At 44.9% G+C, this 53,402-nt stretch overlaps 3 protein-coding genes and 1 long non-coding RNA gene across 4 annotated transcripts; 3 read left to right on the forward strand and 1 right to left on the reverse strand.

The window, feature by feature from the left end:
- The first annotated feature begins 14,871 nt into the window (after positions 1-14,871).
- LOC100833361 (UDP-glycosyltransferase 88B1) lies at positions 14,872-16,651 on the forward strand. The gene has a single exon (XM_003563010.4). It carries the CDS (start codon positions 14,954-14,956, stop codon positions 16,430-16,432), a length of 1,479 nt encoding a protein of 492 aa, XP_003563058.1. The 5' UTR covers positions 14,872-14,953; the 3' UTR covers positions 16,433-16,651.
- An 8,818-nt stretch (positions 16,652-25,469) lies between these two features.
- LOC112271624 lies at positions 25,470-26,882 on the reverse strand. The gene is made up of 2 exons (XR_002964951.1): positions 26,720-26,882; positions 25,470-26,382 (listed from the first exon to the last, which is right to left on the reverse strand). It is a non-coding gene; the product is annotated as an uncharacterized LOC112271624 (long non-coding RNA).
- Positions 26,883-29,494: 2,612 nt separating this feature from the next.
- Positions 29,495-36,856, forward strand: LOC100833664 (protein DETOXIFICATION 19). The gene is made up of 6 exons (XM_003563011.4): positions 29,495-29,857; positions 35,034-35,578; positions 35,695-35,781; positions 35,920-35,976; positions 36,082-36,439; positions 36,536-36,856. The coding sequence occupies exons 1-6, from the start codon at positions 29,600-29,602 to the stop codon at positions 36,662-36,664; spliced, it is 1,434 nt and encodes a 477-aa protein (XP_003563059.1). The 5' UTR covers positions 29,495-29,599; the 3' UTR covers positions 36,665-36,856.
- Positions 36,857-44,531: 7,675 nt separating this feature from the next.
- LOC100833976 (protein DETOXIFICATION 19) lies at positions 44,532-51,402 on the forward strand. Its single transcript, XM_003563012.4, has 7 exons — positions 44,532-45,070; positions 49,414-49,958; positions 50,054-50,140; positions 50,276-50,332; positions 50,452-50,690; positions 50,771-50,889; positions 50,990-51,402. The coding sequence occupies exons 1-7, from the start codon at positions 44,783-44,785 to the stop codon at positions 51,116-51,118; spliced, it is 1,464 nt and encodes a 487-aa protein (XP_003563060.1). The 5' UTR covers positions 44,532-44,782; the 3' UTR covers positions 51,119-51,402.
- The last annotated feature ends 2,000 nt before the right edge of the window (positions 51,403-53,402 follow it).

The following is a 53,402-nucleotide window of genomic DNA, read 5'->3' on the forward strand; positions in this document are numbered from 1 at the left end:
CCGATTTGGCGGCGCTCCGTCTTCCCTCCGTTCCCCAATTCCCCGTACCCAAGTTTATCGCAAACAGTGAGCGGCAGAGGCGGCCGGCGGTGATCGCCTGATTGATAGGGGACCGTGTGTGTGATCGCCTGTTGGCTTTGTTTGTTTTTTTTGAGCAGATGATCGCCTGTTGGCTGATCCGCTGATTGGTCAGGAAGCAGTGGGGCGGCCCGGCAGGGAGTGCAGGTGCAGCAGGCCGGTATTTGAGTGCCGGTACTTTACTTTACTTGTTTGTTTCAAGGTTCATCATTGCAAATGGAAAGCCTTATTGATTCAGATTCACCAATTCTATTTTCTGGTGAACCAATTTGTCACTTGAATCTAAACATATAAATTGACCTTTTTATGGTTCTCCCTTGATACATTTTGTCTGAATGTGTAAAATTTCCAAGCTCGTGCGAACTAAACTCATCTTCCGTTTTTATCGGATGGCAGCCAAGTGAGTACTAATGGGGACAGAGTATTCAGATTAGACCATTTTTCTCGTGTACGAAGACCTAAGATTTATATTTTATAACGACGCAACTGGGTGAAAATTGCATCCTAGATTTCCTGAAATTCTGAACTATCCATTTTGTTTCTCCCAAGGTACAATCTGTCAATATGATCACTAGTTTTTTTTTCAAGCAATTCAAGACTACAAATAACTGAGATATTCTCGCGATATACTAAGTTTAGGCATAGGTAGAAGTAGAACCATAAAGCACACTTATATCCTTTCACGTGCACTATGATCTGCAACTAGCAATCCAAGTCAATTTGAATGTTCTGCCTTTTTTTAGTCTACTTGCGCAAGTGCAATCGTTCCTTTTTTGTAAAAAAATAATGTCTACACAACGTAATCGGAACATAACTATATAGATGTCGTGTTATAGATTCACATTTGAGGGAACAATTGTTCTGGTCGTGGGAGTGTTGTAAACGATGATCTGCTTTAATTCTTATCTTGCTATGAATTGGAAATGAAATTTCTCGTTCGAGAATCGGTGATACATCCTTCAGTTCCTATGATAAATTCTACTTATCTATCTTAGCCTGTATTGCCTCGAAGTTCCTGACTACTTGGTTTTTGTGGTTTTGGTCCTTCTGTGCTTTTTTTTGACGTAGTTGCCATGGTTTGTTCAATAATTGCACATCGATGGACAGCTTCCACCCATTTCAACAGTTGTTAAATTCTGATCTTCATTTTCAGAATTGCTATATTTAGTGAAAATTATTGCTTGGTTTCATTATGCTTTTTGTTGTTATCATTATCTCGTTCATGCTACAAAGAATTTTTTAATCAGGTATGTATCTGATCCTTCAATGCCCCCAATTTATCAGAACTAGCACTGATTTCTGAGGAGAACGGCGGCACATTGCCAAGAACAACTAAAATAGCAATCAAGTTGGGTTGATGCAATTCTTTTACTCATGCACATTATCTTATCCTCTGCTCGATGATCATGCACACGCACCCATGAGAGTACTATATAGATCGGTTTGCCATCTGGATCTGTCCTTCGTTGGCTTGTTGCAAAGCATAGCCTGAAATTTTCTCTCTCTTTTTTATAAAGGGAGTTTTTATTGAACTTGAAAGTTGCATAAAAAAGATACATCATGCAAGTTCGCACCTGGCCTCTGCATAACAAGATGCACACGACCCAACAAAACCGTATGATAAGAAAAACTAAAAGTCTAAATACAACCGACAAGAAAAACACTAATTAAGGAGCTTGGAGATGCAGTTTACGCCGCAACCTATTATGCGTAAAACCTACTTGAGAACTCGCTCCACTTGAGTACAGGCAGTCATAATCATAGGTCTATCCACTTCCCGTTGCAGTAACGCCCAGGAACGGAGTCAATGGGTACACTCAAAGATAACCTGCGTAAGAGATGGAGATTGTGGGTTATGATTAAAAACTTGCATAAGAGATGGAGATTGTGGGTTATGATTAAAAATAACGGCGTTCCTGTATTAGCCAATCTGCCAACAAAGCACGGTCACCCCGACCAAAATTTTAGCTCTAAAATTACTACCTATGCCATGTAGCCAATTACCAAAAAAATTGATATGCTATGTGGTGGGCGAATATTAGACGCCACCTGAGTGGTAGACCACACAGAACGAGCAAACTAACAGTCAAAAAATAGGTGCTTGATTGTCTCATTGTGAGAGCAAAATGCACACTTGGGGTCATTTTTCGTAAATTATCTTTTGTGAGAATCACCCCATGACGCAGATGCCGCGTACAAGCTTTCACCTTAAGCAAAACTTAGAGTTTCCAAAGGCTTTAATCATGGGTTAATTGGATCTATGCCATTATAATTTTCACATATTGGAGATATGCCATTACAAAAATTTGACTTGGAGAAATGCCACTATAACTTTTTTATACCTCTATTCATGCCATTTTGTCTAATACCATCAAGTATGCTGTCTAAATACGGATATACATAGCTCTATACGAACAGTCTTTTTTCCATTCCAAGTCAAACATTCTATTCCTCTTCCTCTTATTATCCCCCACGCGCTCCTCTATTCTGAACCTAACTTGAATGTTTGAATTTTTATTGATTTTTCTGAGAAGTTTGAATTTTAGGCCAAATTTGAATGTTTTGAACGTTTATGGCGCCTGGAAGAGACTTGAACGTACCGTTGAACGTTGTAAATATGGGGTATTATGGTAAATATTGCTGTACACGCTGAAATACATGTATTATGAACAGTAATTGGTCTTAAGTGGACAGAATGGCATAGTTAGAGGTATAAGAAAGTTAGAGTGGCATTTCTCCAAGTCAAGTTTTTGTAATGGCATATTTCCAACCGATGGAATAGAGAGTGGCCTAGATCCAATTAACCCTTAATTCATCGGAGGAACACCCGAATAGACTAAAACGTGGTAGACCGAGCTGACTGTAGAAGACCCGGACCGATGTAAATTCCATCGGAATACTTCTCTGTCCTGAGTCAGCTTTATCGCGCCTAGACGAGGGACCAAACGATTCCAGGCCTGAAGCTTGGGACCAACCAAGTCTCTCCTGAACAAAATATTAGGAGGAGAATGACTTAGGACTTGAGCTATGGTGTCATGCTTGTTGCGGATAATTTCATATAGTCCTAGGTACTGATCCCGAAGGGGACGATTACCTAACCAAATATTAGGAGGAGAATGACTCAGGACTGTGTTGATTATGACCTTTTTTTAGTGACGATGATTCGAATGGTCATAAATTTATGACCATTTTGGACCAGATGGTCATAGAGTGTTTAAGGGACTCCAGTTCCTAAATATTTATGAACATTTCAATCTAAAAGGTCATAATTACGTTGCACAAAATGGTCATAAATAACTAGTGCAGTTTACAATGTTATTTTTAATTCATTATGATCATTTTAGATGGTCAAAAAATGACATTGATATAATTGAATGGCCACCTCATCAATTTTGCCTACGTGTCTGTCTAGGTGTCATCGAGAGAGGTCCATCTCCGCAATTTTGCCAGCGTGTCGTGCCTAGGTGTCAATATCAATTCTGACATGTGGACCTATTTGAACAATCGGCCCCCACCGACCTGACGACACAGCCACACACATGAACGGAACCTCCCCCACCGTCTGGCAAGTGGAACCTCCTCCCCGCGGCTTGACAAGTGGGACCCGCACTCGCCTGATCAGTGGGACCCAGACACATAGACCCTCCACACCGCGTGACGAGCGGGGCCTGCGTCCACCTGATCACTAGTGGGACTGAGACACATGGACCCCATCCTAACTGACTAGTGGGGCCCACGTCAACTCCACCACCCACCTAACTAGTGGGACCCAGACACAGACCCCAACCTGACTGACTAGTGGGGCCTACCTCAACTCTCCGTCTCGACACCCGCCTGACCAGTGGGACCTAGCAACCACCAACTACAAGTAGAACATATATATTCTACCGAAGGAAAAACAAGTCGCTCCGTTGGGTAGTCAAACAGAGGACTCGTTCCAGAGCAGTGCAAGAGGATTGCCGCCAGAACGATCAAGTGTTTGTGTTATTTACGTTCGCAAGTTCTTTTTATCGCTATAAAGACATCGATCGATCTTTTCACGGTACAGCAGGACAGGAGTGCTCGCCTGGGTTGGCTCCCGTGGGACATGGGCCAGGTCGCCGGGTGGGCCAACTAATATTCTCTTTTATTGTTTTGGGTCGGCCATACATCTCCTCGGCCCAAATACCGTCTCTATTTGAAGATTACCAAGTTGTAACCTAAACCTAACTCCTGCTCCCTTCCTCCCATCTTCCCTATCTCACCCGCCGCCAGGCCTCCCCCTTCACCCAGATCCGCTCGCTCGATTACCCTCCATCTTCCACCGTGCTATTCATTCCACCCTTTTCCCCTCCTCAGATCCGAGCCCTCTCTCTCATCCGCCAGGCCTCGACGCCGCTGGATCTGCCGTCTTGCGCATCTCCGGCGAGCGTCACCCACTCGTCCACGTCGGAGGCGTCTCCGCTGAGCAGAACGCACACATGCGAGGTGGCGGCTTCTGCGACGAGCGGCGCGCACAAGTGCGAGACGTCGGCTTCTCCGGCAGGGCGCTCGTACTCGTTGGAGACGGCAGCGTCTCCGCTGTGCGGAGTGCGCACATGCGGGACGTGGGCGTCTCCGCCGAGCGGTACACCCACATCTAAGACGGTGTAGCAAACTGGGTCGACACCACTGCCTCCATCCTCGCCCGCCAGCGCCCGCTTCTGGAGGTCGACGTCGTCGACTTCTGCAAGGCGGTTCGCTCTCCTTTGCCCCTCCTGCGGTTCCTTCTTTCCCTTTTCTTTCTGTCCCTTCGACACCTTGCTCCTTTGCCCCTCCGACTTAGCTGCCCGGTTCGCCGGCAACAGAGGCAAGATGATACGCGGCTCAACGCAGGGCCGCACCACGACAATGCCGTCATCCGCGTCCTCCCTTGTTCCAGTACCTGTCTCGGTGCCTGCTCTCCATCCTTCTATATCCATGTGCAATGAGCTGATGGTTGAAAAACTACTGGCTGATGTTTGAAGATGCAGTTTGATCATCGGTAGATTGGTTTGGGGCACACGTACTATTTTCCTTCATACAGAAGCTGATAAAAATGAGTCGTGATAATGTTGTTCCCTTATGTTCGTTTTTCAACACACGCACCTAACTAGACGCAGACTATATTGTATAGCATGATTGTTTATGCATGTACCGCTAGTTATCTGAATATATGCAAACCTGAACCTTAGCAGGTAATCTGATCCAAGTCACTATGTATGCAAATCTCCAAAGCTATATAGATAGTCAGTCGAGAAATATCCTGTAGAATTGTTTTATCTGTTCTGAACTGAAAACAAAGAGTAACACCATATTATCTTGATCTTCGCCACTGCGAACACTTCATGGTTGATTTGAACATCTTAGCCGCAGTTTCATTGTTGATGGATAGTTAATTTTCATTCACTATTGAACTCAACTTAATGTTTCTATTTGATATTATCATTAGTTTGTAACATTCATCTTTGCACAGTACAAAATTATAATTATAATTTAATGGCATTTTATTGGCTGGTTATTATTGTGTAGGTTCTGCAGTTGATTTATAAATTGTTGTGTGCTTCAACTATATCTAAATATTGCGTGTTGTAATTCTTTTTACCATGTTGTGGAATAGTTCCTTTGTATAAGCATGGAATGCGGAATGGCTTTCTAAGGAGCAACTATGCTGTTGCTAGTTTTGTTTATCACAAATTATGACACTTGCTGGAATATGTACTTAGGGGTGTGCAAAAGTAGGCTGGCCTAGTAGTTTTGTCTATAATTAAGACAACCAAATATCTCTGTTCTAGGTTTGCATCAAATAGCTGATTATTAGTAAGTAATTGACGACGTTATTAGCTGCTGCATGTCGAAGCCAATCAAATAGTTGCATCTAGATGCTATTGAAGTATTGATCTAACTTAATTAGCATGCATGTTTATTTTCTTGCCATGCTTCTATAGACTTTGATATTGTGGTTAATCTACTGTTGTGGTGTACCATTGATGATATAGAAGCCGGATGCTGTCGTCGAAGATTTAGATTGAAGACTTGCCTTGCGCTCTGTTGCTGCTAGAAATATGTTCTGGTGTGATGTAAGAGGAATGAATTTGTGCGTTCATCTGAAAATCTGGTTGTATTATTTTGTCATGGAGAGTTGGCTCTTAGCAATTTTTGGCTGAACATAGTACTGGACCTTACGAGTTGATGGCTAACAAACTGGAATCGAATAAAAGGCCGAGAATAAAAAAAAACTATTTGGAACGCAAAACGTCTGGACAGCATAAGAACCTGGCCGGAAATTAGAAAAGAAATGAGCAGTACAAAATAAATACCCAAACTATAAGAATTGGCCCAAAAGAAATTAATAACAAAAACGTACATGCCTGAATTGTTGGGCTTGGCCCATTAAAGAAAAAAAAATTAAAGGGCTAAACTATTGGGCTTGGCCTAGACAGAAGACATGCATGGATTAGGCTTATTTTGTGTTATGACCATATAATTTCATCACAGAGTTTGCCACGTCAGACCGCCACGTCGGATCCTACATGTCCGGGTAGGATGGCTAGTGACCAAAAATTTGGTCATAAATTTTTTGACGATCCCATTTGGTCATAATTCTTTATGACCATTTCAGTAAAAAGGTCATCAAGCGTCATTAGCGACGATCACTTTTTGACGATCTGATTTTCATCACAAGAGCGTCATAAACTGAAAACCATGATGATTTTGCGACGAAAATGGGGGGTCATAAATCAGCATATTTCTTGTAGTGTTTGAGCTATGGTGTCATGCTTGTTGCGGATAATTTCATATAGTCCTAAGTACTGATCCCCGTCTTTGATATGAAAGGATCCAAAGCGGAAAAAGCTCTCGTTTAACCTTCATTATAGACCGGCCCAGAAATGAGAATTGCCCTGCTTTCATTCAATATGGAAAATCGCATTGGAGCCAATGTACTTATTACAGAGCAGATTCTGCCAGACTCCTTCTTCAGTCAATAGTTTAAACAACCATTTCCCTAGAAGAGCGGAGTTCTTGACAGCAAGATCCTGGATCCCAGGCCTCCCTATTCTTTAGGTCGACACAAGACACTCCATTTCACAAGGCGGTACTTCTTTTGTTGGCTATCACTCTGCCACAAAATTTAGAATAGAAATAGTTTGGACGCTTAAGTACCCCACGAGGAAGGTCGAATAAAGAGAGCATGCATGTGACCATAATTGTGAGGACTGAGTTAATAAGGACCAACCGGCCCCCATAGCAAAGATTTTTTTTCTTTCCAGCTACTCAGAATTGCTCAGCCTGAAATTTTCCTGTGTGACACTGTGAGGCCCGAGTCATCTTGCACTGCCCTGCAACCCACCATAGGAGTTTGGTCGATCGTGTTCTCTTCTCTTCCTGGGTAGAAGATTACTCATCTTCATCTCGCACTTTGATTTATTTGTGTTCTTTGCTGCAGAGCAATTTCGTCTGGTATGTGATGTAGTCATGTTCGCTTTGGAGGTGGACATAGATTGTTCAGTGAGCTGGCATCTGAAACTTTTAGTCTTTGTACTGCAAGTTTAGGTATCAACTTCATGCGACACATGCGAAATGTTAAGATTATGTTGGGCTGCAGCAAACATCTGAATCAGTCCACCCTTGGCTGTTAATTTTTGGTACTCCTTCAGTCCAACAAAGATGTCTCAACTTTAAAACTTGAAACATCTGTTGTTGGAGCGAGGGAGTAGTATTATAGTGGAGCATGGCTCCTCTTACCTTTTACTGATCTTGCGGAGCGTCGTGATCTCATCTCAGTGATCTCACAGTGTTTTTGTTGTTACACTGGAGGCCAGGGATGCTGCGAAGCGGAGGCTAATCGCAAACGTCGTCTTCGGCAAGGTGTGGGTAATCAACAAGGTCTCCAAGGCGCTTGTGGGTATGAATCCACAGCCTGCATATCGACCAGGCCATCGATCATGGACTTGGACTGGGCGCCCACAAAGGTACAACACCTAAACCTGATCCATTTCTCCTCTTTATTTTCTGTTGTTATTCCGCTCCTACATGCCAAGCTGAATTTGATTATGCGAGGATTATGTTATACTGTGGTTATGTGTTTCTATTCACCAATGTATTATGTGCTCCAGCGCTGAATCCATTTTCAGGTTGACGTCTACTTTGTACCTGATTTATAGAGCAAACGGGTTCTACATTGAATAGATGATATCAATAGGCCCGTGTTTCCGGTCTCTCGTGGAATTGAGATTCCACTATTATGTTAGTTTATTACTAGTATTATTTTTTAGAAGAAAAAAATGTGATTCGCCACGAATGCAATATTTTTGACGAAAATATATGCAATACTAATTTATGCCATCCGAACGAGGTTGGTATTGTATTCATGAAATATAATTTTCTTTATTTGTTCAGAACTGCATTTCCCATTTTTGCAGGATGTGCTAGGCCTAGGCGTCAGCATGTTGAAGACCGCTTCCAGTCTTTTCATTTCATTCTTTGTATTTTTGTCATAGCTTAAGAACTTGGATCGATTCACAAGTTATAGGACTATGACGAGCTCCAACATGAAACTGAGTACTACTATTTGCTCCATTTATGTACGTCTTGATTGCTTCCTGCATGGCATCACAAATATCGTGTCTCTCGCTCGGTATGTTTACGCGCGTGTGTTCTGCGTAGATTCTGAAATAATCTTGACGGTTATTTTAACGCCTTGGACTGTATACCCGGGGTGCTGTACATATGGTGACCAGGCTGTGTTGGGGCACGGCGTTGTTCCGCAAGGAGCCATGGGCCGGGAACATGAGTTTGCTGTCTGCGATGCGTCTGAAAGAGGTGGACTGAAGGCGCTCTAGTGGCGTGGTCCGGGCCAAGCCAGTCTGTCGTGATTCGTGAAGAACGTGTCTGCTGTGCCATCGCCGTCGATACTGTCTCATCCAGTACAAAAGAAGAAGGTACTTACCCTGATGTGCAGTGAGCGTTGGAGAAGTTATTTCTCGGTGGACATCCTTGTCGGTCCATTCAAAATTGTTTGTATTTTTCTATTGTTCCACAAATCTCATATTTCGATAGTTCTAAACATAACTTCGATATAGCCATTTCTTAGTTCCTTTTAACGTGTCGGCGTGGATCCATTGGAACATCGTTTTTCTTTAGGTCTGAGCTTAGCTGCTCAATCTTTTTTCTGTTAAAGAGTGTATGTGTTTCTTTTGCAGTAAAAAAAAAGCATGTTTCTGCTATTTTGAGTCTTTGAGACAATTCAGACATGAGTACACTCTAATTGAGTCGTTACACAAAACAACCACATTGAGGGCAGTAGTTTGCTGTTCAAGTAACCGAAAGCAGTGCATAGCAAATATCAGTTCACCAACTCCCAGTTTTCGTCGTAGAATATCAAGTGAATTAAGATCTCAGAATTAAAAGCGTGCGCACAAGGTAGAAGTATTCGGGCTTTGCATGGATCAGATCAAACAGATAATGATGTTAAACAATATCCTCTGTTCCATAATTCTTGTCAAAATATTATATGTATCTAGACACTTTTTAGGAATAGATACATCCATTTTTGGTCAAATTTGAGACAAGAATTATGAAATAGAGAGAGTACAATGCATTCTGTAAATCATCATGTCATCAAAAGAGAACCCAAAATCATATTGTCTCACTGCCAAATTTCACCATGGAGATTTGTGACCTTCAATTTGGTCACTGAAATGTCACAATTTCCATTTATGCTGATTGTCCTTTCCAAGATACACTACGGAAAATGTGCTGATTAAGATTGTCCGTTTGGAAAGGACAATATTAATAACTCTTACTTTCTTTATGAACGCGCTGAAATGTTGGGGGTGAGACAATAGGATATGAAATGCATGTCTACCGTACTTGTAGAACCACGACTAGGTTTATGGACCTTGTGCTTTGATTGTTCGGAGATTCTAAGTGGGGCACGTGCCCCACCTAGTCTTGCCGTGCGGCGCTGGTCCAAACCGTCCGATTTCCCTCTGTTCCCCCGATGAGCCCGTTCCCTTTTTACGGTTTTACCTCGCTCGTTCTCTCCCTTCTTCTCACGATCTCTCTGCTTCTCCTCATCCCAAGATCTCGAGCGGAGCAGCTGGCTTGGCCACCAAATCATTGCGCCTCAGGCCCTCAGCAGGCTGCAGCAGTGCGTGGTGGCGCGACGGAGGAGGGCGCCGCCCCCATATCTCGGCGCGGAGCACGCTGCTGCAGCGGCGACGGGGCAGGTGGCGCGGCGGAGGAGGGCGCGGCCCTGCACAGAGCAGGCTGCTGCAGCGGCGTTGGGCATGGCGGCGCGGCGACGGGGAGGGCGCGGCCCGGCCGGCGCGGAGCAGGCTGCGGCGGCGGCGTTGGGCGGGGCAGCGCGGTGGAGTAGGGCGCAGCGGTTGGGCAAGGCGCAGGGCCAGCAGCGGAGGAGCGTCTTCGGGACCACCAGATAGGGAGCCACCACGGTGGGTACGGTGCGTGGAATGCCGCCGTGCTATGGGATCGTCGGCTGCCGTCATGGTGGTCCTCGCATTGGGCAGCGCCAAGGTGGCGAGGGCGTAGGCGGCGAGGAGGTGCTTGACGAGAGGCTGGATGGAATGCTGGAGGCGGCGTCCTCCGGGTCGTCCAACTCTCGGTGGGCGTGAGCGCTGTGCGTCCGCGTTGGGCTGCTCGCCGGGCGACATTGTGGTTTGTGATGTCCATCAGATTAGGCATAGCAAAAGAGAATCAGCGACTTCGATTTAGTCGGGTTGTTTTGCCGTGCCGTGCACTACTGAGTGTTATGTGTATACTACATGTTTTCTAGTCCATGTTGTCTAGTCTTAATTGACATGATCTTTGCCACTAACTATCATGTCATGTAGAAACTACTGTCATGATCTTGGGTTATAGTTGTCAAGTCGTGCAACACTAACTACGATGTCATGTACTATCTAGTTGCCATGTTGTACGGTCCTAGTTGTCATCTTGTCTGGTCATAATTGTCATGATCTTGGGTCATAATTGTCATGCCGTGCAATACTAGCTATCGTGTCATGTACTACTTAATAGTCTTGTTGTACGGTCCTATTTGCCATGATCTTGGGTCATAGTTGCCATGACATGCAATACTAACTACCGTGTCATGTACTATCTAATTGTCATGATCTTGGGTCATAGTTGCCATGCCGTGCAATACTGACTAGCTGTCATGTACTACCTAGTTGCCATGTTGTACGGTCCTAGTTGCCATTTTGTCTGGTCATAATTGCCATGATTTTGGGTCATAATTGCCATGCCGTGCAATACTATCTACCGTGTCATGTACTACCTAGTTGCCATGTTGTACGGTCCTAGTTGCCATCTTGTCTGGTCATAATTGACATGCCGTGCAATACTAACCAACATTTGTATGCTATCTAGTTTCCATGTTGTATGATCCTAATTGCCACGTTGTTTGGTCATAATTGTCATGATCTTGGGTCATAACTGCCATGTCGTGCAATACTAACTATCGTTTCATGTACTAACTAGTTGTCATGTTGTACGGTCCTAGTTGCCATCTTGTCTGGTCATAATTGCCATGATCTTGGGTCATAGTTGCGATGCCGTGCAATACTAACTATCATTTCGTATGCTATCTAGCTGTCATGCACACTACTAACTACCATGTCGGGTACTACTTAGTTGTCTGGTTCTGATTGCCATGTTGTCTTGTCATAATCGTCATTATGTTGAGTCATAGCTGCCATGTTGTCAGGTCATAACCGCCATCATGTTGACTCATAGTTGCCATGGTGTCTGTTTATAATTGCCATTACATTGGATCATAATTTTCATGTTGTTTGGTTATAATTGCCATGATGTTGGGTCATAGTTGCCATGTTGTTTGGTCATATTTGCAATATTGTTGGGTTTGATTTTCAGTCTGATTTTTTGTGTCTTGCCATTTTTAGAGGAACAACCGAAGCTTTATTAACTATTAGTCAAAAGTCCGTGCGTTGCTACGGAAAATGAAATAGGAATACAAAAAATAAAATAACTGCAGCACCACCAAATTAAGAGTTAAAATGTGATCCAATGCGGGTGGTTTCATTTAAAAAAAAAATTGTATACGATCTTATGGACTTTATATGCCTCTTGGCGATCCGTCAGCCGGTAGGCCTGTCTCTGTGTAGCGTCTAGACTCAAGAATATGTGCCTGGCGAAATCACAGATCTACTTTGTGTGTGCGTACTCTTTGTTTGTGACTTCTGAGTTTTTATGTCCGCTGGGCTAGGCGTCTTATATGGGTCAACTATTGACCAATCTCTTAAGCTTTGTTTGGATGTAGATGTTGAATGAGATGACTACCAATATTCCTGGAAAACATAACTGGGCCTAAATTCTGTTTTTCTTATATGGATGCACATTGAATTGGCTTGTAGAATCCAAGTGTGACACCAGTTCCAATTCCAGTTTGGATGGAAAAAATTGAAATTGTATATTTATATGATTATGAAGCTTTTACTTTGTTGTACATGTATCAAATGAAATTTTCGCAACGTGTGCATGTATCATGATGATTATGTTCAATATCAAAAGCCATTCAATCCTCAAGGCCAATTTTTACAAAAAATAAAAAAAATAAAAAAACCCAAGCCGTTGCTGCTGTCATGCTGTGTACAGAAAGAGAAGCAACAAAATAGTCTTCGATTACGATGGGAGGCGGCTCGTCGTACAGAGGGACGAGACTGGAGGCGGCTCCTGGGGGGAGAGGAGAGAGGGATGAGACGGCGGGTGACTCCAGGTGGAGGAGAAGGAGGATGTGCGGATGATAAGGAATAGGCGGCGGCCGGAGAAAAGGAAGGAGAAGGGCGGTGGTTTTGGCAAGGGACGAGTGGAGCGGCGGTTGGGAAGGGGATGGAGATGGGTGGAGTCTAGGGACGGGATGGGGATGGGCAGCGGCTGGGGGGGCATGGGGGCGGCTGGAGGAGATGGGCAGCGGACAGCTCCTTCACGTTGCATCTGTCCTCCATGGTGGGCGCCGGCTTGAGTTGGAGATGGGGAGACGCATCATACTGAGAGTGTGACGGTGGAGAGAGAAGAGAGGGGGGAGACTAAGGAAAGTTGCGGTGAAATTGGAGACTAATTCCATTGTTCAATCGTTCAATTCCGATATCCCATTGATCACGTAATCAAGCCGTGTTTCCTTTCAGGGCGGGCACAGTGGCACACTCGGCGAGGACGTACGGACGTCCGCCCAGGAGTTTCAGGCGACGGCCGCAGAGTCGCTGGCGCGGCGCGGGTGGAGGAGGTGCAGGTGCGGTAGTGGCATGGGGAGAAAGATGGGTGGATGCGGAGGAGGATGATTTGGGTGAGGAGATGAGCCATGAGGGGAAACGCAGGAGGGGGAGCCTTCTTGGTTGTTGCGGGCTGCGAAGGGGAAGAAGCCCTCGTGCGGGCTAGCTCGATGGAGATCGGATCGGATTGCGACTCGCGAGAAGGGGAGGGGTGAGGACGTACGACGACGTCCGTACCACCACCACCAATTCCAATTTAATATATTGTTATAGATAAATTGTTATAGGGATACAAATATTTGTTGGGGGAGTATCCAACCAAACATACGGACCAGCCTAAAAAAAGTGCTCCCTCCATCTCATATTAAGTGCTGAAATATTACATTTATCTAGACGATTTTTAGACATATATACATTTATATTTTTGGCAAATTTGAGTCATTTAATATGGACGGAGGGAGTAGCTAGTCGAGGTATAATATATGTGGTTATTCCCCGTTCGCTTCCTTCATGACTGAATATGGTCTCCTAAATCAAAACGAGTGTTTTCCTGTAGCAATACCACGAAGGATTGGCATGCATACCCAGCTGTTTCTCACCATTGATCTCGTTGATGGCATCAAGGCAATCGGAAGCAACTGGACTGTATTGGCCTCCGGTAGCGCTTGTGCTTGCGTGGGCTGCGCGGGCGCGTGGGCTGCAAAGCGAACTGGAACGGGCGCGTGCGTGCGGGCGAGAGCGAGCGCGCGGGCATCAGGGCATGCGGGCGAAGGCGTCGCTGGCCACGCTAACGTGGGGCACGCCGCTGCGGTCCTTGATTGTTTACCGTCGTTATATGATTGATCTAACATATAAGTCCATTGCTTTTCACCTTGTGCCAACACTTTTAATATTGAGATCTTATTTCGCCTGATACTCTTCCCGAATAAAAATGAGAACTGGTGAACTTTTTTTGCGTTGAACTGCTTTTTGTTACTAATTGAACTGCAAATTCTCACATAACATTTTCCATAGTTTAGGTGTGGTTGGATTGACGACCCAACTACCGCTACTCTTTGGCCTCTCGTGTGTTGAAGTTGAAATTTAGGTTGAAATACTTCCCTCGAAGACGGCCTCGATCCCCTACACTTGTGTGTATCAACAATCACCACAATCACCCATTTATAGTATACCATCATGAGGACTCAAAATGATCCAGCATCATAAAGTTAAAAGCATGTCCTTAACCTTGCCGTATCTTTTCAATCTTGTCGGAGGTCCGTAGCCATTCTCCTTATCATATTCTCCTTATCATTTATTTGCAACTAACTTCGTGGAAAGCAACAAATCATTTCTTAGTCAGTCCGTATTAATAACTTCTTGCAAAACGTATGATACTCGATTAAGTATTTTAAAGAAGTAGTAACTAAATTCGTATTAAATCTTTCTATTTTACTCAACGCTTACGACTAAGCCGTGAGACATGGCAAACATTTCTCTTCATTATGGACAGCCAAGATTTTATCGAGTCGCCGTCTCAACGGCCGGTGGAGGTGAGCTGTTCCTATATATGGGCTACATGCTCCTCCATTTCTTGGAAGAACTGCGTACTTCTCGTTTATCATTGGAGAAGGCCGTCCGATACAATGGCGAGCGCTCACGTCCTCCTCCTCCCCGAGCCCGGCTCCGGCCACCTCATGTCGCTAATCGAAGCCGGCAAGCGTCTGCTCGGCCACGGCGGAGATGACGACGACGACTACGAGCACCGCGCGCTGACGGTCACCGTGTTGATCATCCGGCCAGCGACGGCCGAATCGGCCTCCGAGGTCGACTCGCACGTCAAGCGCGTAGCCGCCTCCGGGCTCGGGGTCCGGTTCCACCACTTACCCGCCGTCGATCCCCCCAACGACTGCGACCCCCGCAACGTGCAGGAGTTCAAGTCCCGCTACATGCAGCTGTACGCGGCGCACGTTAAGGCCGCCGCGGCGGAGCTCGACGCCGCCGCGCTCGTCATAGACTTCTTCGCCACTGGCGTCATCGACGCGGCCAGGGAGCTCGCCCTGCCGACGTACGTGTACTTCACGTCCACGGCCGCGCTGCTGGCGCTCACCCTGCGCCTCCCGGCGTTGCACGAAGAAGAATCATCGGCCGACGGCAGTACGGTGCACGTCCCGGGCATGCCGCCCGTGCCCGCGGGGTCTGTCCCGGGGTTCCTGGGCGACAAGGGGAGCCCCAACTACGCGTGGTTCGTGTACCACGGCCGCCGCTTCATGGACGCCGACGGCATCATCATCAACACGGTGGACGGGCTCGAGCCGGGGCTTCTCCACGCGATAGCCGACGGCCAGTGCGTGCCAGGACGACGCGCGCCGCGGTTGTACCCAATCGGCCCAGTGATTGACCTCGGCGGCGCCAAAGAGTCGGAAGAGCACTACTGTGTGAAATGGCTCGACGCGCAGCCTCCGGCGTCGGTGGTGTTCCTTTGCTTCGGGAGCATGGGCTGGTTCGACGTCGCCAAGGCCCACGAGGTCGCCGCGGGCCTGGAACGCAGCGGGCACCGCTTCCTTTGGACCCTGCGCGGCCCGCCTGCCGCCGCGGGCGGCTCGCTGCACCCGACGGACGCGGACCTGGACGAGCTTCTCCCGGAGGGGTTCCTGGAGAGGACCAAGGAGAGGGGCCTCGTGTGGCCGAGGCGAACCCCGCAGAAGGAGATACTCGCCCACGCCGCCATTGGCTGCTTCGTCACGCACTGCGGGTGGAACTCGACCCTGGAGAGCCTGTGGCATGGCGTGCCGCTGGTGCCGTGGCCGCTGTACGCGGAGCAGCACCTCAACGCGTTCGAGCTCGTGTCCGTCGTGGGCGTTGCCGTGGCCATGGAAGTGGACAGGGAGCGGAACAACTTCGTGGAGGCGGCGGAGCTTGAGCGGGCGGTGAGGTGCCTCATGGGGGGCGGGGCGGAGGAGGAGGGCCGGAAGGCGAGGGAGAAGGCCGCGGAGATGAAGACCGTTTGCAGGAATGCTGTGGAAGTGGGCGGCTCGTCGTACGCCGCGTTGCAAAGGCTCCGTGATGCAGTTCGAAGTGGTGCAGCGTGCAGTCGTACCACGGGTCGTCTTCCGGAGAAATGAACGTGCATACTCCCTATGGGACGGAGGGAGTAACTAATAAGCGTGATCCGTCGTTCCGTTTCCACCGTGCATGACCGTGCGATCCTAGGATTGAATGGCTATTTATTGTGTGCCGCCTTTGAATTTTGGCTGGAATTTAGTGTTTGTCACGTTCTCAGCTGTGAGAAATAAATAAGATGTGAAATCGGAAATCCAAGGCAAAACTCCTTTTAAGGAAAATTGGTTCCTTGGTCGTGCATTTTTATAACCAATTAACAGACAGCAGAGAACCATCCATTGGTTGGATGGTATAGTGATGCTTAAATCCCTAACCAATCAGAGATCAAAACATAGGTTTAACATCATGTCCATCTGGTACAAAAGGGATCATCATTTCAGTGGTATACGATGTAGCCCTCGATAGCGAGATGGCATCCGAATCTGCCCTTATATAGGAATGGGCTAGAAACTTTCGATCGGCTCGTTTTTGGCCGTATGTGGTTAGGGCCACCCGGGATGTTATTGGTGCTCTTCTGGGTGTTTCCTACAGATCATGATGGGTTGTGTGACAACAACAACATAATGATATATATATTTTGTCTCAAATTGGCTCAAATACGGATGTATCTATATGTAGAAACGTCTGGATACATGTAATATTTCGACAAGTAATTCTGGCCGGAGGGGGTATTATTATTTTTAGGAAATTAAGTATATGTTTGTTATTAAAATAAGTGTTGAACATTTATTAATAGTAGGAAAACATGAATTTTATTTGTTTTGTAGATATCTGGAACGTTGCTTGAGTGAGCCGTACCATTTTTATGGGGGTAGATTGATCCCAAATGGCATCATCAGTTTTTTTTGCCATGCCCTCGATGAATAGATCGAACTATCTTTTATTGTTTTTCTTATGGAAAGAGGGAAATACCTACAAAATAATTGTGAACATCAGGATTTGAAACTTGGTGAGTGGAATCATGCATCCACAACTCCACCACCCCACTTTCCCAAAAAAAAAAACTCCACCACCCCACAAACATGTTTCTCCTATTTGTTTAGTGTTAATGCATGGATAATCAGATGAGAGAATAAGTGTTGATGATTGATCAAAATGTGTGTGCCATTTTGCTTTCTTAGCCTAGCCAGAGGGAATCCGTTAAATGGGTTTCAGGTACTCCGATGGAAAGAAAGACCAAGTGAACTGGTGGCCATCAAAATTTATATGGAAATAACGACACCTTAGGATATATGGCCCGGTTAGTATGGAGTGTGAACCTTAATGAGTTTTGGGTTCTAATGGGGGGAAAAAAAAATACATAACCAACAAGTATCCACGGAATTTTGTACGGGGATGGCAGCCGCTTAGGACATCTTGACCAAGTTTTGGGATTTTGACGAGCTGAACTTTACTCACCGCTTATCCAATCAAATCTAATGTGCCATGATGATTGCTTGTACTCCTATTCATTCGTGACCACGAAAAGTGATTGCTATGTGCAATTTAGTCATTGTACTTTTGAAATCTCAGTATATAAGGTATACGAACTTTTGTTCCACGTGTTCACACACGGTCGATGGGACGTATGATGTACGTATTTTGCTGACCTGGTGCAAGATGGGTCCCATTTAATCACTTTTGACCTCACCAACATTTCACCACACTATGACTAATTTGAATAGCTTTTAATCAATTATGAAATCTTCAATTAATTACAAACTGATCTCACTAATTTGTGATTGCTCTAATCACTTGGAATATCTATCACTTAATATCTTTATCTTTACTATTTACTTCCTCCTTTGTAATATGACCAACAACTAATGATTTGAGGGTTACGTTTTATAAAAATTATAGCATTGGATTTGTATTTAAAACATGTTCCAGCATTATAAAAATTTCTAACATATACTCCGTCCTTTTCACAAAGAATGGCGCTCACGATTTTCGATGTCGAACTTTGACCAACGTTAGACCCAATAATATGTAGATTCTATGTTACAAAATTTATATTTTTGGAAACGTTTTTGAAATACGAATCCAATGATATAATTTTTGTAGCACATACCCCCTCAAATCATTTGTCTAATTATTGGTCAAAGTAAAATATTAAAATGCGTGCGTGCCATTTTTTGTGAAAAAGAAATAATCTACATGTTATTAGTCTAATCATTGGTCAAAGTTCAACCTCTAAATGTGTGTGTCATTCTTTATATAAAAAGAGGGAGTATTATTTTATAGTTGGTGGTGATGGTACATTCTCCTTGTCTTTTAAAACCAGGCCTCTGATAAATTCTTTTATCGTGAAAAAAGGAAATTCGTGGCAGGTTGGGCCAGGTTACCTGAAATAATTATCACAAGAGACCTCCTGTGTAACTTCGGTGGTGACCGGATTGCACCAAAAGTCGTACTCATTATTTGTAGAGGTACCGGTGCACCGTTGGGATTACAAATAATTTGCCAAATATGACACTGACGTTGCATAGCCCCATTTGCGTATCAGCGTATTGCAAGTTCAGCACAGAGAAGTGGAGGAACAATATGAATATGAGCATAAGTTGCAAAGTATGTTGTTCTTGACTGGTTACCAACCACAATGATACTTAGAACCGGATTCCAACAGCAACACTTGTTATGGACTTTGTTACAACCCACAGAACTATTTTTTTGCATGTGATTCCAATCAACTAAATTCTTAGAATAGACTTTTTTAAGGAACATGTGATGGCGAAGGCAGAGCAATTTTTGGACAGGCGAGCGGATAGAGAAAAGGAAAGCAAGCAGGGCAACTTACTCCGTAGACCTCGTGGAAAGCTCCCTCTCTATTTTCTCGAAGGCAGAGCAAGTGTCGCCCATAGGCAGCTGTTGGCCGCTGCCGGTGGTTGATCGAGTCTTCGATCTCTGAATACAAAGAGGAGACTGACCTAGTAGCAGGGCACCATTCCTGGCAGTCTGCGGTACAGCGTATGTATTAGATGACGTATCCAGATGAGGAAATGGCAGTTTATCACCTTATCCCGTGGCAGACGCGCAGCGTGCAGTACTACATTGCCGGTTAATTCTCAGACGTGCGTGGTCCGCACAGACACCGCGCGGCACGGGTCCGATCTTGGCAACCTGCGTGGACAGATACGAGATAGAGATAGAGATAACTTGCCAACTGGGTTACTGGGGTAGCCTGTGTCGTGTGTACGGTGTACCATACGTTGTTGGTTTCGATCTGTTCCTTTTTTTTTTGACAGCGTTTCGATCTGTTCCTACGCAGTGCATGCATCTGTTTTTGTGTGGAGCGTGCACGTCCGCGCGTGGCGAGCTGTGTGTGGTACTAGCAGTTACCCTTTGGGGACTACAAGTACGCCTGAATGGGTCTGTACGTGCACGTCAGGGCATTATCTTTACTATTCCTTCAGCTTGGTTTGTACGATCCTGGTTAACACATATGGTACGTCGTCCTTTTCCATCCCGCATCCAAAAAACAGTCCGTCATACGAGTATGCAAGACAAAGTAAGTTTCATAAATTAAGGCTATAGTAAGGTAAGTTTCATAATTTAAGAAAATCATGCGTAATCTATATTTGAGAAAATTAAGGCCATATGCAAGATAAGTTTCACAAATTAAAGCAAGTTCCGCGGTTTGCCAATTAGGTTTTGGAAAGAAAAAATCGATCGGTCAATGAGCATGCATAATCTATATTTGAGATGTGAATCATTAAAATATTTATGTCTCCGTTGCAATGCACGGGTACTTAGCTAGTGTACATGAATTATAAGATCTTCCTTGCGACCAGCGGGTTTGTGGATAAAAACCAATTCTCTCGTTAACTGAAATTACACGTTGAGAAAGCTTGAGGGTTATTTTGGCTAGGTAAAATTCTTGTGGGTAGTAGTTTAGTTTGCTCAGAAATTTATCATCTTCAATTCTGTCGGGAGAATTTTTGTAGAGGATGGCAGAAAGAGGAACACCTTTAGTACTGGGCTTTCTCGTAGACAACACGCGGAGTTAAAGTTGGGCCTGACACGGTTTGGACCATAAGCTCCGCACTAGTCTAAAAATGAATGGATTCAAAACTAGTTCTCCTTGTCCAGTGATAAGAAGAACAAGACCAATTGTCACAGGAAAACAAGACTTGAGTTATAAAAAAAGTTTTGTTAAAAAAAAATCGAGTATCATTTCCAAACAGTTTTGCTATTTCTAAGACGATTAAAAAATAACTATTCTAAGCCGACTGAAGAATAGACACTCTCATTTTCAAATGGATGTCTCTTCTAGAATAAAGAAGAGCTACTCGCCGAGGGAGATTGTGGGGGTCTTCCAGCATGACACTTGTCATGCGTGGGGCGTTCTTAGAAGTCTTCTTGAGGAGGATTTTGGGGAAAATAATAGAGAGAATTTCATATTTGCCACTTAAATTTTGCCCAGATGGCAAAATGTCACTTAAGTTTTTTTTTCTTTCAAATTTGCATGTGGTACAAATATGTCACTACTATTAGTTGACCGTTAAGTAAAAAATGAAAAGACAATTTTGACTCTAAATAGTATCTTGATTTTCCCTTTACAACACTTTAGAGAACTAACAATAACTAACGGTAGTGATTAATTTAGTAATGTATATGAGAACTAAATTAATCATAACTCCACAAAAAAAATGCAGCTGTGGAGTTGGACTGTTGGAGTACGCACCGAATAGCACACAGAATGGCAGCAGTACGACAATGGCGTTCATGTGCTTGAAAGCTCGGTTTCGTGTGGCCCGAAGTGTCGTCGACGGTTGCACTAGAGGCGGCGGCGCTGCGTGCGTTTCTGGAGCTGCTGTCGTGCGAGCGTTACAGGAGGCGCTAGGCGCTCCGCGCTAGCTGCCGGAGAAGCAATTAGAGCAGGCAATCGATCGAGCTGGACTGCCCTGTTGGCGATCGAGGCGGGACGACTGGGCTGAGAAACAAATGGGCAAAGCCCAGGCGTGAAGAGGAGGAGCTGGGCCCTAGAAGAGGCTTTGTGCCTTTGGGCTAGGATGGGAAAAGAGCAGGCCCAGGGGAGGAGGTAAGGGCAGAAGACAGATGGGTCAGGATCAGGCCCAAGCAGGAGAAATAAGAGAAAAACAATGTTTTCCTTTAATAAATTCTAAAAATCCAATTATAGCTCGGAACAAGTGGAGTATGAAATAAGAACCATAAAATTCCATTAAAACAGAGGTGCATATTGGAATATTCCAGATCCAAATAAAATACAAGGACGCCAAAAGATCATGTATTTTTCAAATTTAAATTCCAACTAGTGCTAATTCATTTAAACTCAAAATTATATAAATTTTCTAATTAACCTTCAATGAAACCAACCAATTTTTTTGTCCTCGTTTTTATGATTATTTTTCAAAGATCCAAAACCTAGACCTATTTTTTTGAGGGAAAAAACTTAGACCTAGTATGTTACAACTACTGAGATATCAAGCCGCAACGGCGTTGCCATGGATCGAGGACGGCACTTATGCTTCCTCACATTCCACCAAGTCCGACGTCCGAGAGTTCATATAGGGTGGTTTCTTCGGTATCCGATACTCCGTTGGACTAAATGGAGTATTTCAAAAGGACATTATAGTCTTTTCACATTAAAAAGCAAAATAATATCAGATTTTTTCTTCTCTCTATCGTGTCATTGTTGCCTGCTGATCCCAATCGCGCCACCCACCATGCCGCTCACCGGTGCCGGCCTCCTCCAGCTCGCCGCGGCTGCCGGCGCCCTCCTCCGGCAGTCGCGGCCATCCTCCGGCGCCGCCCCGGCCTCGCAGCGGCCTACTCCGTCCTCAACGCGGCACGCCGGCGCAGCCCCTCCCAACGACCTCTGTACGTCTTCCTTTTTTTGTTGCAACTGTTAGATTACACATGTACCCCTGCCTTCTTAATACTCCATCCCAATACTCCATATACTCAAGTTGGAGTATTAAAGTTAACAAGCAATCTGAGACATTAGATTAAAAAAATAAACGGTTCACGTTAATTTCGGAGCAACGTAGAAGAGCACGTCTGCAGCGACTCTATGACGCCCGTGGGTTTACGCAGGACAGTGTCGTCACTGAACTCTAGTAGTAGTTGGTGCAGTGACTCTGACGCCCGTGAGTTTTCAGTAATCTCAGTGGTAGAGTTGTACAACACCATGCTACCATAACTACCATCTACCGGTTTACGCCTCCTTGGTGTACGGAAATCTATGACCAGGAATGAGAAGTCGAGTAGACCAGTGTAATAATGGAAGAAAACCACACGAGTTTTGCACGAAAGTGATGGAAAGGACCATGCATGAATTAGATAGGCACACATCAATAATTGTAGAGGAACGACTTGATTTCTTATCTTCCTATCCTGCCAAATCACAATGTATAGTAAATTTGGACAGATAGGCAGTTGGACACCTTCAAAATAATCGAGGACATTTCCATGCATGCAGAAGGTGTGAAGATATCTCACACGCATGAGATCGTCAATATAAAAAATAATGTTTAGCATTAGCATATTTAGTGAGAATTACCGTGGCGACGGTGACGGCGTGTTGAAGTGTATAAGTGGATTGCCTAGCTCTTTCCTTTAGATCGGTCTTTTGGTTGCGTTGGCTGGCGCATGAAGCTTGACATGGTATTAGAGCCAAAGATCTCACGTTCAGGTACTGACTTTCACAAATTATATTAAAAATTGATGTTACTCCCTTCGTCCATTTATTGACCTCTTGAGACACTATACCTTTGAGTTTATACGTGTTGACTTGTCTTTCCCGTCACACGTGAGGGGGTGTTGAAGTGTATAAGTGGATTGCCTAGTTCTTTCCATCAGATCGGTCTTTTGGCTGTGTTGGCTAGCGCATGAAGCTTGACATGGCGCGTGTCTGTGTGGCGTTGGTGCTTGTCGTTCGTCTTGTTCACGGAGGAGGTGGGTGCTGGAATCCCTGTGGCAGTGATTCATATGGCGGCGGCGGCACGTGTGGTCCTGATCCTAGCTCTGGCGGCAGTGCCGGTAGTGGTGCTGTTGGCTATGGCGGGTGTGTGGAAGGTTGAGCTCCAGATTTGCTGTTGGATGATGGTGGCGGCCTCATGCTCTAGAGGGTACATGCATGGAGTGTTCTTTGCAACTTAATTGTCAGCTGCAACGGCTAATCTGATATCTCAGCCTTTGGGGATGGCAACATGTTGATTTGTGTTCGTTGGGAGCTTGAACTTCGTCAGGAACATGTGCTACGCACAGCGACCCATGGTGATGCGTCAAATCATGCATGTTGCTGCTGATTCGGAGGCGGTGGTTGAAGGGGCGCGTAGAGATAAACAAAACTTTTCCTACGCGAACTCCTAAGATCTAGCCGAGGTAGAAGGCCACAAGGATTACCACTAGACGCGCAGTTGCGGATTATCGATGCAGCGCCTTGATGCAGTGCAGTCCCTCGATCCGATCCAGCCGATCCATTCCCGCGATCGTCGAAGTGCTTAACGTACAGCACCTCTGCCAGTATCCACACGTGCGAGGAGGAGCTCCGGTGGCAGACTGCTAGGTCCGGTGCGACGGTTGGACTGAATGGGGCTAGGGTTCTCAACGCATGAGAGTGGCGAACCGTGCCCCTTGGGCATCCCACGCCTCTGCTTATATACCGAGTGGAAGTGGGCTCCAGCACTTGTGGCCCATCCACTCTGCGAGTCCAACTCGCATTGTCAGTCCATTTCCGGTTCGGGTCCAACCCGACCAAATACTTGCTCCCGCTCTTAAGTGTGTGACCCCGCAGCCTCATGGCGACTTGGACACGATTGGAGTCCGACTCTCAATCGATCAATCGGTAGCGGCTCCTAGCAGAACGTGCCGACTCCCAAGTACCATCGAGTCATGACGACGTAACTTCCAATGTGACATACGTCTTAGTCCCTTTTGCCTCACGATATACCTTGTCGAACTATAGGCGATTAATCGTCATCCCTTTAATAGTTCAACTCTCTTCTCGATCCGTGATATACGATTCATTCGACTAACTCTTAGTCGATCGACCCGGTTAACAGTTAACTGAGTCGCACATGGCCATACTTTCCGAATCATATCACTCGAGAGGGCCCAGAGAATATCTCTCCAGTAGGAGGGGCAAAATCCCATCTTGGTTATCCACATCACATAGCTTGATTCTCAGTCAACCCGAACTCTGCCTTTATAACTGCCCTGTTACGGAACAACGTTTGATGGAACCTAAGTTGGTGATCCACAACTCGGATTGTGCGATAACCTCAGATCTAAGGATTACATTGATTGAGACATGCAAATGACGACCTACTCGTTGCATCTCAATATGGGTCAGTCCGACTCGCTAAACTCTTTAGCCGAGTCCGTGTAAGCTGGAATGACATCACCATGCCCATGACAAGTGGAACCGAGTCATCAGCCAACTTTCACATTAGTCTAGGTTATGTGTCCAGCACAACCTCAATGACTAAGGACAATTTAGTATGAACAACAGGAATACATAGTTCCACAATCAAATCACATATTCAATGATACATATCAGATGTTCAAATAAGAACAACTTAATAATCTTTATGAATACATTGGGAATTACATCATACGTGATTGCCTCTAGGGCATATTCCCAACAGTGGTATGATGATGATATACAAGCAGCTTCAATGATAAGTCTGCACGCTCTGGTAGAAACACTTCATCACTGATCAAGCAATATTGACGCGTGCGGCTGCGTCGTGCCCTCGTTGAAGGTGGTGGCTTGACGTTTGGCTTTGGGAATGAAAACCTTGAGTACGACCTAAGGTTGGATTCGTCACCATTGGCCCATGTGCAGCGTTCCTTCTTCGGCATGTACATAAGGTTAGTGGTAATTTGGTAGAGTCACTATTTTTGTTTGTTGGGTCAACTTTGTTGCCCGATTATGTCTATCTTTAATAATATATGGGTGTGTGAATTAGTCGATGCAGAGGTCGAGGTTATCATCTTTTCGGAAAAATATATAGACGTGTTCCTTTCTCCATACAGATTTTTAAACTTCCACAGACATGCATATTTTGGTCATCAAACATATAAAATTAAAGGTAAATGTGAGCACCATATCAAATTCAAAAGTTGAACCTAGGTGGGATGTTCCAACAAAAAAACCAAACCAATTGATCTACGCTCAGCACGGTCATTCAGATCGGATTTTGGAAGTACAAATAGCTAAGCTCCAAATAAACAAGGCATTTTCTACTGTACCTAATACTCCATTAGACTTAACGGAGTATGGGCATTCTGGACTTTGCACATATCCTGGCTATGTGCCTACGTTATCAATCTTCTCCAAGCCGACGCCCTGCCCTCCTTGCCGCACGCAGCCCGCTAGCATCCTCGAGGGAGCCGTCGTCGACCTACCGCCGACCTCCTCGAAGCGCGCGCCGCCTCCGTCACGCGGCCGCCGGCCTCCTTGCTGCGTGCGGCCGCCTCCGTCCCGTGGCGGCCGGCCTCCTCAAAGCGCGCCGCCGCCGATCTCCTTGTGGCGCACCACCGCCTCCGTCGCGCGGCCTCCGGGCCATCTCGAAGCGCGTCGCCGCCGGCTTCCTTGCTGCGCGCGGCCGCCGCTCTCCTTGCGGCGCACCCCCGCCTCTGTCGTGCGGCCTCCGGCCATCTCGAAGCCCGCCGCCGCCGGCTTCCTTGCTGCGCGCGGCCGCCGCTCTCCTTGCGGCGCACCACCGCCTCCGTCGCGCCGCCTCCGGCCATCTCGAAGCCCGCCGCCGCCGGCTTCTTTGCTGCGCGCGGCCGCCTGTCTCCTTGCGGCGCGCCACCGCCTCCGTCGCGCCGCCTCCGGCCATCTCGAAGCCCGCCGCCGCCGGCTTCCTTGCTACGCACGGCCGCCTCCCTCGCCTGGCCGCCGATCTCCTCGAAGCGCGCCCCCGCCACCGGCCTCGCTCGGTGAGATCCGGAATGCCGGAGACGGAGAAGAGAATGGGAAAAGTCTCGAAACTGCAGCAAACTTTTTAGACGTATTTTTCAGATATTCTATAAGGTTAAATTACATATTTACCCTTACTTTTTCAATACTCCACTGTACTACTCCATCTATCTAAATTGGAGTATTAAGGAGTATTGGCTAATCTGAGCTCTTAGATTAAAAAAATGAACGGCTTATATTAATTTAGGGGTACCGAAGAAGAGCTCATAAATAACCCTAATCCACGACTTATCATTACGGAGTATTCACAGTGATAGCAGATTTGAGTGGACGACGTAACTCTCAACAACGATACGGGTGCACTTACATAGACATAGAGTGTCTATGGTGAAGATCTGGTTGAAAAGTTGGTAAGTACCTGTCAACGGCGAGAGGGGATGCACATTACACCGAGCGTCTATGGTGAAAATATGTTTGGCTCAATCTCTCGAAGTGAGTGGACGCTCGTGTTTGTGAACTCTGTGTTTGTATCGTGGTTTCCCAAAAATAAATAAAACAACGCTGATCCGAGAAGCCGTGAATTAACACGTACACAAAAGCATGCTGCATTTTTTTTGCTACCACGGTACCAGAAAAATCCTGGCTAGCTTGTGCAACCAGCTTAGGACCATACACTTCAACAACATTTCATAGAGGATGTCCATACATAGATTTTCCCAATTTTGCACATTCTTCATATCAAGAAAAATAGCATTGAGATGTGCGAACTCATGCACATTATACACGTGATTTCATAGAGTACAAGCGAGTGTGAAACCTGAATACGGATCACACTACGGAGTTTCTATATGCTAAAATTCAGAATACGTACAGACGTCTTTTTTCTTGGCCATGTGTCATCGAAATCGGATGCCCACCCCAAACATCACATCGTGCAGAGACTCTGCACGCTCCATTATCCATTAGGTTCTATATTTAAAAGATCGATTGGCTGATGTTGTACTGCCTTTTAGTTTTCCTTTTTCCGTCTGTCTTCTGATCTAATATACTTTCTCCGTCCAACAAAAGATGTCTCGATTTTGATTAAATTTGAATGCATCTATACACTAAGTTATGTCTAAATACATTTAAATTTTGACAAACTTGAGACATCTTTTGTTGGACGGAAAGAGTAATATATATTAACAATATGCGGGCAATTGTATAGTTATTTTCTGAGAATACTCTATTGAACATTTACATATGCACCCACGTTATAACAACACTTTTGGATAATAGTCGGTAGGAAATATGCACACTTATCACTGTGTTTACTTTTTCTTGCGTTTCGCTTCATTGATACTCCATTTGTTACAACATATAAAGCATTTTTAGACTCCACCGGGAATTCCAAACTACTTTCCCCGATCCATAATAAGTGTCGGTGATCTAGTACAAAATTAGTACACACTTATTGTGGATCGGAGGGAGTAGTATTTTACAGTCCCAATGCATTTTGTGCAGTTTCTCACTGACTTTCCCTCGGTGAGGATTGTACGGCACTCTCGAACCCTAAGTTAACTGTACCGAGATGATAAAGGAAAAAGGGTCAGTGGATTAGAACGGTCAAGATAAAGAAAAAAACTGTAATATTTAGTTCACCCACTTATTCCTAGGTTTTGATTAAATATGTTATTCTTCCAAATATCAAGTGAAAACCATAACAAATTTCACGTAGAGATAATAAAAATAAGTACACAAAAAGTCACCTGTTTTACGTACAATATTTAGTTATATATATTATGTATTTGTAAGAACAACAATCATGCTCGCAAAAAGAGTACAACATTCACGTTGTGCACAATATTTTCTATGGAGATGTAAAAAATATTTCTTAAAAGAACTATAACTCATTTCATGAAACACAAAATGCTCGGTAGTACGATTACAAAAGAGTATTTTCTAGTTAAGAACAATTATAGTATTAAAAATATTGTCCACGCATTTGCGTCGTAGGTCCAAAATAAAGACGATTTCGAAAGTTTTTCGCGCAGTGGCGCACTAGACATTGTGGAAGTTGTATAGAAAAGTCTCACAACTTATGGGTCCCCCCCTCCCCCCCGCCAATGACAAAACTTGGAAATTGCATTTTCGCGCGCCCTCCCCCCTCCCCCCCCCCCCCCCAAAGCTTTTTTTGTCAAGCTCTACCACTTGTCGCCATTGACGAGCCTTATACACGACCCATCAGTGGTGTCTGGCGGCTCTATTATCGTTGAGGGGTCTTATGAGGGCCATCAAAGGTAACAACCCGTCAGGTTTGTGTCTCCCAGAGGTTACAAATGGTCAGCGCTGACAGATTCCTTAGGCCTCATTCGGTTTAGAGGATTTTCATAGGAAATTCAAAGGATTGGGAATTCCGTAGGAAAATCATTGATGATATAGATGCATTCGATTGGTAGGAAACAAGCAAAGTTATTCCTTAGAAATCCCATTGAGGAAAATGAACATTAAGTGTCACCATATCACGATCCTATGTTTTCTCTTTTCTATATTTTGTTTTCCTCAAAACCCAATAAGCCCCTATTGACTAGTACTCCCTCCGTTCCATAATTCTTGTCTCAAATTTGATAAAAAAAATGAATGTATCTATTCCTAAAAAATGTTTAGATACATGTAATATTTCGACAAGAATTATGAAACGGAAGCAGTAGTCAGTAATGACCCTTCAAGGTTGCCATATGGCGGTTACCATTGACAGACCGTCTCTAGCCCCCCTCAGTGATGACTCACGATACCGACCGTTCACATAGACCTATCACATGTACTCTCTCCGTTCCCAATTAATTGGCGTCCGCCATTTTGCAAAAAAAAAATTAATTTACGAAATTAAGCTGTAGTACACATCTTCAATTGAACGTGGACTGCGCGTTGATTTCAAAAACTACAGTGGTTTTTCACAAATGTTTTGGCGAAACGTGGACTGCAGGTCGATTTGAAAAATAGCAAGGATTTTTTTGCGAAATTAAGAACACATGGGAGACAAACCAAAGACTCGTGCCAAGCATTCTAAACGTACTGCATTTCAAGAGGCACAGAGACCAACAAATAGTTAAACATTTTTTTTTGGAAATGCACAGTCTGTTTTCTTGAAAACACACATGGGCAGGTCAAAGCAGTTCCCACCAAGCCTCTACTATAATAGTACAACCCCCCGCGTCACACCCGTTGATCTCCCATCGAATCCCATTCTCGTCGACCCCGAGCGGCACAGCACCACGCAACCACCTCTCCTCTTATCACCCCCAGCTAGCTAGCCGATATGTCTTCGGCTCCTCTCCTCGAGCGCGACGGCGAGGCCCCAGCTGCGCCTGCGCGGCGTCCATGGCTGCGTCGCCTGATCGACACGGAGGAGGCGTGGGCGCAGCTGCAGTTCGCGGTGCCCATGGTGCTCACCAACATGGCCTACTACGCCATCCCGCTCGTCTCCGTCATGTTCTCCGGCCACCTCGGCAACGTCCACCTCGCCGGCGCCACGCTCGCCAACTCATGGGCTACCGTTACCGGATACGCCTTCGTCGTACGTATACCTCTCTACTCTATCTACTCTTTGCCCGCTCCATTCATCGATCCAATCGTATATTAATTGCACCCGGCCCTGCGTAGTTATATAACTCTGCTGCGTTGGTGCCGTGATCGCAACCCACGTGCTTGCCGGTCATAGTGATAGGAGTATCTCCTCTGTCGCATTAGCTTAGTAAGCGTCGTAATGGCGGTCATAGCATCGATCTGGCAGTAGTTTATGAGCTCATGAGCTAATTGCTTGATGCGAGTCAGATGGGGGGTAATTTAACTCAATGCTCGTGCTAGATGCCGGCGTTGACCTTCAGGTACACACTTGGGCTCTGGTTCTACACTGCTCCATCCGTCCAGTCTTATCATCTACAGTACAAACCAATAATGTGTAGTTTGTTTACCTTAGAAATTATACGATATTAATGAAATTGTATTCATTTTTTTTCTTTCAAAATGATATATTTTTTATGTCATATAGTCCCTCCGTTCTATATTAAGTGATGAAATATTACATATATGTAGACATATTTTAGTATATACATACGTTCATATTTAGACAAATTTGAGTAATTTAATATGAAGGAAGGGAGTATATAGTATCTAACATCGGTCTCACTGAAAGTTAAATCTCAAAATAAGTTCGCCCTCTAAAAATAGACAGAGTGAGTAGCTTGTTCGTTGTTAGGATGGGTGCAATGAAAATAAGTTTAGCCACTGTTAAATTCGTATGTTTTGGTCTGCAAAAATACTTATGCAGCGGTTATAGTAGGTCTCGTGTTCAAATACAATAATTTTCTTGCTATAAAATTAACCAGAAAAATAAGGGCTGCACATGTGTGAAACACATGGACGCGCGGCTGACTAGTATTGTGGCCTATATGGCCATCAACACACCACGTTATGCAACCCCCACACTATAAAGTTGTTTCCGGAAGAGGTAAGAAAGATTTTTCTTAAATTATAAACGTCCTTGTTGCTACTCCTTCCATCCGGATTTGTAAGGCCTATGGAAAATTTATGCCAAACATTTGACCATCATAATATCTAGTACATCATGTATATAAAAGTTATACTATTGCAAAGTGTTTCTCAATACGAATCCAACAATATTATTTTTTTGTCACAATAATCTCACACTACTAATGTAATTTTCTGTCAAAATTTGGCATAAAATTACGCGTAGGTCTTACAAACCCGAACGGAGGGAGTACAAGTCAACAGTTATGAACGCCCTATTTGTGGTCGAAGATTAGAGTTGTACGTTTCACGAAGTAGAGTTCACAACTTTGACTAAATTTAGGCTTAATTTGCGGCCGAGGTAACTTGTTATTCCCACTTTACCTTACATCAATCCACTGTAAAAAAAAAACACAAAAGCAAATTGGTTCCAAGCAGTAAAATAGCGAAAATCTGGTCCACTGGATCATTGCAAAATTTTTGTAAAATCCAATGTGATGTTAACAACTTCCAAATTGGTAAGGTGAATAAGCTACATATATAGGAGGTTGTTAGTAGTAGAACGACGTTACGTTATGTTGTCTCTTTTCCTTTTAAAATTAAGCTAGTTGACACATGCGCTTGGCCGCAAGCAGGCCCGCGATTCGCTCGCGAGACCTCTGTAGGGTCTCGATTGTTACTTTGCGCCTACGGTCGCTAGCTTCTTGTGTGCTCGATCTCTCTTCTCCCGCCGATCCGAGCTGGACTGGACAGAGCGGTAGGTGGATCGGGGCCGTCGAATGAGACCAGCTGTGGATGCGATCTGATCACTGAAATCTGATCATATGGCAGCATCTTTTTGGCATAGCAGCAATGGCACAGATCTCAAATCTGGCACCCGAGTAATTGTGACGAAGGAGGAGCTAGTCCTCATCAGAAATTAAGAATAAGCAAAGATTGCTGTCGCTGCGGACGCGGCCGTGCTGGATCGTCGTGGCAAGCCACTACTCCCTCCGTTCGAAAACACAACTCATATAAATTTGTGCACTTAGATCAAAACAGTTCTTGTTTCTAGTGCCTGACCATTCATATTGGATTAATAGTAAATGAATGTGAGTAGTTATTGGTTGGGTGCGGATTTCAAGAAAAAAATGAGGTGTGTTCTGAAACAAATGAGAAAAATTTATATGAGTTGTGTTTTGAAACGGAGAGAGTAGCAGTGAGGCGAAGCCTTGAATCGGATTGACAAAACGATCAAGGAGGAAATAGTCTCGGTGGGCCTTCCTAAAATATCTCTGGAGATATGTGACAAAATAGGAAATTTGATCTATGCCCAGGTGCAAGGTCTGCAAGATACTACTACTCCGCTTAGCTTTGAAATCATTGGTTGGTACGCAGCTTGAATCAGTCACGACTCACCTACCCCTTGATGGCTTGATATAGATAAGCATTGTTTATCAGTACTTAATTTCGATAAAATCATTGGAAGTAGTACGTCCATCGGTAACCTAGCTAGCTAGTTGCATAACATATCGTTTTCAGATGCCGTATGTATAACGTATCGATCCATGTGGTGTATTGGAGTCATGCATGGCCAATATATGGTCCTGTGCTCATATGCATGAACTCTCGAGATTTCGGATCCATTATTTTATCAGCACATGTCTGCATGATCGTCGGATCTTGTCTTCTATCAGCACATCGGTTTATTTCTGATCGAGACGCGCATCACGCTTACAGAACTATGGCTCACACATTTGTGTCTGCCTGGACCGTTCGATACCAGATGTAGTAGTCGTTCTAGATCATCACGGTTGAAAAAGAAAACATTTTCTGCCGGATGGGGGGACAGTCGGCAAGCTGCAGGGGCACTACTAGCCACCAACTGCGTCGCACAGGCGTATCCTAAAACCCATCTAAAATTTGGCTAGTCAGCAGCAAATGAGTAATATGCTGTGACAGACGACGTTGGTGGCTAGTAAATGAGCGATGCTCCTTGGGGTTTTTTTTTATTTGGAAAAGATGCTCCTTGGTTTGGAGTACTATATCCCTGTCGTGCTTTATCACATCACCAAACGCCCAGCCCTCGAGGAACACGTGTGGGACACATGGTCCTTTTTTCCTTTGCGAGACGCCGAGACACCACGTGAGATCTTCAGAAGCTCGTACGGCTCCACGGGCCAGTTTTTACCAGCAGGCAGCAGCTGTTTGCAGAGGAGATAGCGTCCAGTTTCCACTTGTGCGGACGTAGGCCCTATGTGGACGTGGACGGTGGACCGATTTTGGTGAGAGATGATTGTTCCAGATAAATCGTTACAGGACGGCACACTGGAAATACAGTATTTCCGATCAACTAGACACGTCGCTATTTATTGATCAAAGTTAAATCTCATAAGAGTTTGTATCAAAACAGACCCCTCTATGTCTTTAAGAATGAGTATGACAAAATAAATATAAGAACTTTTAGAATTTTAATAAATACCCATAACTCCAAACCAAGGAGTAACAAAAGAACTCGCTATTCTTAATCTTAGCAAAACTATATATGTATCCTGGCCAACATGTCATACTCACAGTTGTTGTTGTTGTTTTTGGCTAAAGTTTGAGGTTGTCAGCTTGAGCGACTTGTTGAGTCGATAGGCAATTGTATCTTTACACTCTTATTTTTATTTTAGATGTTTTGCCAAATTGAGTTCAAATTTTAATAAAAGGGCCATGAATCAATTTGTGATTTTCTTGCATCATTTTTTTTCAGAAAACTTTAAAAGTTTAAGATTAATTTGGGGGAAATGTCTCATTTGAGTTTCACATCTTAGACAGCTAGAACAATTGAGCTCAAACATTCACATTAGGATTTTGAAGCCATTTATAATTTTGTTGTGCAAATTTGAATATCTAGAAAAACTTATAAATTTCAGGTTCAGATTTGGTCAAATCAACTCATTTGAATTTTAAATCTCAAACAGCAGGACAAAGTGAGCTCGAATTTTAACAGTAGAATAATAAAGATGATGTATGTAATTTTCTATGCAAATGGATGTTTTCTAGAAAATTTGGTATTTCAGCTGCAAATTTGGACCGAACATATTTTATTTGAATATTAAAGCTCAAACGTCCAAGGAAATTGAGCTCAGATTTTAATAAGATCTAGTTGTCTAAATAATTCACCATATACATGAGCCTTAAACCACTTGGACATGTCCATCAAATATACTTAGTCGTCAATACTTGACATGTAAAAATACGATCTTAAATGGTGCTTTTATAGATAGCCATGTTAAATGGACAAAAGGTGGACCCAAATTATACGAACGCACACCAAGTTTAGCATTGTATTTCAGCTGAAAGTAGTGCCACATTCGTTCTGTTCCAAGTTTATAAAATAAAAGAAAAATGTATATTTCTGTCCCTCAACTGGCACCAAATTAAAGTATAGAAATGGTCATCGTATACATTTGGCTCCTTAATCGGCAAAACCATGAATACTTTTGGTCCCTCTCTAGACTTGAGCGTTTTTGACTCCACGTGGAGCGGTTTTTCCCCGGAATTTTTCACATCAGCTGCCTCGATGACGTTAATTTTCTACTATAAATGGTCTGTGAACTCGACATTGTATACATTTGGTGACTCAACTATGCATCTGGCATCCCACGTGGAAATTCTAATGAAAAATTGTGCCACTTGCACTCGAAACCATCCAAAACCAGGATCAGGGACTAAAAGTATCCAGGTTTGCCAATTGAGAAATCAAATATACACGATTTTGAATTGATGGACCATTTCTAAACTTTGCTTCCAATTGAGCCACCAAAAATATACTTTTCCCTAAAATAAAGCATAGTAAAATAATATTTGACGGTGCATTATTCTATATTTATACTCTCCAGTAGATCATATTATTCCTCAGAAACAAAGATCATACTCCTTATATGTTGCTAAGTTGATAAAGTAATTATTTGTTAAAGCCTTTAAAAAAATGATGTACGTTTTACATTTTGGAACAGAGCAATAGACAGTATTTGTTTATTTTTGGGTGGAAAAACAGGTAGTGTTATATCACCATATGATCTGAAGTTCTGAACGATGCTGAATTGAACTCCCTCCTCCGATCCATAAAAAATCTGTACTTACTTAGTACAGATTTTTTACTATCGGAGGGAGTACGTCCCTAGTGCAAACGCAATGTAAACGCTGCAGTACTGTAATTCACTTGCACTAACGAACGATCAACGTGTCTCTTGTAGACCGGCATGAGCGGCGCCCTGGAGACGCTGTGCGGGCAGGCCTACGGCGCCCGTCTGTACCGCATGCTGGGACTGTACCTGCAGTCGTCGCTCATCATGTCCGCCGTGGTGTCCGTGGTCATCTCCGTCCTGTGGTGCTTCACGGAGCCGCTGCTCCTGCTCCTGCACCAGGAACCCGACGTGGCCCGCGCCGCGGCGGTGTTCGTCGCCCACCAGATCCCGGGCCTCTTCGCCTACTCCTTCCTGCAGTGCCTGCTGCGGTACCTCCAGACGCAGTCCGTCGTGGTGCCGCTCGTGGTCTGCTCGATGGTGCCCTTCTTGCTCCACGTCGGCCTCAACTACCTGCTTGTGAACGTCCTCGGCCTGGGCCTCGCCGGCGCCTCCTCCGCCATCTCGGCCACGTTCTGGGTCTCGTGCCTCATGCTGCTCGCCTACGTGGTTTGGTCCGACGAGTTCGGCGAGACGTGGAAGGGCTTCTCCGCCGACGCGTTTACGTACGTGCTGCCCACCATCAAGCTCGCCATGCCCTCCGCCATCATGGTCTGGTCAGTACACATGCATACCAATTGAATCTATCACACGGACACAACGTTGTCTGATGTCTCCCCTGATTGATTTGGATATATAGATGTAATTTTGCTGACATTTGTATTGCGTGCAGCTTGGAGTACTGGGCGATTGAGTTCTTGGTTCTGCTCGCCGGCTTGCTGCCGAATTCCACAGTGAGCACGTCGTTGATTGCCATGTGGTACGTACCTCGATCTGGAGTCTGGACAGAACAAACTTCAGAAAAGTTAACTGTTCCATTAATTGCATCATTTCGTACGTACTGCATCGTTCTGAAACAACCCGGCCTGATGTATTAACTTCTGATTTCTGAATGCAGCGCGAGCACGCAGGCCATTGCGTACATGATCACCTACGGGTTCAGTGCTGCTGTGAGGTACGGCACTGCGCTGCCGAGTTTCAGAGTCCGGCGCTGTCAGTGTCACTTCTTATTTTCCCTTATGCTTCTTAATTAACGTTGCGTTGCTTGCATATTTTACAGCACCCGCGTGTCGAATGAGGTCGGGGCAGGGAACGTGGACGGGGCGAAGAACGCGGTGGTGGTCACGATGAAGCTGTCGGTGTTCCTGGCCCTCTCCTTCATCCTTCTGCTGGCCTTCGGCCACAACCTCTGGGCGAACCTCTTCAGCAGCAGCGCAGTGATCATTGCAGAGTTCGCGACCATCACGCCGCTCATGATGATCTCCATCGTGCTCGACTCCACGCAGGGCGTCCTGTCAGGGGTGGCCAGGGGCTGCGGGTGGCAGCATCTGGCGGCCATGACCAACCTGGTGGCGTTCTACGTCGTCGGGATGCCGCTGGCCATCCTCTTCGCCTTCAAACTGAACTTCTACACCAAGGTAATAAAATCTCTCTGCGTTGCGTCGCCGTTGTGCGGCACAACATGAACTGAAGATTTCGGTGCAGTGATTTTTTTGTTTTTTTGTTTTTTGCAGGGCTTGTGGGCTGGTATGATCTGCGGGCTTGCGTGCCAGGCCACCGCGCTGGTGGTGATCACCATCCGCACGAAATGGTCCAAGATGGTGGACGCGATGCAGCTACAGAAGGCCAGCTACGTGGCTTGATCGATACATACGTGCTTCCTGTGTTAGTTCAAGATGTAATTCGCGATCAGAGGGTGGCTGTGCGCCTGTGTAGCAACGTTGGGTTTTTGTGAGATGGCCGGAGCGTGGGTTGATATTTTTTTTGATCGGGGTTGATTAATTGAACTGATGTTAAGCATTGTCGATCGCAGTGAGTTTTGACTCGGCTCTCTCTGTCTTTTACGAAACGGTCAACGTGCTTACCGTGTCGTGTGAGCAACTGAGCATCACAACTATCGCGATGGGAAGAGCGAGGGGGATTGATCTGCGGGTCATAAAGATTGTCTTGTGTTTATTGGAGCAGATGACAGGCATTATTGCCCAGCTTTGTAAACCAAGTCCAACGGTCAGGTCAGCGAGTAAACTTAAGTGTCTAAAAAATCAACATACGTACAGTGCAACAAGGAATGACCCTAGTAAAAGTAACGGATTTGCTATTGCTCAGCCGCCTGAGAAATAAGTATTTCTCAGTCGACGCTAAGGACCGTTGGATTCAGCTTTGAGATTAGTGTTGTTTGTTGTGTTCTATTGTGTCTCTGTTAACAGGCCTTGTGGCTTGCGGGCCGTTTTTCTGTTTGTGGGCCTTACAGGCCTTGTGCCTTGTGGTCTGTTTTCTGTTCCGCCTGAGCAGGCCCTTCTTTGGGCCTGTTAAGTTATTTTTCTATTTTATCATCCTGGAAATTGCACATCATGGCCTGGGTATACAAAAAACACGTCGCTGCCTATATAAAAAATCTCGTGAGCTGAAGTCATTGCTAGCCTTTTCTTTTTCATTTCTTGTTAAGTCATTTTGTATTGTTTCTGAATGTTACAAAAAAAATTGTGTGTGTATCATTTTTTAATACTTTTATGGTCGCGATGGAAAAATGTGAAAGTGTATCATTTACAAATTGTGCATGGCAAACTTTATGACAAAAAACTCATTTTGGGAGATTTGCCATGGGACTAAATTAACATTCCCAAAGTCTAAGATTGTACGCAATTATTTTGTGGATCCATTTATAGCTCAGTCGATTCAGAAATTATCGGTTCTCAACAGATGAGCATGTCCGTGAATCCCCCAATCGATCCTGCTTTAGCTGGTGACCGGTCGACCTCCTCCTCGTGGTTTCTTGTCGTATGGCTAGGATTAGGGCCTATGGGCTGGCCTCACTCTCGGCTTTTGTTTGTATGTGTTAAAGATGTCTTCTAATGAAAAAAAAAACACCATAGTTGCAACTGTAATTTTTCAAATTGCACCCATAATTTAGTTTTCATGTACGACCGGCACAACATGTGTCTGAATGCGCAACTTAGGATGATCCAAGAGAGACGAGTTGCACACCATGTATCAATATGTGCAATCAAAGGATTTTTTAAGTTTTTGCGTTGACGAGTTGACTTTTTTAGATTTCGCGTATGACTTGCAAATCATGTGTCTGCATGCGCAACTTAGGGTGGTCCAAAAGAGCCGAGTTACACACCATGTATCAATATGCGCAACTTAGCAAATGATTTTTAGGTTTTTGTGTTGACGAGTTAACCTTTTTTAGTTTTCATGTACGGTTTGCAAATCATGTGTCTGCATGCGCAACTTAGGATGTTAAAAGAGAGGCGAGTTGCACACCATGTATCTTAGCAAAGGATTTTTAGGTTTTGTGTTGAGGAGTTGACTCTTTTAGTTTTCATGCACGGCTTGCAAATCATGTGTCTGCATGCGCAACTTAGGATGGTACAAGAGAGGCGAGTTGCACACCATGTATCAATATGTGCAACTTAGCAAAGGATTTTTAGGTTTTTGTGTTGACGAGTTGACCTTTTTTAATTTTCATGTATGACTTGCACACCATTTGTCTGCATGCGCAACTTAGGATGGTCCAAAGGAGACGAGTTACACATCATGTATCACTATGTGCAACTTAGCAAAGGATTTTTAGGTTTTTGTGCTAATGAGTTGAAATTTTTTAGTTTTCATGTACGTACGACTTGCACAACATTTGTCTGCATGCGCAACTTAGGATGATCCAAGGGAGCCGAGTTGAAACCATGAATCAATATGTGCAACTTAGCAAAGGATTTTTAGGTTTTTTGTTGACGAGTTGACTTTTTTAGTTTTCATGTACGACTTGCACATCATGTGTCTGCATGCGCAACTTAGGATGGTCCAAGAGAGGCGAGTTGCACACCATGTATCATTATGTACAACTTAGCAAAAGATTTTAGGTTTTTGTGTTGACGAGTTGCACACCATGTCTCATCATGTGCAACTTAGCGGGTTTGAATTTTCTTTTTTAGTTCCATGTACATTTTGCATATCACGTGTTCGCATGTGCAACTTATTGTTCAAAGAGAGACAAGTTGTGTAAGAGAACTAACGAGACACACAAATTTCTGAATCCATGAGCAAGTGGCACATCATGTTGTGTTATGCGCAACTTTTTTTTGGAGTTACGATATACGACTTGCACATTATGTTTTCGGTTGTGCAAGTTAGTAGGGTTTTTTGTTCGAGAGTTGACTTTGCGCACCTTGTATCAGTATATGCAGTTTAGCAAAGGATTTTCAGTGTTTTTCTTGTTGGAGAGTTAACTTGCACACCATTTCTCATCATGCGTAACTTAGTATGGTTTCCATTTTCAATGTTTTTTGTTTTAATGTGATGTGAATTTTTTATGTGATTTTTAGTTAATTTATAAAGAGAGGTAAGTTGCACATTATTACTACGGTGTTATTTTTTTAGTTTTGTTTCACCCCCAATGGCGATTGTTATGTAAATCACGGTTTTTTTTTCATGTGCACGCCACAAAATTCTAGATGTTGAGATAGGTCTAATAAGTTGAAGAAGGAAATTCAATTTCAACATATTTTTGAATTCGGTAGAATTGGATCTAATTTCATATTTTCTCTTTAATTTTTTTTTTTACTTTAATTCGGGCTATGGGTTTTCCCCCTGGCTAGCCCACCTAGCCCAGATCCAGTAGGAACAAAAATGAAAAACAAATAAACCTGTACAAGCCATTCCTACAAGCCCAACTAACAACCCAATAATCACAAAACCTTGTTCACACCCACAAGAAAAAAAAAACAGCAGGCCAAGCCCGTTGACTGAGAAATAAGTATTTATCAGTCAACTGAGCAATAGGCGTTCCCTAAAAGTAAATCCTACCCTAACGAAGGGCGAGTGCAAAAATCTACATTGCTAAAAACATCGTTATTTCCAACAGTTTTCATCCAATTTAACCAAAATTCGCAATCAAACTCTAAGCAAAGTGACCGAAAGTCAAAGACTTGGTATGGGTGCTCGCATTTCTCTGGATGGATTCCATGGTTTAACCGGCGTTGTGTTTTCAGTGAAAGTGATGTACCTGTCAATTACAAGGCACATGTGTTATATGGCCAAACGTTGGCCATATCGTGCGACATTTGTGAGAAGACAAACAATTATGTGGACACATGACCACAAATTCCGAATTTCCCTAAGGTTGGGGAGCCCAATTAAAGTTTTGCACAAGGATAAGATTCTCAAGCTTGAGAACAATGTGACTGGCGGAGACAGGTCCACCTTGGACTTAGGCAAAACCCTTCATGTTTCCCTCTAGCTTAGGCTTCTTAGGTGCCTCCTCCAGCGACTAATAAAAGAAGAGGTCATGGATGGCCGCAGCACCCGATTGAACAATGAGTTTTGGCAAACTTTGGAATTTTGCAATCTTCCATATAATTGTTTGTCTTCTCACAAATGTCGCACGATATGGCCAAACAATTCACGGAGTAATGACCCTTTTGATCACATCATAAACAGGGGACCTTGGTAGCAAGGTCGACCACCCGCGTGTCCGTGCCTGAGGATGGAACTTTGCCTGTACCCAAAGCCACAACCAACATAGCAGTGAGTGCTTTCCAGCAAGGCAGCGGTTACAACGACTACTTCCTGGCTTCGGCCGATTTGCTAACTCTGGTAGCAGCTGTTGGTGCTCCTTCTCAAGGAGGACCAGCCCCGTAGGTTGTTATGTTTCACTCGCCTGTTGGACGGACGTCGGGGTGACGGCCATGAGTATTATATCACCTGCGCTTTGGACCATTTTTCTCTTTGTTACAAACTTATCATTAAGTAATGAGAGAAGATAAATTTTATCCGAGAAAAAAATGATATCTCTCCTACTTCAAAGAGTCCGCCCCTCCTTCGTTCATGGCCCCCATGCTACCCCTTCATGGTAACTTTTTACCAGCCGCCTCCTTCCTTTGCACGTGTCGCCACCACACACTCTCTCATCCCTCTGCTTGCGTTGCCGCTTTCCTCCGACTCCTCCATCTATACGCTCTGCCAAGCCCTAATCCCTCTGCGCGCGTTACCGCCACGTACACCCTCCTCCGAAAATTCAGACACGATTTTCGGGTGAGATAGTTTGGTACCTTACTATTTTTTACCTCTTCCAATCCAAGTTTTCTGCAATCCCTTGCGAATTCCCGAACTAAGGAATGGGCCAATTAGAAGCAACCTTCCTTGTTTGTTTCAATGATCGAGGTGGCGATTTGGTCCTGTTTAGGGATTTTGATTTGCTTCTCTCACCTGTTTATTTTTGTTTTTTATATTTTTACGGTGCTGGAACATGGGAACTGGGATGCCTGCAATGTCACGGATTTTGGCTGACTTGTAGCATTGGATTGGTTGTGTTATTACTTATTACGAGTGATCATTTATGTTGTTTGCAGCGTAATGCCACGGTAAGATGCTGAGTATCAAAGCCTGTTTGAAAATTGATTGAAAGTGCCATTTGTAGCGGATTCTTGGTTCACGGTGAATTTTCCAATTCTTTAGAAAATGCAAGATTCCTACTGTTGTTTCTGCATTTTTTAATTTCTGAGTACCTTTTCTTATGATTCTTTTTTTGTGATATCCTACAAGCTAAGGCAAAGAGTGGTATCAAGATGCAATTTGGCAACCTGCAGAAAGTTCCATGGGTGAAGAGGTAACTGCTGTAATAGCATTTGTCATTAATTTTATGAGAAAAGTATATTTTTCGTCCCTTAACTTGTTGGAAAGTACGCAATTAAGTAGTCCCTCGACTTTTTTTTATACTCTTCATCCCTTAACTTTGAAACTAGACACCGATGGTCCCTTGCCCGTGTCAAAGCGGTATTAGTTCCATCATATCATGGTTTTGGCCTCTGAATTGTTATATTAACCCGCTAAATTAGCATCACTTTTCATTTTATCCGTCGAGTCAATTTGTTTCCGCCAAAAAAACAAAAACAAAATCTAATCCAATGTGGTATTTCGAGGTCAAAACAATGACACATCAACACTAATACCACTTCACATGGAGGAAGAGACCATTATTGTCCGGTTTCGACAATTGAGGGACGAAAAGTATACGAAAAAAAGTTAAGGGTTCATTTGTGTGCTTTTTGACAAGTTGGGGGACGAAAAATATACTTTCTCTAATTTCATTGGCGATATCTACGAGGACTTCTATTTTTTTCAGCAATGAGGTCCATGGATAGAGGGCTCCATTTCCTTTGTATGTGCATCCTACCATCTTGACTTAACACTGTCAGATTGTTTTAATTGAATAAGCATACGCGCTTACCAGATAAATGGTCTGGCTTTGTTTGTTGTGGATCTAAGCTTTTCACTCTCCCAACTTCCTTGATCGTTGCAAGTACTAATTGTTTACTTGAAGAATTAAGCGTACATGATAGTGATTAACTAGAGGAAAAAAAGATAGAGAAGGAAGGAACTATAGATCGTTTTGTTTTCTTACTACAGTTCTTGGTAGCTTGTGCACTTGCGATTGTAAATTCCAATCTTTTTGATCCTGTAATATATAATAAATAGAGAAGAAAGGAATCTGGAAAGAGAACAATACATATCTTTTAATTATCCTTTTGGCATTGTTGTATGAAAAATAAACTGTTTCATTGTAAACTTAGCAGGAACAATTTCAGTGTGAATGTAATGATAGAAGTATCTGAACTATAATTCCATATGATCTGTTTCAATGTAAACTTAGAAGGAAAAATATTCCGTCCCACTTTACTCTCTATGCGTCGGTGAGCCATTGATGAGGACATCCCAACCAATGCTACAACCACAACACATACACCTCTAGTACCGGATATACACGGACCAATTACTAAGGCCCATGCACGCCAACTGAATTATCGGGTATTTTTGTTTCTTGTTATACTATGGGTAATCTAAATGAGAATATGATGCTGACTAAATCAATGCTCTTATGTTGAATAGAGATGAAGGACCAAACCATGACACAAGGGATTGGAGCAAGTCGAACCTCGAGGATGACAGCATGCATACGAAAGGAAAAGGTGCAAGAACTTCGACAAGAATACGAGGAGTTGTAGCCAAAGTCGTGGAAAGAGAAGAGATGTTTGGGCTGCCTCTTTCACTTGGCCCAAGGCCATGTAGCAACCCACCCATCTTAGGATCAGGAAGCCCTAACTTTTTTCCACCTCCTACTCCATATAAGAGCAGCCACCACCTCCTTGGACTGGTTGTGTTTTGTTTAGAACAAGTTAGCCATTGCCGCAACTTTTGAGATTCACCGTAGTGCCAAATCGGTCATGGAAAAACTGCTATCGGAACTTGACCTTGTTACTACTCTCCTTTAGACTATTGTATTTCATCTACATTTGCAATTTCAGATTGCCTTGTCGTGATTTTCGTTTGTACTTGATTGCTAGCAGATATTAAAACTTCGTGTTCAGGTTGACGGTGCCTTCGGTTCCGTCAATAACCACATGAACTTGGTTCGGCGATTGCTAAGGCGCATCGTCTTGTGCATGGCGTAATCGGATCGTGAGAGTCAATCTTGCCCAAATTGGAGTTATCCTTCTGATCGATAGATCAGGCCACCCCAAGAAGCCAAGGAGCGCAGAGCCATGGATCTCCATTGCAGTGAAAAATATGGTCTCATTTTTACTTATTGTTGATTTACTCTATTAGTGATCAACCAGATAAGTAAACAATTTTAGTATACAACAAATGATTAAAATTCGATAAATAGAGTAACCAAAAAACATCAAACAAGCCTCAATAAAACAAGGACCTACTCCTAGCAAGATAAAGTTTGCCTCCGTTTCTAGGAAAACAAAAGCCCGGTATTTATAGATAATACAGATCAATTTGACCGAGAAAGGGCCCGAAGCCTCTTGGGACAAGGAAATGACGTCTGAGTCATGTGCGTACCTCATGTATTTTCACTCCCAACGAGCTTTCAGCTGCATCATTTATCTACGACTTCCTGCATTTCTAAATATTTTGTATAAAAAGACCTATCTTTGTCTTAAGTCAAACTTATTCAAATTTGACCACTTGTATAGTAAAATCTACTTACTCACTCCGTCCAATAAAGGATGTCTCAACTTTGACTAAATTTGAATGCATCTATACACTAAATCACATCTAGATACATTCAAATTTTGACAAACTTAAGACATCTTTTGTTGGACGGAGGGAGTAGGATTTACAATATCAAATGAGTATACTAAAAAAATATGTAATGTTGGATTTAATAAAGGTATTTAATAAAGCTAATTTAGAGTTCTAAATGTTGATAGATTTTTCTATAAATTTGATTAAATTTAAAAAGATTGATTGAGAGCAAAGTTAAAACTTCTTAAATTTAAGAATGGGGGGCAGCAGCTATGAAATATGTAATATCAGCTCGGCAATCAGGATTGCTCTAGAAGTCTAGAGTTCCTACTATTATTCGCACGAAAATCGTACCTGATGAAGAATAAATGTTCCCTGGGCAGCAAAATCCGAAACTAATGTTCCCCGCAAAAAAACAAATCCAGAACTAATGTGTGGATGGTCGCGCGCCGCTCTCCCCCCACCACCACGCATTCCACACGCCGCAGGCACCTCATCGGCCATAAGGTCTCAGTGTCTCACGAAAGAAAGAACGAGGGGCGATCGAAGCAACTCCCCCCATTCACACGGCCAAAGCAACTACGAGTACTCAGTTCCGGCTCTATATATACAATCTCCAACACACTCGTTGATCACCTCGAATCCCATCTCCACCGCGAGCGGCACCACACACCCACGAATCCAAAGCCCCTCTAGCTCTTCCGTCCTGCCGGGCGAAGACATCAGACATGTCTTCGGCTCCTCTGCTCGGCGCGTGCGAGCGCGACGGCAAGGGCTGCTGCGAGCGCGAGTCCCCGGCCCCGGCGGCCGCGGGGCATCCATGGCTGCGGCGGCTGGTCGACACGGAGGAGGCGTGGGCGCAGCTGCAGTTCGCGGTGCCCATGGTGCTCACCAACATGGCCTACTACGCCATCCCGCTCGTCTCCGTCATGTTCTCCGGCCACCTCGGCGACGTCCACCTCGCCGGCGCCACGCTCGGCAACTCATGGGCCACCGTCACCGGCTACGCCTTCGTCGTACGTCTCTGACTCTCTCTACTCTACCTGCCTACTACTTCTTGCCCGATCGATGATCCGAGATCGTCTATTAACTGCACTACTCTAAGCTATCCCCTGCATATCTGTTCTGCACTTCTGCGTGATGCCGTGATCATCTGTGTCACAACCCCACGTGCCGGTCATACGCATCCATCTCTCTTCTCTCCTTCCCTTGATCATCACTGGCTTATTACAATTATTAGCACAGTGCCGCGATGTGCTCTTACTACGGGCATTAATGGCGATAATGACAATGTCAGTAGTTAATGTGCTAGTGGTTACTAGTAAACGACGTGGGGTAGGAGGAGAGGACGTTGCAGCTAGATGCGCGTCAGAAGGCAGGGCATTTTCAATGCTCGTGCTAGATGCCCCTGTTGACCTTCAGGCTTCAGGATATACTTCGTGTTGCTACTCTACCATTTTTGTGTACCGGTTAAGTTTCACCGCTGTCACATTCCTTTGATTTCGTCAGCCGGAATACTTGAGAGCGGTAATATACAGTTTACTCCGTAGTAGCCTAGTAGCCTAGTACCTGAATAATTACAGCATTTTGTTCCTCGGAAATTAAACAGTAAAATGATGTGTGTACTTGTGTGAAACACATATAGTCACGGCTGACCAGTATTTTGGTTCTTCTCTGACCGTCCGCCACAACACAAAACCTGGAAAAGTGGCATTGCTCAGACGTAGTGTCTCTATTACTTTTCCTTTTTTTTGAGCGAGACCTTATTGACCTGTCATATTTTATTGCTTGGAGTAGAGAGAGGGAGAGAAGAAATTGATGTTTCTCAGATAACTCTTATAAACAGCAAATAATCTTCCTGCTAACCTAAGTAGCTGAACAAGCAACTTCGTCGCCCAAAAGGTCATAGTTAGTTGATCGTAGTTGTTTAAAGAGTGCCTGGTTACTAGACGGCTGCTAAAAATTATGCTACGCAGAAACTATTTTATAGACGTACGGTGAAAAATTAGTCGTGAAAGCAGACAAAAGCTAGCTGAACAAACTGATCTCGCGACCTCTCTTGCCTGATCTCTTCTCCGCCGATACGATCTGGAATGGGCGGCACGTGGATCGACGACGTCGGACAGGACCTGTGGCTGCGGCTCGATCACCTGGAGACGTACGGCATGCATCTTTTCCTGAAACGAATTGAATTCCTTTCCGTGCCTGCCAACAAGAAACAGACGCGCGAGTAGTTACGTCCTTCGCCTTGGTGGGAGAGATATATATAGGTGCGCCAGAACCTGGGCGACCAACTGTACTCATCAGCAATTGTCTGGTAGCTAGGAGTCGTCTTGATTAGAAACTCATTCAGAATAAGCAAAGACCTCAATGCTGTGCTGCTCGTGTCCGCACGTACGGACTTGGCAGTGCTGGATCGTCGTCACGCCATGGCAATAGCTGGTCCGGCCAGCGTGAGCCAGTGTCGGAGGCCAAGTCTTGAGTTGATCAAAGCCAGGAATGAGGGGAGTAGTACACGTCGTCTCGTTCGGTCTCCGCAAGGAAAGTTTTTGAAGCCCAGGTCAAAGATTTTTTTTTTTTTAGGGAACGCCATATCATGGCCAAGTCAAGGTCAAAAGTTACCTCTGAACGTTTAATTTGGTGCTTGAATTAGTCACTACTCACACCTGCCCTTGTGTTACCTCGGATTAGTATATTTCGGTAACTGCAACTCTCCGCAGTTACTACCGCTAGGCTGCTAGTTATGCTAGCAACTTGCATAAACTTATCACTTTCAGATCCCATACATATAACATATAGATTCCTACCTGCTTCCTCCGTTTCATAATTTTTATCAGACATGTATCTAATGTATCTAACGCTTTTTAGAAATAGATAGATTCATTTTTGACAATTTTGAAATAAGAATTATGAAACGGAGGACTTGCATGGTCAATCAATAATCTCCGGATTTAGGTCCGTTATTCTTAGGATTTTAGTAGTATCACACTTGCATAAACTGTGTGATAACGATTTTGTCGGACCGTACGTCTGCATTACGTAGTACTCTTAAAATCTAAATTAGCTGGGGCGTGGGCACCTGAGTATCCTACTGCTACTAGTACAGTACGGAGTACTCCGTATTATTTTTTCCTCAGAGGGCTCTATTGTTCACACGTTTGTGACGCTAGTTCTGGATCTTCACGGGAGAGTACATAAAGGGAACATTCCCTGCAGCCGGCCGGACGTGGGTGAGTCTGCACTCTACAGTACCAGCCGTAAACCGCCGGCAACGATCACGGCGCAAGTGTAAACAGTGGCTCCATGCATACAACAGCACCTACACCATCGTCCAGCGCATGCAGTGATCATAATACTAGGACATGCATGCATGCAACCGGCTCGTCTGCCGGGGTCGCACGCTGGCGCGTTCATCAAGACATAAATCGTTACGCGTCCTTGTTGGAAATCGGTGTGTGCACGGCAGGACCACGATCGGCGCCGGTCGTTGTGGTTTCTAAAACTAGAAGTGTTCAAAGAAGACGACACACATGAATGCATTTATCATGACTGCAGTGCACTTTAAGGCCGGCTTGCTGGTTGGTGATGCCTTAACTGACGCTGTCGACCGTTTCTTACAAATTTCGTTTGCGTGGTCGGAAAAAGCTTTTGCATGGTAGTACACTTTAAGATCGCAAATCAATGTGTATACCAACGTAGTACCTGCCCCGCTTTATCAAGTCACGAACACGCGTTCGGCGTGGCGCAGCTTCCTGTGGAGATCAGTGTGAGAAGTTTTTGCATGGCAAAGCAGAGATTAAGCGCTGTTGCTGTCGGGGAGAGAAGTCCGGGAGTTTTTTGTCCTCTTCGCTGAGTAGTTCGATGCTACTTGTAATCATGTTTGTCCATTCCATTTTCTCTAGAAGCTCCCTCCGGCCTGCTGTCGCATCCATGAGACCATGACAGCCTGAGGTCTGTTTTGGCAAATTTGCCTGGCCAGACACACATGAATCATGTAGTAATTGCTTAGGCCAGGCATTATTAACTACGATAGCAACCAAAACAGCCCCTTGGTGGTCACGCGCGCCACCGGCCACCATGCTGGCATGGCATATCAGCATGGTCGATCGGTTGTACTGTACGATGTTGATGGAGCAACCAAGCAACGTACGCAGACGCAGGGGAAGGCGAGAGTCGTGCACGGTATGTGCTCCGTGATCACAAGTCATCAGCCAACGCAGAACTTTTATAGAAGCGGTAAAATAAAGAAGTTTGGCGTGCCCCAGGAAGTCGGAATCTTTTGCGCCCCAAAAGCTTGAAAGCTTTTGAACTTGAAGTAGTCTTTCTAATCTCCAGTTCGTGTAGTACTGACTGGAGTAAAACTGTAAAAGCATCCATTAGATATCTCTATCTCTATCGTGCTTAATTAATTAATTACAGTACATCAATGACCATTTCATGGCCACTCCGTACGCTGCAAGAAACACATGTGAATCTTTTTCCTTTTCAGTTCTGAGACGCCACGTGAGAGATCTTCAGAAGCATGTACGTTTCGATCGAGTGAGACGATCTATCGGATCGTACCAGCAGCCTCTAGTTGGTGTCCAGTCCTTTTGCTGCCGCACGTTCTGTGCGTGCGCGTGGGCTGTTTGAATGGCAAAATGATTGTTCTACATGAATCGTCAAGGGGTGGGTGGGACACCACACGTAGAACTATAGAAGCATGAGCATAAGGCCTTCATAACATGTTGAGATTTTCGTTCAAAGATAATTGTTATGTACTTTTTTGAACGGGAAGTTAGAACTGAGGAAAGGTGTATGGCGTGGCTCACTTTTTATGATCCTCTGGAACCATAAATGGTCAAAAAGAAGTGGGCATTCGACTTTCTGACTGCTTGGTCGTCGATTCAGCTTTTGCATCGAGTATGGTTGTTTACATTGTCAGCCCTTTCACTCGTCCTCCTCACAATTTCGTCATCGCGTGGTCTTTTTTTGCGCGTAAGTTTGGTAGGCGTTCAAGACCATACTCAGTGTATCCTCATGGGCCGGTCACCGGTGGGGCCTATTTAAGACACGCATTTTCTATTAAAGAACTTGTAAATATTGGAGTAAAACATACTTTGCCGCCTTGTTGGGCCGGCCCCCTGACCAAAGGGCTGTGCAGAGCATCCCCTATTTGCCGCAAGCCCGCGACAGGCAATGATCGTTCTTTCTAAGGCTATCAGTCTCTTTTCATGTGGTCGAAACGACCGAAATTTCAGTGAAATTATGTACCCAAATTCTCACATTTTCAAACCTCTCATGCAAACGCAATGCATGTGTCAACTCTGCACTGTAATTCACTCGCACAAAAAAAAATTGATCAACGTGTCTCTTGCAGACCGGCATGAGCGGCGCCCTGGAGACGCTGTGCGGGCAAGCCTACGGCGCCCGGCTGTACCGCATGCTGGGCCTGTACCTGCAGTCGTCGCTCATCATGTCCGCCGTGGTGTCCGTGGCCATCTCCGTCCTGTGGTGCTACACGGAGCCGCTGCTCCTGCTCCTGCACCAGGAACCGGACGTGTCCCGGGCCGCCGGAGAGTTCGTCAGGTACCAGGTCCCGGGCCTCTTCGCCTTCTCCTTCCTGCAGTGCCTGCTGCGGTTCCTGCAGACGCAGTCCGTCGTGCTGCCGCTCGTCGTCTGCTCCGTGGCGCCGTTCGCGATCCACGTCCCGCTCAACCACCTGCTCGTGAACGTGCTCGGCCTGGGGCTCGCGGGCGCCTCCGTGGCCATCTCGGTCACGTTCTGGGTCTCGTGCCTCCTGCTGCTGGCTTACGTGCTGCGGTCCAAGGAGTTCAGCGAGACGTGGAGAGGGTTCTCTGCCGACGCGTTCAAGTACGTGCTGCCCACCATCAAGCTCGCCACGCCCTCCGCCATCATGGTCTGGTCAGTACAGTTACTGCACAGTTTGTTAACTTTTGTTTCCCCTGATTGGTTTGGATGGATGCAATTAACATGGCATTCGTATTGAGTACGTGCAGCTTGGAGTACTGGGCGTTTGAGCTCCTTGTGCTGATCGCCGGCTTGCTGCCCAATTCCACAGTGAGCACGTCCTTGATCGCCATGTGGTACGTCTCTCTCTGAACAGACGAAGCTTCATAAACTATTAACTGTTCTATCATTTCGTACGTATTGAGTAGTGCATTGATCGTGAAACAAATCGAATTGATGAACGCTGGATTAATGTTTCTGAACGCATGCAGCTCCAGCACGGAGGCCATTGCCTACATGATCACCTACGGGTTCAGTGCCGCTGTGAGGTACGCACTGAATCCGGGCTCATCCCAAGTTCTTCCTCTGTTGCTGTCAGGTGTCAGCATGTTCCCTTGTGTTCAATTGTGGGGGTTAAACTTGGTTTCCTTTGCACCTTGATTTGCAGCACCCGCGTGTCGAATGAGATCGGGGCAGGGAACGTGGAAGGGGCGAAGAACGCGGTGGCGGTGACGATGAAGCTGTCGGTGTTCCTCGCCCTCTCCTTCATCCTGCTGCTGGCCTTCGGACACAGCCTCTGGGCGAGTCTCTTCAGCGGGAGCGCGGTGATCGTCGCCGAGTTCGCGGCCATCACGCCGCTCATGATGATCTCCATCGTGCTCGACTCCGCGCAGGGCGTCCTATCAGGTGAGCAGAGTAGACTAGACTCGTCCTGCACAGGCCATTTCTATATCCACAACTGATGAATGAATGGACTGGCGTGGCAGGGGTCGCGAGGGGCTGTGGATGGCAGCACCTGGCGGCGCTGACAAACCTGGTGGCATTCTACTTCATCGGCATGCCGCTGGCCATCCTCTTCGCCTTCAAGCTGGATTTCTACACCAAGGTAATAAAAGCTCTCTGCTCTCTGCCTCGCCATTCTGAATTTCTGCACGAACGGAACTGAACTGAAGATTTTGATGCACGAATGTTTTTTTTCTTTGCAGGGTTTATGGTCGGGCCTGATTTGCGGGCTCACGTGCCAGAGCAGCACGCTGGTGGTGATCACCGTCCGCACGAAATGGTCCAAGATCGTGGACAGGATGCAGCTAGAGAAGGCCAACTACGTGGCTTGATCCACACGAGTTATTAGTGGGAGATGTAATTGACGATCGAAAGGTGGTTGTGCATACGCTGCACCTTAATTTGCGGGGTTTTGTGAGATCTGAGATAGGCGGGGCGTGGGAATTAATCGAACTACTGTCTAGCATTGATCGATGTAAGTTTTGACCGCGTACTTTGAATGGATTTCAGCATCTGAAACATTGAGCCTGCCATGATAATCGCTAATTGGAGGGGAAACGGACAAAACGAACATTTCCCTGGTGAATAAAGCATAAAGTGGAGTGAATTACACTTTCGTCTTTTCTAGTATTTCTGAATGAAACGAGAAACGAGAAGTACTCCAGTTATTTCCAACTCGGCCTAATTCCGTATCATGATGTTTTTTGTGCGTGATTTAAAAAAAATGTGTAACCGATTGCACATTTCTAAAATATATGAAACAAGTGAAGTGTTGGATACAAACTCAACACCCAAGATCACTGATTTAGGAATAAGAATTTCTTGATCTCTTTTCTTCGTTCTACTTGTAATCATGTCCACGTGATTTTTTATCTAGACCCGGTTCGATCCATCTCGGCAGGTGTTACGTGAGGACTCTCGTGCATATACGTCTTGTCAAGTTTGTTGTGATTTTTTGTCTAGACCCGGTTCGATCCATCTCGGCAGGTGTTACGTGAGGCCTCTCGTGCAGATACGTCTTGTCAAGTTTGTTGTTTGGTGTCAACAAGGAGACGTCAATTTGCCGCCATAGGAGGTGGGTCGAAGGTGGTGCTACAGTGACTCAAAGCGGGTCACAATAGGACTTGTCCTACTTCAGCAACCCCTCCTGCAATATCCGGCTAGCGAGATGTCTTCAGCCAAGTAGAGGGATTGATGTTAGTGACGGCTAAGACGGCAAGTACACATACTTCGGTTGTAAACACAAGCACTATGAGCAGGCAATATTGACGCGCATGTGTCGCGCCCTTGTTGAAATTGCTGACTCGAAACTCGGCCGGGGATGAAAATCCGGAGATTGACCCTATGACTGGACTCATCATCATCATCGGCACACATGCTATGAATCCTTCTTGAAGGCTTTGGTTAGAGTTGTGTATCTTTTTTCTCATTTGCTTGTTATAGGGGTTGTGGTAAATTGGTGAAGTCACTGTTCGCGAAACAGGTGTCCTCGGGGTTGTTTTTTGGTCGAATTGTTCGACATTTTTGTTTGGCTTTCACTACACCCACGCCCCACATTAATTGTTGAATACTCTGTTGGCAAAAACATACTTTAGAGGCCGAAGAAAAACAGTCCGACATGATAGTATACTAGAGCCGGCTGACATGTTGGCCACGATATGTTACGTGGCGATTGGTATGCCGACAGTAAGGGAAAAACGACGCTTTGTGTCTGTCAGCATGTGTGCCGCATGTGGGAGGAACCAAATCGAGCCACAATTTGTTGGAATCTTTTTATCATTATGGTTGTGAGCATCAACCGATATGAAGGCATGACCCCTTCTTCTAGGTGTCCCCTTCCGCAATTTTCCATGACCCCCCTCTCCATTTAAGCCCCACTTCCCCTGATCTTCTCTGCACGAAGGTTCTTGAAATATCATAACAATAAAAAATCCACCTTCCGACAATTAATAGTAGTTTAGTATAAAGTTCAACAGAAATCCTAAAATAATTGAAAGTATGCCTTTAAAAAAAAAGACATGTCTCAATTACCAATGGTGTGCGTTTGTGACGAAGGCGATGGCGCGGGCTGAGAATGTTACCGTTGCACGTAAACATGCGGGCCAAGTATTGATACATCGTGAGGAAGTGAACCCGAAGGATGGTGCAGGAACTGGACTCGACATGCCAATTCTCTCGATTTAGAGCGAGGTGGTCAATGCATAGTCACAATCGACAATAAAAAGTAAAGATTCAATGTCGGCATTCACAAAATCTGCCGATATCATTTCACTTGATATGTCGGCACACGAGTAACCAAACATGTCATGGATATGTTAGCCATCAGAGAACTCCGGGCAGCCCAATATGGTCTCCCCGAGGATGCAGTTTAAAGCCATTTCACCTTCCGGCGACCCCCACCTCCCTTCAGCCTTTTCCCGTACGTGCGGTTCGCATATTGTAAAATTCAACTCTTACTTGAATCGGGCTGCAGTTTTTGTCAAAAAAGAAGAAGCCTTTCACCTTTGCTCGTGTTCTGAGTTCGAGAATGAACAGGAAAAGTGCCATGTCGGGGTTCCTTGATAGGCCGTCGTTGACCAAACAATACTCTCTGGGACACTTGTTATCGATCAGGAA

Source organism: Brachypodium distachyon, chromosome 1 (genome assembly GCF_000005505.3).
Source record: "Brachypodium distachyon strain Bd21 chromosome 1, Brachypodium_distachyon_v3.0, whole genome shotgun sequence".
In the NCBI taxonomy this organism is placed as follows: Eukaryota; Viridiplantae; Streptophyta; class Magnoliopsida; order Poales; family Poaceae; genus Brachypodium; species Brachypodium distachyon.

Excerpts from the sequence above, each read along its gene's own strand:
- LOC100833361 (XM_003563010.4), top strand. The coding sequence starts at position 14,954 with ATGGCGAGCGCTCACGTCCTCCTCCTCCCCGAGCCCGGCTCCGGCCAC.
- LOC100833664 (XM_003563011.4), top strand. The coding sequence starts at position 29,600 with ATGTCTTCGGCTCCTCTCCTCGAGCGCGACGGCGAGGCCCCAGCTGCG. Across the intron at positions 29,858-35,033 it reads TTACCGGATACGCCTTCGTC|ACCGGCATGAGCGGCGCCCT; the intron begins GTACGTATACCT and ends TGTCTCTTGTAG. Across the intron at positions 35,782-35,919 it reads ACGTCGTTGATTGCCATGTG|CGCGAGCACGCAGGCCATTG; the intron begins GTACGTACCTCG and ends TTCTGAATGCAG.
- LOC100833976 (XM_003563012.4), top strand. The coding sequence starts at position 44,783 with ATGTCTTCGGCTCCTCTGCTCGGCGCGTGCGAGCGCGACGGCAAGGGC. Across the intron at positions 50,691-50,770 it reads CGCGCAGGGCGTCCTATCAG|GGGTCGCGAGGGGCTGTGGA; the intron begins GTGAGCAGAGTA and ends CTGGCGTGGCAG. Across the intron at positions 50,890-50,989 it reads AGCTGGATTTCTACACCAAG|GGTTTATGGTCGGGCCTGAT; the intron begins GTAATAAAAGCT and ends TTTTCTTTGCAG.